Here is a 72,089-nt window from a genome sequence, read left to right on the forward strand (position 1 = left end):
CAAGATATTGACTGTCATTATATTCATATTAATTTGAAATGAATTTTTGTTATTGTGTTGTCAATTACATAATATGAATATTTACATCATGTAATGGAAATGAATATTCACATCATTATATTCACATTAATTTGAAATAAAATTTTCTCATTGTGTTGTCAATTATATGATGTGAACATTCATATTAAAACATACGAATGTGAACGTTCACATCACTACATTAGATGAGAGAGAATGTTCACATGTTGTAAACATTCAAATCACTGCATGTTATCAATAAGAATGTGTTGTCAATTAAAAATATAACATGTTGTGAACGTTTACATCACTACATTAGATGAGAGAATTTTTCGGAAAGGTATTATGAACGTTCACATCAGATGAGAGAGAATGTTCACATTATTTTTAATGTGTTGTCAATTAAAAATAAGAAGGTTCACATGTTGTGAACGTTCACATCACTACATTAGATAAGAGAGAATTTTTTTAAAAGGTGTTGTGAACGTTCACATCAAATTAAAGAGAATGTTCACATTATTTTTAATGTGTTGTCAATTAAAATTAAAAATATATTCACATCAGATGAGAGAGAATGTTCACATTATTTTTAATGTATTGTTAATTAAAAATATATTCACATTATATAATAATATAAAATAATAACATCAATGTAACGCCCCAAATTTATAGCCCAAATGATAATACAACAATCATGACTCTTTCAAGGAAAATCGAATATAAATCTCCAAATTTACAATATATGATACAATAGTTCTTCATGCAACAATACATTAATCCAACAACAAGTAAATAAACAAATAAATACCTCCAAGGGTTTACAAGTTTTCAAGGCTTGAGCCTGATTACACAAAACGATTATTCAAACCCACACACATACAGCCATTGGCTTACAAACAGAGTCCCAACAAAATGAGAGTCCCGTACTCTCAACACACATTTCGTCACCTTCAGTTAGGCGGCATCACCACATATTTTCCTGTACAAAAATCCCATAGGGTGAGCATAAAGCCCAATAGGAAATCCTTAACAAAGTATATACATTTTATACAAGTCTCAAGAGATGAAATGCAAATGCCATGCTATGCCCCTTTTTGAAGATAAATCACATTTTCATCTTTTGAAAACCATCATGCTCAATGATGTCATTCAATTTCAATTGTTCAAAACTTAACAATTTATTTCAAAGGCGGTAAATACGACTCTGGTAATCCTTAGGTCGGTGTCTGCAAGTAGACTATACAAGTACTACCAAATTGTCATTTTTATCGATATTAACTGGAAGGCTCGACACCTATTCGCGCAGGTTTTCGGTCTTTCACCCCGGACTCTCAGGCCAACTTATTCAATATCATCTACATCACCTATCAAAACTTACCAATGTATTTACCCCAAAAGCATTTCATGAGAACTTGTTTCTCAACATTCTTTTCTCAATGCAAGTTTTCAAACCAACTTTCAAAATTTAATGTAATCAAATAAATTGTTATGCCAATAACACAAGATGAATATAAATACTTTTATTCCAATTCATCATCCAAGGAATAACACAATTCTCTCTTCTCAAATGTCCTCAACAATTAGTCATTTCAAGACTATTTCAACGTTTTGAACATTAATTTCCAAAATGAACAACAATTCTCGTATTCCCGAAATTCATCATTTATATAAATATAAATAAGAAATTTCTCAAACATTCATTTATTTTGACACACAAAATAAATACAATAATAACATTCATGGATTTTTAGTTTCTTTTAAAAAAATTCCCAAATTCTAGGTTTTCTCACCAAAACTATTCAACTCAAATCCTTTGAAAGAAAACTTTCCAAAATCATCTTTTCTTCAATCAACGAAGATCAAAACGCACAAGATCATTTTAAAAGAACAAGAGAGAAACCCACTTTCAAAATCACTCAACTTCTTGAATCAATAATCAATTTTCAAAACTATCGAAAGATAATTTCGAAAATCATATAGATCTTGCAAAAATATATATATATAACTCTAAGAAAATCCCTACCTCAAGTTTTAAAGAAGAAATGAGATGAAATTCTCAAAATCAACGATGTCAAAACTAGATCTTCACCGCACACAACGAAACCCTCGAGATGATAACCAACTTTGGTGAAGAACTCAAGTCTAAATCCCAATGGATTTGGAGAAATCAAAGAGAGAAGATGACTTCTAGAGAGAGAAGCTCCCGATCTAGAATTCTGGAGAGTTTTAGAGAGAGAGAGAGAGGACTGAAAAAGTGATCTGAAATATCAGATTCACAAACTGATATAACATGGTTCGCTCGAGCATGGAAAGCCCCGTTCGAGCGTCAAATACACTAATCTAGTACTTTTGCAGACAAGTCAAACTTCTGAAACCAAACATTCTCCGCTTGAGCGCATAAACGGCTGCTCAAGCGAACAAGCAACTTCGAATGCATTTTGCATTTTTGCTTCAGGGGCACTGCCAAGGCGCTGCCCCCTGGACTCCCGCGAGCTGATCGGGCAGCTCGATCCCCATTCGGCCCAGTCGAAGTAGCAAAACATGAAAGAAGGATCGAAACCGAGATCGCTACAACCTTTCCCCCTTAAAGAATTTCGTCCTCGAAATTTCAAATCAAACTACCCAAACAAAAGGGTTTCTAGCGATCAAAGCCACATTATTTCATTTTCAAATCACAATACTAACTCTCAACTAAATTCCACAATTTCCATCATGATTATCTCATTAACAACAACCTCCCAAATATGCATAAACATGAAATTTCCTAAAAAGTAATGGCAACTCTCAACAACCTTATGCTTAAAACAATAACGCACATATCAACATGTGGTTAAAACTTTAAATACGTTTCCCTTAACACTAGGGAATATTACAAAAAAAAAACAACTTAAACATTTTCAAACAAATTTGGATATTTGGAACGGACTTCCGCATCCCGTTTCCACGTCGCTTCTTCAACCCCATGGTGTCTCCACAACACCTTTACTAACGGTATAGTTTTGCCCCGTAGCACTTGCTCCCGAGTATCTAATATTTGAACTGGTCGTTCTTTGTAAGAGGCATCCTCATCTACCTCCAAGTCAACCCAATCAAGAACATGAGAAGGGTCAGGTTCATACTTCTTGAGCATAGATACATGAAATACGTTGTGAACTCCCGAAAGTTGTGGCGGTAAAGCTAACCGATATGCCACCTCCCCAATTCACTCTAAGATCTCAAAAGGCCCAATGAACCTTGGAGATAATTTATCACTCTTACAAATCTCATCAAACCCCGCCTTGGTGAGATTTTTAGAAACACATGGTCACCAACTTCAAAAGATAAAAGTTGTCTCCTCTTATTGGCATAACTCTTTTGTCGGCTTTGGGTCGTAGCTAACCTCTTTCGTATGAGAACAACTTTCTCAGTTGTCTCTCTAAAAATTTTCGGACCCAGTAACGGTGCATCACCCACTTCGGCCCAACAAACCAGTGATCTACAAGGTTAGCCATACAAGGCCTCAAATAGTGCCATCCCAATACTAGCTTGGTAACTATTGTTGTAAGCAAACTCAATCAATGGTAAGTTCCTTTCCCAAGGCCATTTAAAATCAAGGACACAAGCTCTAAGCATGTCCTCCAAAATCTGAATGGTACATTCCAACTGTCCATCGGTTTGAGGATGATAAGCGATGCTAAGAGTCAACTTAATTCCCAATGCCTCTTGAAGGCTTTACCATAACCGGGCAGTAAAACAAGGATCCCTATCCGATACAATAGTCACAGGGACTCCATGAAGTCGAACTATCTCTCTAATGTACAACTCTGCCAAGCGTTCAACTGAGTCACTGGTGCACATCGGAATGAAATGTGTAGACTTAGTCAACCTATCTACAATCACCCAGACGGCATCATTGCCTCGTGTTCTAGGAAGGCCAACTACAAAATCCATAGTAACACGCTCCCATTTCCACTCGGCTATCGATAAGGATTGTAACAAACCCGCTGGTCTTTGGTGTTCGGCCTTCACTTGTTGACAAGTAAGGCAATTCAATATAAATCAAGCGACATCCCGTTTTATACCCCTCCACCAAAACTAACGACTAAGATCATGATACATTTTAGTGCCTCCTAAGGCAATTCAATATAAATCAAGCGACATCCCATTTTATACCCCTCCACCAAAACTAACGACTAAGATCATGATACATTTTAGTGCCTCCTGGGTGTACCGCAAGGCGTGAGTGATGGAACTCCCGAAGTACTTCCTCTCTACAAGATTTTGGTACAAACAAACGATCTAGGTAACGTACACTCAGATCCGAGTGAACGTTAAAACCTTTCTCTTCCTTCCCATTGGAAATCTTAACACAGATTGATTCCACATCACGGTCTCCTCGTTGTGCCTCTATGACCTTACTAACCAAGGTTGGTTGAGCATTCAAAGTAAACAAGGTAGCACTCTCTCCGGACTCACCCAAGTGCAAATCAAACTTGCCAATAACATCTAGCATATCCCATTCTCGAATGGCCACACTTGCCAAACCACTCACAGATTTTCGACTCAAAGCATCGGCTACCACATTGGCTTTCCTCGGATGATAGTGTAACTCAAAGTCATAATCCTCCATAAATTTCATCCACCTCCGTTGTCGTAAATTCAAGTCTTTTTGAGAAAACAAATACTTTAGACTCTTATGATCAGAGAAAACCTCAAACTTCTCACCATACAAGTAATGCCTCCAAATTTTCAAGGCAAAAATCACCGCCGCTAATTCTAAATCATGGGTGGGGTAATTTTTCTCGTGATTTTTCAATTGTCGTGATCAGTAGGCCACAACTTTTCCCTCTTGCATCAAGACACAACCAAGTCCATCCCCGGACGCATCACAATAGACAATGTAATTCAAACCCCTTTCCGGAATTATCAAAACCAGTGTGGTGGTCAATCTAGTCTTAAGCTCTTGGAATGACTTTTCACAAGCCTCACTCCACACAAATTTGATACCATTTCTAGTCAACCTAGTCAAAGGTGCAGCTAGTCTAGAGAAGTCCCTTACAAAACGTCGATAATACCCCGCTAATCCCAAGAAACTCCGGATTTCAAAAACATTCTTGGATTGTTCCCCATCTTGTACGGCATCTATCTTTGAGGAGTCCATAGTTACTCCCTCTCTAGACACTACATGCCCCAAAAACTTCACCTCAGTTAACCAAAACTCGCATTTCTCAAATTTGGCATACAATTGGTGCTCACTAAGTAAACCCAGCACTACCCGCAAGTGAGTCTCGTGTTTCTCCTTGGAGGTTGAATAAATCAATATGTCGTCCACAAAGACGACCATAAAACGGTCCAAGTATTCTCGAAAAATTCTGTTCATCAAATCCATAAAGGAAGCAGGCGCATTGGTTAACCCAAAAGGCATTACAAGGAATTCATAGTGGCCATAACGCGTACGGAAGGCCATTTTCTGAATGTCCTCCTCTTGAACTCTTAACTGATGGTACCCCGACCTCAAATCTATTTTTGAGAAACAACAAGACCCTCTAAGTTGGTCAAACAAATCATCTATTTTGGGTAGAGGATACTTGTTCTTAGCTGTAACTCTATTCGACTTGCGGTAATCAATACACAACTGCAACAATCCACCCTTCTTCTTCGCAAAGAGAGTCGGTGCTCCCCAAGGTGATGTACTAGGACAAATGAAGCCCTTATTTAAAATCTATTTGAGTTGAATCTTCAACTCATGTAATTCGGCGGGTGCAAATCTATACGGTGACATGGAAATCGGTGTCGTGCCAAGCACTAATTCAATGGAGAACTCGATCTCCCGGTGAGGTGGTAAACTAGTAAAATCTTCTGGAAAGACATCCAGGTATTTACAAACTACCCTTGGTAACTCAACATGAGCCCCGTCACTCTCATTATCCAAGAGAGTTGCAAAAAGGCCACTAAATTTGCTCCTACGACGAGGGTCAACAACTGACGACAAGGCTCTATCAACTCGGTTCCCCAGAAAATAGAAACGATCACCGCTCGAAGTGTACATCGTAACTCTCTGACGGTAACAATCAATCACAGCTTGGTAAGAACACAACTAGTCTATGCCTAAAATGACATCAAAACTCAACATATCTAGCAACACAAAAGCAAACAGAAGTCGATGCCCGACAACTTCTATTTCACAATCACGACAACCCCAGTCTAAATCAACTGTACCCCCAACAGGTGACTTTACTCTGAGTGGAGGCACTAACCGTGCTACCTCTAACCCCAATGCAGAAGCAAATGCAGTAGATATAAATGAATGAGATGCACCCGTGTCTATCAATACATTAGCCAAATAATTACACACAACAAAAATACCTCTCACAACTGAGGATTCTAGCAACTGCTCTAGCACAGTAACAACATACACACGCCCCTGTGGCCCCTGATTAACTTGCTTCCCTCTCGGAGCATAGGCCTGTTATACTGACTGAGTCGAAGTGGCTCCCTGATTAACTCGCGAAGCTTGGACTGATTGAACCTGCTGGTGGCTCTGAGTCTGCCTCGACCTTGATGCGCCAGATATACCTCCCAACTGTGGGTAAGTTCTCTTCATATGCCCCGGCTAACCACACTAATAATAATTAAACCCTTGACCTTTATTCTGAGACTGAGACTGACTTTGAGATCGGTTAGGTGGTGGTAACATTAACTTCCCTCCCTTCTGTGGGCATGAGAAGGATTTGTGACCCAGTTGGCCACACTTGAAACCCGAGAAGCTACTCGATGCACTTTTTCCCGAACCCGCACTAGGCAAAGGAAAAGTGGATCTAGACTTCTGCGGTTGGGACTGGATGGATAGGTGTTCTTGCTCTTCTTGTTCTGCCTATAGTCTCCTTGAGACTCTTGGCCCTTAGATCTTGAACTTCGAAGCCTCTCCTCCTCTGCTTATATAGAAATTTCTACGCGTGTCATCGTCTCCACAAGACGGTCATATTCCTGAATCATATTTCCGACAAGCTTGAACATAATTTTTGTTTTCAATTTCTTTTCAAATTCAATGCAACGGCGCTCTTCCGTTACCACCAACTCTGGTGCAAATCTGGACAAACTAGAGAAGACCGCCTCAAACTTGGCCATGGGCGTGTCAAGTTGTTTGAGGTCTTTAAACTCTTTCCTTAATCTCTCTCTAGCAGTGAGAGGTATGTACTTATCTTGTAAAGCAACCGCAAAGGCTTCTCATGTCAGCTCCACTCTACCCTTGGCATATTTCCACTATTGACCCGCGTCTCCCTTAAGGTAGTAACTCGCTAGAGTCGCTCTTAGTTCATTATCTTCAATGTGAAGCACCTCAAATGTCTTCACAGTTTGTTTGAGCCACTCATCCGCTTTCTTGGGCTCGGGGCCACTATGGAACTCATCCGGTTTGGCCCGCAAGAACTCTCTAGTAAGGAAACTCGCCCTTGACTCTGCGGTGTTCTCTTGGGCTTGATTCTCCACCCTCAACAAGTTCATAGACTCTCTTAAAGCCCCTGCCATTTCTCGAGCTAGGGCCCCCATTAGCTTGGCGTGCTTGCTCGGCCATATCAGATTGGCCGAACCCTTCTTCTTGCATCGAAACCCTATGGACTGGTACCTCATGCACACCTCGGCGAGCCCTACCACACCTCTCACCTCTACCACCACGGACTTGACCCCCTCCTGATATCCTAATAAAGGACACAAGAGAAATAATTTAACACATTAACTCATATCATATGTACTCGTAACTTGACTCATACGTTCGACTACAATAATTCTATGTATTTCTCTACCATATACACAATTCAATTTCACTCCACATAAGCACTTAGTCATGTAAACACATACGAACTATTCTTTTACGATGAAATCCGTCCCACAAAAACTAAGAATTCTTAATATAATGAGTATTGATCAAGTACCCTTCTGATAAGACCTCAAGGAATTTAACAGGCGCAAACAACATCCCAAAAGTCCAATCCCATACCCATTTAGTCATATAAGCATGTTATCACATAGTCATAAAATGCATAACGCTTCCTAAACATGCTAAATGAACCTATTGTGGTTAAACAACCATTTCCCACGAGCTCCAAGTTAGGGGTGGGCGCGGGTCGGTTGCGGCCACGGAACCTCCAATCCGCCATCCGTCCGCCAGATTGGCGGATTGAAGAAAATCAATCCGCATCTGTCCACCAATCCAGTGGATGTGTGGATTGAGCAGATTGGCGGTTTGGCGGATGGATGCGAATCGGTTTGGCGGTTTAAAATTTTATAAATTTTCAACATAATTCAACTTGTGCACTTCCTTAAAAAAAAAAAAAGTATTACAGTCAATGACTTAAAAAAGTATTACAATCACTGTATGCTTTATCCAAAGAAAGAAAGTTTGAAACTTTAAAATATCACGATCACTGCATGCTTCATCCACATATTACAATCACAGCATGATTCATCCCCATAAAGTATTACAATCTGTGATTCTTAAAATATAATAACAATTCAAACTACCAAAACCATGAATAGAGCAGTAGTATAGATTGAATGTCTCTGTATTGTTACATCTACATATATTTTTGAAAACAAAAACTAACAAGCATATATCATATTTTCTATTTATTATTTTTAGAGTTAGATTTAAAAACTAAAAAATATAGATGAATAATACGTTTATTTTTTTCAATTCAAAAAATATATTCAAGTTGAAAACTTTTTTTCAACAGAATATTTAAATTCTTTTTTAATTGAAAACACAAACATAATATTTAAACAAATTGAAAATACAAAGTCTTATAAATTACTAGGGGTGCTCGCGTTTTGGCGGTTTGGCGGTTCGGTTGCGGCCAAAAAATCTCAAATCTGCCATCCGTCCGCCAAATTGGCGGATTGGAGAAAATCAATCCGCAACCGTCCGCTCGTCATCACGCATCCGTCCAAAATGCAGCGGATCGGTTCGGTTCGGTCGGTTTTGGCGGATCGGTATATCCGCTGCTCACCCCTACTCCAAGTATTCAAATTCGGTAACTTTGATACCAAGTTGTAACGTCCCAAATTTATAACCCAAATGATAATACAACAATCATGGCTCTTTCAAAGAAAACCGAATATAAATCTCCAAACTTACATTACATGATACAATAGTTCTTCATGCAACAATACATTAATCCAACAACAAGTAAATAAACAAATAAATACCCCCAAGGGTTTACAAGTTTCCAAAGCTTGAGCTTGATTACACAAAACGGTTACTCCAAGCCACACATATACAGCCCTTGGCTTACACACAGAGTCACAGCAAAATGAAAGTCTCGTACTCTCAACACACATTTCGTCGCCTTTAGTTAGGCGGCATTACCACGTCTTTTCCTGCACAAAAATCCCGTAGGGTGAGCATAAAGCCCAGTAGGTAATCCTTAACAAAGTATATACATTTTATACAAGTCTCAAGAGATGAAATGCGCATGCCATGCTATGCCCCTTTTTTAAGATAAATCACATTTTTATCTTTTGAAAACCATCATGCTTAATGATGTCATGCAATTTCAATTGTTCAAAACTTAACAATTTATTTCAAGAGCGATAAATACAACTTTGGTAATCCCTAGGTCGGTGTATGCAAGTAGACTATACAAGTACTACCAAATTGTCATTTTTATTGGTATTAACCGGAAGGCTCGACACCAATTCGCATGGGTTTTCGGTCTTTCACCCCGGACTCTCAAGCCAACTTATTCAATATCATCTATACCACCTATCAAAACTTACCAACGTATTTACCCCAAAACCATTTCATGAAAACTTGTTTCTCAACATTCTTTTCTCGATGCAAGTTTTCAAATCAACTTTCAAAGTTTAATGTAATCAAATGAATTGTTATGCCAATAACACAAGATGAATATAAATACTTTTATTCCAATTCATCATCCAAGGAATAACACAATTCCCTCTTCTCAAGTGTCCTCAACAATTAGTCATTTCAAGACTATTTTAACGTTTTGAACATTAATTTTCAAAATGAATAACAATTCTCATATTCCCCGAAATTCATCATTTATATAAATATAAATAAGAAATTTTCCAAACATCTATTTATTTTGACATACAAAATAAATACAACAATAACATTCATGGATTTTTAGTCTCTTTTAAAAAAATCTCCAAATTCTAGGTTTTCTCACCAAAACTATACAACTCAAATCCTTTGAAAGAAAACTTTCCAAAATCATCTTTTCTTCAATCAACGAAGATCAAAACCCATAAGATCATTTTAAAAGAATAAGAGACAAACCCACTTTCAAAATCGCTTAACTTCTTGAATCAACAATAAATTTCCAAAGCTATCGAAAGATGATTTCGAAAATCATATAGACCTTGCAAATATATATATATATATATATATATATAATTATAAGAAAATCCCTACCTCAAGTTTTGAAGAAGAAATGAGATGAAACCCCCAAAATCAACGGTATCGAAACTCGATCTTCACCGCACACAACAAAACCCTCGAGATGATAACCAACTTTAGTGAAGAACTTAGGTCTAAATCCCAATGGATTTGGAGAAATCAAAGAGAGAAGATGACTTCTAGAGAGAGAAGCTCCCGATCTGGAATTCTGGAGAGTTTTAGAGAGAGATGACTGAAAAGTGATCTAAAATATCAGATTCACGAACTGATATAACATGGTCCACTTGAGAAGGGGTCGAGCATGGAAAGCCCCGCTTGAGCGTCAAATACACTAACCTAGTACTTTTGCAGACATGTCAAACTTCTGAAAGCAAACATTCTCCGCCCAAGCGCATAAACAGCCGCTCGAGCGGACAAGCAACTTCGAATGCATTTTGCATTTTTGCTTCGGGGGCGCTGCCCCTCGACTCTGCAAGGGCGCTGCCCTCGGACTCGCCAAAGGGCAGCACAGGTCTTGCCCCTTGAACCCCCGCGAGCTGATCGGGCAACTCGATCCCCGTCCGACCCAGTCGAAGTGGCAAAACATGAAAGAATGATCGAAACCGGGATCGCTACAATCAATGTTATTTAATTTGTGTATAAAATTTGTTATGCCATGGTCCTTTCCCTTCTCTCTCCTCCCACAACGTTAAATATCAACATTAATTATTAATATTAAATATAATGAAATAAGAGTCTAAGAAAATGGTGGTGCTACATACACCAATTAGTGTACCAACACTAGTTATAACATTATTATTGACCACACTCATTAATCACATTATAAATTTTAAAAATCTTTTAAATTATGTTACATCATCAATTAGTACACTAGTTTGTACAACAATTGGTAATATAAATCAAGAAAAATGACTTTACGGAGTAAAAATATAAATATATCCAATAGTTGCTTGAAAGATGAATTCCCTACTCTTTACAGATTAGTGATGGAGAAGGATGTAACTTTACGTATAATGCACGATAGGAAGGTTGCAGTAGGGGATTGGAGCCTTCTTTTTAGAAGAAGGCTGTATGACTGGGAAGAGAAGGAAGTCAGTAGGCTCAAGGAGCTTTTGATATCTGGCTCAAACTGTTCTGATAATCTGGTGGACAAACCAGTCTGGTTGGCTGAAGGCTCTGGTATGTTTTCTGTCTCATCTGTCTATCGGAGTGAGGTTGTCTCCCTTGGCCCCATCCTTATTACTAGCAAGTTAGTTTGGAACCATCTCGCTCCTCCAAAAGTCCAATTTTTTTGCTGGTTAGCATGGAAAAACAGAGTAAAGACAGCAGACTTCCTCCAGAAAATTGGAGTCCTTCAAGCCTCTCCACCAGCTCTTTGTGCTTTCTGCAAAACTGAGGCTGAGTCTATCTGCCATGTGCTGCTGCATTGCCATTTTTCCTGGAGGGTTTGGTCTGCATTATTGAATTGGTGGGAGGTGCAAGGAGCCCTTCCCGGATCTGTGGAAGCTGTTCTTCACTGGTGGGAAGGTGTGAAGCTTAGCAAAAAAGAAAAATTGCTTTGGAAAGTCATTCCCTCAGCTGTGCTTTGGTCTCTATGGAAGCTGCGAAATGAGTGTATTTTTCAGGCTGCTAACCCTCACCTGGAGGACCTATGTGAGTTGGTTAAAATCAGAGTTGCACTGTGGTTGAGCCAGAGTTTCAAGGCCTTCAACTTCACTGTCCAGGACTTCCTGTCCAATTTAAGACAAATCAGGTACTGTTTGGGGAGTAAATCTGTCCTTTGTGGCTAATTTAGATATCAGTTTCCTGGAGGGCTGCTGTTTTGGCCTGTTGTACATCAGCTTGAGCTTTTTCCCACCTCTGGGCTGGTTTGGTCTTGTTTTGCATTTTTTTTCTCTGCTTTGTTCTTTTTTTTCTGTTTCGGTTTGGTTCCTCTCCAAACCCCTTTCCTCTCCTTTTTGATGTACTCTCATCTTGTATGGTTTGATCATCAATAAAGGAAGGTTTCTTTGGCTGCTTCAAAAAAAAAAGTAGATTAAAAAATTCATTCATGGATTTCTTAGGTTAGAATACTTCTAAATAAGATTTATCAATAAAAATCCCTTTCAAGAATTTATTTTTTTTAGTATTTATATTTGTCGATCTAGTTTCTTTTTTTTTTAATTCAAAAAATAAATTCTAAAAACGTGCAAACGTCACAACCAATTGATTCTTATATAAAAAGTTATGAGATCGAATAATAGATGGCCAAGGATTTAAATTCCACTTTTCATTTAGGTTGACCCCAGGGCTTAGTTCCAACAAAATTCTTTATATTCATGTTAATATTTGAAAAACAAAATCCAATTATCATTTCATTTAGGATGTGGGTTGACTTCGTAGGTTTTTGATTTTTTGACTATTATAGTTTTGAGTTAAAAAATTTTGTTTGGAATAAATTTTTTGACTTTTTTTATTTTTGTGAGAGAAAAAATGAAATGATTATGGATTAGATGTGATATTTTGTCTTATTAGGTTAAAAAACTTATTTTATCTTTTTGTGACTAAAATAACCAAAAAGTCAAAAAACCTAGCATGCCAAACGAAAGCTTTATAGATTGGAAAAATTACAAATCAATAGAACTTTCACAAAATAATTACAGTCATGAAAAATTTTAAGACTATAAGGGTTATTTTGTTTTGGGTGATAGAGAAGGGAATTAGATTACGGGTATTTATAAATGTAGGACCCATTATAATATTGTTTGTTTGCAAAATAAGAAAGGCAATTTATAGTCCCTTGGCCCTGTTTGTTTTTAGAAATAGAATGAAGAGGATTCATAATGAAGGGATTGTTAGTGAGTGGATTGATAATAAGGAGATTAAGTAAAATTGTATTTGTTTTGATGATAGTTGTTAGTGTAGAGATTGTTAACTTATTTTTTTATAAAATAATAAAACAAATACAAAAATACAAAAACATTAAACATTAATGTTCAAAAAAAAATGCCCAACATGTAAAAAATTAAAAAAATAAGAAATTTTCAGAAAAAATAAAACAATGATTTTTACTTTACAAAAAATACAAAAAAAATTATATATTAATGTTCAAAAAAAAATGCCCAACATGTAAAAAAAAAAAAATTTCTAGTCGTTGGGACTATTTTTCTAATATCATTTCCATCTCCTCCATTCCAATCCCCCTTCCAAGGCCTATCCTAATACCAAGGGATTAGGAGTCTCCTCCCCATCTCTCAAAACAAACATCCCATATAGTGAGTTCCACCTCACTAACAATCCCAATCCCCTCCCTATAACTCCAAACAAACAGGCCCTTAGGACTATGATAGGCCTTGGAAGAGGGGATTAGCAAAAGCCTTCAAGGGTTGGGTTTCAAAACTAGTAAGGAAATTAGCTTGTAAAAAGATTATTTTGCCTATGTTGTGTGCTGTGTATTTGTGTGTGTAGGGTTTTTTTTTTTAGTATTATGTCATTATATGTATTAAAATAATATAATACAAAAAAATATTTATAAAATATAATTTTTCAATATTAAAATATATCAAAAACACCAAAAGATATTTATAGTATTTTATATAGTTAATTCACTCACTAAAATATATCACAATCAAATATAATTTTTTTAATTTCTTCACTAACAATTTCCCTTAATCTAACTTTGAAAACAAACGAGCCCTAATGATTAAAATTGTAAAATATATTACTGATTTGAATTTTTTTAAAAAAATTTAACTGATTTGAAATTTTCTCTTATTAATATCATTTATTTATTTTTATTTATTATTTTTTAAATTCTAGACATTGTGGCAGCCAAATGTCACATGTTGAACTATAAGAAAGATCCACAACACAATAATTAAAGGATTTTTTTTGGGTAAGTATACGATAATTAAAGTTAGGTCTTGTGAAATGTCTATTTCCGTCTTACCTTTAGGCGCCACCGGAGTGGTAGCCTCATGTACAACACATTACGTTCTATAGAGGTGAGTACGGATTGAATTCTAAAGGGAGCTCTTTGTCTGCGGAAATTTTACATTGTACTTCGATCGATACTTGGCCCTTTTTATAGTACATAGATGAGATCTATTAGGTGTCTAGATAGTGGGTTCCATCCTATACGTTAAGTTAAAGGGTTATTTGGGATGACCTAAATAAATCTACTTTTTATCTTTTTACGAAAAGATGTGCAGAAAAGTAGAGAGGTAATGTGATGAAAAAAAGATAAAAAGATGAATTATTTTTGAATTGCCAAACTTAGCCTAAATCTGATTGGCAACCCATTATCCCGAAATCAAGGCGCATAAATGTTATGATATCCTCTCGAACATCTTTTTTTCTATTCAAAAAAAAAAAAGTCTTGCATTTAGGCTTGGGTAATCATTTTTTGCCTGTGGCCAAACAATTTTAGCAAACATAATTTCATGATTTCTCATTTTTAGGAAACACAAAAACAAAGACGAAAGCAGAAATATTAGAGGTCCATAATTTAAATCTTACAATTAGCCCACAAGAGATTTGGATTTTACATGATTAAGAGTTTGTGGCAAATCAAAAATTAACATATAATATGTTATGTGACTGTGAGTACAATTGTAAGATTTAAATTCTGAGTTTAAATCTTTTTCCATTAAAAACAAAAGTATAATGGTAACAAAGACAATTAAATTTGAGTATAAATCTTAAAAAATTTGGCTTCTCTCAAATTGTCACTTGAATTTGAGAGCATTTGAATTTGATAGGCCCATTTTGGAACCAATTTTGGCAATCCAAGTGGTTCACTTTTTTTGATTCGTTGAGTAAAATATTCACGGAAAAAATTCAGATGATTGAATATCGGTGTCTATATGTTTAAAACATATTTGGTTCAAAAAAAAGGACGACAAATATAATTTCAAAAATAACTATTCATTTTTTAAAATACAAATTTGATTCAAAAATAGAGCTACAAATATCCGATCATCTTGATTTTTTGTATGAATATTCTATTCAACGAGTCCTAAAAAGTGAACAGCTCGGATCATCGAAACGAGACTTGTGATAGGCTCTACAAGTCCCTCAAGTTCGGTCATGTTAAGATGTGAACTTGAGAGAAATCTAATCCAATGTAAAGGGGAATATAGACCCCATTCATTTTGTGATTTTTTGGTTAAAAAAATCGAAGTCACAAAAAAGTCAAAATGTCATATTATACGCATCAACCAATCATTTTATCTATTCAACTAAAATAATTATTCCAAACACTAATTTATTTTCATTTCATAAAAAGTCAAAAAAATCACTTAAAAGGATTAAGTTTCCAAAGTCAAATACTGAATCCAAACCACAAGACTTTGAGATCACATTTGTTTGACGGATGAAATTATGGAATAAGGGATTATTGAATGCCATTACGTCGACTATCAAATAATTGTATTACATTTTATTCAGATTGAGTTTCCCTCAAATTTAAATATAGATTTGAGAGAATTTTTCACGCTTTGATATGTTCATTTTGTAAGACCTTTCATATTATTTGCTAAATAAAAAATTTTAAAAAAAATTAGATCCATCACCTCAACAGAATCCATTTGGGCCAATTCATGATTAACTAACGAGTGAGTATATTACACAAAATTCTAAAATAGAGTGTCAGGTTTAATAGAGAAATATAAGAGGTGTTCGTTTATTTTACCCTAATTATTTTGGTGTTTTCTTATATATTCAAGGTTAAGAACTCTATTTTTTAACTAATCCATTTTGTAATTTTTTTTAATCTCTAACAACAAAGTTAAAGTACATGAACTAAGAATATATATAATATGTGCAATTATATTATAACTAGTAATTAACCAGTGCAATGAATAGAGTAAAAGGATATGTTTTTTAAAATAATATTTCATAAAATTTAGTAAAATTATTTATATACATCTCTATGTACATACATATATATAAGGAAAAATTACCCAAAAATCTCATTTGAGAAAATGGTGCTCTATTTAGTCTTAAAAATTTTCTTTCAAACTAATTAGTCCTTTTATTTATGGTATATTCTGAAATTTACTTGTTTGCCCTTAAGTGTGATTTTGGTTATGATTTTTTTCTTGATATTTGGGTGGATTGGTTATGATATGGTGTTAATTTTTCAAATTTTTGTGAGGATTGCGTGGAGTGATTTGTGAGGTTAGTGATGTTTAGTCACTTGATGTGAAGGGGCTGATGTGGAATCGTGATGTTGTGGTTGGTTGTTATTTTATTTTATTTTTTTTTTTTGTGACTGATGTTGGGGTTACGTAGTGTAATTTTTGGGGTTGATGTTGTTGTCGTTTCATGCGATTTTATGATGTGGAAACATGGGTCGTTGATGTAGGGGCTTTGGATTCGGTTTTTTTTTTTTTTTTTCAAATTGCTGCTTCGGGTGCAGTTGAAGGCGGCGAAACCATTTACAACAAATACATCAAAACCCAATCAAAAAAATCACATTTCCATGGGCTTCAATTAAACATCAAAAACATGTACAACCATCATAAAATTCCACACCACTAACATTGACATATAACTATCTCCACAACCTGACTACCATGTATACAACTGGGAAAAAAACAGGGGAGTCCTTGCAGCGTTGCAACAAAACAAGGCACCCAATGTTGACATGATTCTACCATTGCACTGATGACAATCTATGCAACCAACAAACCCGTATGGCCACAAACAAAAACAAACAAAAACAGAATGTCATGCACAATACAAAGACAAGCATAGATGGCCCATTTCATTACTTGACCCATTATTACATGACACAGTTACAAACCCACATAACCAGTAATATCACATAACGTCATCAGCCACATAAAAACCCTACACACCCATTACATACACACACATACTCCAACATTACCAACACTCTAGCAGCAGCACGACGCTGGACTACAAGAACAGGGAAACGAAACGTCGAAAGCCACATACTTGACACCAGCGTTCACCAAAACAATCGACTCCTATGATTGTGGATGTGAGATCGAATCCATCGGAGTGACACTGCTAACGTCAGACAGTCAAATGCTTGAGTGTTCTCAATGTTACAAGCATCTACGATGGTTTTCTCATTTCTAGGGTTTGTGATTGAAACCTACCCTCAGTTGGGGCAACTACGAGTGATATTCGAACATTACCAAAACAACATTGAAATTCGAAACATTGAAGATTACTCAGCATAGTAACATTGGAAATCCACAATTTGCCAAATTAATCTCTTCCTAATTGATCGGAAGAGGGGGAAATTCAAAAACCCCTACAATGTGCTTTTTGGACGAATACGTAAATTTCACATCACCAAAAATCCCTTCATACCCCTAACTTATGTGCAAATAGACAAGCCACGGATGCACATAAATGTCTTTAACATTGGTATGGGACTTATTAGTCTACAAGTAAAAAGATAGGACTAAGTGGTTCATAAGACATAAACTTAGGATTTATTGGTGCTTTACCCTATATATAATTGTTTTAAAAGATATACTATGACACATGTACAGTTAGAAAATGATCTTCCAAATTTTACATAAACATATGTTATCACTATTGGACAACGTGGATCTGTCTAGAGAGGGCAACATTGAGGCCAAGTTTGGCATATCTAAAATAATCTATCTTTTTATCTTTTTTTCATCACATCATCTCTCTACTTTTCTGCACATCTTTTCGTAAAAAGATAAAAAGTGCACTTATTTAGGTCATTCCAAGCAACCCCTGAATGATGGTTTCACTAGGATACTGACCATCTACCTCATAAGGTTTTCGGGATAAAAGTTGCAAGTAATCCAACCAAGTGAAGGAAGCTATTTACGAGAAGCCAATCCTAAAAATGAGGAAAGAGCGACTATAAAAGGGCACCAACCCTCACATTTTCAAAACACAATGAATAAAGGCTACAACACACTCTAAATTCTTTTCTACTACGTTCTTATTCTCTCTAGATTCTTTCTTACTTAGGCATCAGAGTGCTCTTATTCTCTCTAAATTCTTTCTAACTTAGACATCAGAGTGCCTAGGCTGCACTAACCGTGCCCTGTCTTGCAAAATCACTCTAGAAGATCCGGATTCCACCCAATGAAGCATAAATTAAAGACCATACAACAAAAAAAAAAATACAAAAACAAAAACAGATACTTTCAGCATGAAAAAAAGTGAGAATATGTAATTTACATATGAAGCAGTAGCATAACAGATGAAACTACTCTCATTCACCTTTCTCAAAGCAAACTCAAATCTAGAGGCTCCAAGGTCTCAAACAACTCTTATTACATAAGCAATTTGCTCTGGGTTGAATTAGCAGCGATGAGTTATGGTCACAAAGAAAAGGGAAAAGAAAGAAACCCATGTTTCTAACTAAACTTATCTTGCTTTTTTAAACGCCATCTAGAATACCCTCTAAGGCGAGTATGTTCATGTGGATGACGAGCTGCTTCCTGCTAATCTGTTATTGTGAGAGCGGGACTGAGATGAGCCAGAAGACCGGAATAAAGACAATGGATTCCATGATCTCTTGCTATTGCTTCTACTCAGACCACTTGAGCTGCTTCTAGTATGAGCCCTTGAGCTTTGATTGCTATGAACATCATCAGATCTCTGTAATGACAGTTCCTGCCGACAAACAGGGCATGAGTTGTGCTGATTTAGCCAAGGAACAATACAATCAGAATGATATATATGGTTGCATGGCATTTTTCTCACGTGAGACCCAGACTTAAATTTTTCTTTACAAACAGCACAGTGTGCATCAGAACGAAGGTGCTTATGCGAAATTTTAACAGTAGGCATCGCATCAATCAAAGATTTGGGTGCTGGGTGAGAACCCCGTTGATCTCTAGTAAGCTCTTCGATAAGTTCTTCGAGTCCAGGACCAACAAAATAATTCCCACCACTACCTCGCCTAAATCCGCCAGATTCATTGAATAGTTCTTCAAATCGACTGTTCTCAGGCACTTGACCGCTGAAAATCAACCAAGGACTAAAGCCACCTTGTTCAGGGTGTGAATCTGACCTCCCTCTACTATCAACACTGTTGTTTATTCCCACTATTCGCTCTCTCAAAAAGGTCAAGAAAGAATCCACTAATCCGGGCCTCTGGTCATGCTGTTCAACATTGTCCTCTTCACTTGAATCTAGGGAAAGTTGATTCATGCTCATTGCTTCGTCAAGTTCTTGAATAAATCCTCCACTACAATCAGAACAAACTGCATTTCGCTCTTGGAGACTAACAGGCTGCCTACAACTGTAGCACCAATGGGTTCTGCTACTAGACATCCTATATCTCTAAAACACTTTCTCACTCAACTCCAAATTTTGTCGCTTGAAATCCTCCTCTTTGACTGCTACCTCCACATAATGGCTAGAAATTCAAATATAATAACTCATTAAGAAAATATATAGAATAATTATTAACCAGAATAATCTCATACCAGAATTAATACTATATATCATAGAAAAATTATTCACCAGAACAATCTCATACCAGAATGAATACTATATATCATAGCACTGAGGATTTAGCTCCACATTGGAAGAGTTCCGAAAGTGAGACCACATTCAAGCTTGGGTTCATGATGCAGAGCATGCAACAAGAAAAGGACAAAATCTGAAATTTTACATGGAACATCCCTTGTATACTGTGTCATTAACTGTAGACTGTAGTGTTAATTGACACTTATTTTCTGTCAATTTTAGATTAGTATGCTGATAGTTATTTTTTCTTTACCTTTTATTAGGTTCTAGGAGTCAAAGTTAAGGGTATTTTAATAATTTTCAAAATTGTTGGCACGGACTGTAATTATTTCTGTGAGTCATATTGGCTAATTTATGTAATTAGGTCTTTTTTGGAGCCTGTAGCAGTCTTAGTATCAGGAGAAATAGAGCAAGGCTATAGACTAAGTAGCATAGGCATGTGACATGACATGTCACACCGACAAGTCAAAATGACGATTTTATAAAAACGTAGGATATGCTATGCCTGGACATGTAAAAAAGTTATTATAAATTGTTTATATCTCAAATATATGAACAGTTTATTAAAAGGTAGTGTGAAAAATTTTAACAAAAAGAAGAAGATGAATAAGAAGAAGAAAGAAAAGATAACATTAATTTAAAAAAAAAAAAAAAGGTCATATATTCCATAACTTAAACATCAAGATATTATTCATGTAACAATTGCACTCTACATAATACAAAAAAAAATTATAAAGCACTGACGTATACCTGATTTATTCATCTCATAAATGTATCAGTGCACAAGTTGCATTTCGAAAAATCCAAAACATTGTTACTATGAAGAGATTTATCATATAGGTCATGTTTGGAGGGTTCAAGAAGTGTCGCTGAAGTATATGTAAAGTGTGTGATATTACAATTTTTTATTTTTATTTTTTATAATTAAGACACGTTGAAGAAGTGTCAAACGTGCTTTTAGGACTACATCCAGAATGCCAATGTCCAACAAGATATGCCTCCTCCATAGATGTGTCACAGAAGTGTTTAACAATGGCCTAAAATCAGGTTTACTAAATATAGATTTAGACCAAAGAATGATGTGCACAAAGCATCTCAAGTCAATGACCAAATTGTTATGTGTCATGTGTTATGCTTTGAGTTTAGTTAAGTTAGTAGCCTGAAGAGTTTTTATATAGTTTGGTCCACTCTAATATAAATACATGTGTTTATCGGATGGAGTCTTAATTTTTTAGTCTCTCTCATTAAGTTGTACATTGTGTTTCTCTTCTCTCATCCATCTCTTGCTCTCTTCCTTTTATTGTAAGTTTAACTTGGTATCATAGCATTATCTTCATTTTTGAAGACTTCATTGCTAGTTATGTTCTCTGCATTTTTGTTTTTCAACGTATTAATGTTCAAAAATAAAAATAAAACCATACCAGCATGATTGTCTAGGGGTTTGATTACCTTGTTTATTTCCTTTGTAAAAAAAAAAAAAAATAGATTGCTAGATGTGATTTTTTTTATTTTTAAATGATTTTCAGGAAAAGGGTATGTTCTATGGAAATCTTTGATTGAGTGAGATTTGGTTGGATGCTCAAACCTAACATATGAGAGCAAACTAGCAATGTAGGAGTGTTAACTAGCATCCTCTTCTTATTTTTATTGTTTTTGATATCTGGGTTGGCTTTTTGGTGCAGAAAGTGTGCGGTTTACTATCTAGTACTGTGACAGAGCCTATTTTATGGTTATTTTTCATCACTATTGTTATACACATTGGGTTGATTTCATGCACTTTGTCCCTCCTGGTTGAGTATTCCTTGCTGCTTGTTGAATTTGTGAGCCTTTAGATCAGTTTTTGTTTGCTATTTTGTTTTATTCTTCTTGTGGACATGGCAAAAGTTAGCAAGGCTTCCATAGCCAGCAAAGAGAATGGGACTCTGGGCGAGTCTTGTTGGGACTCCAGGTGATAACCCATTTCTTTAGATTGGTCTTCTTAAATTGGATGGCACCAACTATATGATTCAATCACACACTTGCAATCTTACTATTACTGCTCATAGCTTGACATGTTATATTACAAGAGCACTCAAGGACCCTCTTGAAGATGGTCCAACGTGGACTAAGTGGCTTTCAAAAAATGCTCTTGTTGTCATAACCTGGTTGATTAACTCCATGCAACCTACTACTAGTTGCAATTTTTTGTTGTTGGATACCATACATAAGATTTGGACAACATAGCATAGACATACTCTCAGAAGAGTAATGATGCATAGGCATATCAATTGTGGAAGAAAAATTGTGGGTTGGATCAAAATGATCGATCTCTTGCTAAGTACTATGTTGAGTTGAGTAGCTTGTGACAAGAGCTTGACTGTCAAGTTTCGTTGGTAATGAACAGAGTTACCAGAAAACGCTAATACCTGGTGAATTACGTTTTGGAACACATTCTGAAACATGAACACTTGTGTTCCAAAACGATAACTTTAACGATCTAAAACAATCCCAAAAATTTTTCCCAATATATTTCTTAAAGGGTTCCTTAGGGGTAAAAGAATAAAATATAATGAACTAAACTTTAAGTTGAGTGAAGTTTTGACAGAATAAAACATTAAAAATTGGCCATAATGCTTATTAGATATCTAATTATTAAAAGAAAATTATTCCAAAAGTACCTTAAATTCTATAGTGTAATCTATACAAGTCTACTCTAATCATACCACATTTAAGAACATGTGGAGTACCATATTCCTATTCCTATTCCTATTCCACATACTGAAATGATCCATGTTCTAGGTAACATAGGTTGAGTTATATGACTAGAGATTGAATGTATAAGTTTTAAAAATAAAATAAAAAAATGCTCTTTTGTAATTGAAACCACACCCCCATTTCTCTTCCTGTCTTCTTCATTCTTTTCTCTCTCCACATTTTCTATCTTACCTTCCTTCTCTAACCAACAAGACTCAAAATGATCAAACCCAAGCCACTAACTGATATGCCCACTTTCCCTGCCTAACTTTCTCTTCCAATGCCCCAAAATGGTAGGAGTCACGGGAAGAAGTTTAAGAGTAGTTTCAAACTAAAGAACACCATAGGGCATATAATTAATAAGTAGGCAATTGTAGGAACAGAAAATAAATTTCCTCCAAAAAAAAAAGAAAAAAAACTTGGGAACATTCATAGTAAACATGATAGAGCGCGCAATTTCAAGAATGGGGATGGCAGAGGGAACTTGCAACACATTTTGGCTAGTCCAAAGGGAGTGTTTAGACCTAACCAATCTGAAGAAGAAAGTTACTAATTAGATCAAACTGAGGCCAGGTTTGTAAATTTTGATCAATCAAACTAATCATTTTGGTTGCTGATAAGATGGAGAAAAAGACACAAAAGAACAAGAAGATTGAATCACTATATGTTCTCTCTTTTGACTCAGTTCCGATCAGTTTCATTTTCATCACACAAAATATAAAACTAAAACAACGACAACTACAACTACAACTTAAATTCTTAAAATAAAATTCCTAGCTTTCTTAGGATCCAAACAGAAAAATACATCAGATTCAGACCCAAAAAGACAAAAACTCTAGCACATTAACATATATACACAAATATTCACATAGGTAGATGCAAAATCTGAGATTGATATAAGAAATTGTAGCACAATAATACATATGAATCTAGCGCACATGCAAAACCTGAAGATTGCTAGAAGAGCTCTGTTTTTATGGGCATAATGCATTTCTAGGTAACCAAACAGAAATTCAGAGGAAATGCATCAGACCCATAACAGCAAAGTTCCAACACATGAATATACAGTACAAGATAATATAGCAGATCAAGAGCACAAATCAAGAAATGTTTCTTCACAGAGACACATCATTGGAAATGCAAAACAACACAACACAACACACAGTAAATCTCATACCTTTGAGAGAGAGAAAGAGAGAGAGTGAAAAGAGCAGATCCAATGGCAGCAGAAAGAGAGAGAGAGAGAGAGAGAGAGAGACAGGAACTAGGAATGGGATGATGATTATAGTGGTGGTGGTGACAGGGTTGGATAATTGAGTAATGGCATCTCCAACTTTACTCAATTTTAAGTGAAAAAAACAGTCATAACTTCTCCCCACTTTTTCCCTGTTTTTTTACACTCAAAACTCATTCCTTAACATTTACACCTGGTTTGGACAGTGGGTTTTGGTGAGAAAAATAAAAATTAATATGTATTTGAAAATAGTTTTCTTAAGGATAAATTATGTTTTAACCTTTTTATGTTTGGCTTTTTTTTTTTTTTTTTTTTGTTCTTAAAGTCTTTTTTTCTTTCACTCTAGCCTTTTATATTTGATTTTTTTTTAATTTATTCTATAAACCAATTTATGTCTAAAATTAGATTTAAAAAAAAAGCACATTTTTTACTACGTAGCATAAAAATATTTTATTATATATATCTTACACAATTGATACAATTTCAAATTTTAATATAATAATATATTTTGTATATCATGTGGTAGTAGCATTTTTTTAGTCTAATTTTGAATGTATGTTAACTTAAAAATTAAATTGAGAAAAAATTAAAATATGAAGAGCCAAAATAAAATTAAAAAAATTAATAGCCAAATGAAAAAATTGCCAAACAGACTGGGATAGCGTATAATTTTCCTTTTTTTTAGTTGTATAGAAAAACATATATTTGACTTTTGTAATAGTTTTTTTTTGACTTTTTTAATAACTTTCTAAATTTTTATAAATAAAAAAAAAAAACCAACAAATTTCGGTTTTTTTTTTTCTTTTTTTTGAGCTAAAAAACTAAGTTGTCAAATGAGAAGATATCTATCACTTATTTGAATGAGTAACCAAGTGAGAAAGAATGTGAGATATTACAATTATTTCTTTTCTTTTTTGTATGTAAGTAAGAAACTATAATTTTATCATTTCTTTTCTCACTTCAAAGTTCTTTTTTATTTGAGCAACACTACAAAATTGAGGATGTCCATATTCAAATTGTGTGGATGAGATTAATTTTAGGTGTGTCTTACAACAAAACAATTCTTCATCTATACCGCACACTTATTTCTGAACAATTTTCATGGTTGATAAATCTGAGACAGTAGCATTTCCTATTTTATTTTGCTCACATTTGAGAGGTTTTTAATAAATTCATTTATGTTTTCTCTACATTCATCATATACATTATATAACTTAGAAAAATTACAAATCAAAAGGAACAAATAAATTATTTATATACAAAAATAAATAAAAATAAAAATGCAAATGGATTCGTGTTCCCATGCAAGTGAAAATTATGATCTGACTAGCACTATGATACAAACCACACTTATACCTTCATATTTTTGTAATTATTTTTATTGATTTGCAATTCACCCTCAAATTTATATCTTATGGAAAAAATTATTTGTATCTGTAAATAGAAATGAGATGTTAGAAAGACTTCAAATTGGGACTCAAATATCCAATAAATAATTTATTTCATTTGAAGCTTTATTTATTTATGAAAAATATCATTTAAGTTAAGTTAGGAAAATTATTATTTTAATTAATGAAAAACATTTTTAACATTAAAATATGATTTTTTTCATCAAGCTGTCATTATTTTTTGAATGTTATTTTTTGTTTACTTATTTACATTATGCAACTCTTAAATATGATGAGTAGTTTTAACAATAGTTTAATAAGTAAAAATTGATGTCGGTTATTAGAGTAAAATAAAGTTTCGGAGTTAAATTCAAGTCATCATTAGATTGGCATAATTATTAGAGATGGCTGAATAGGAGCACACCTTATACAACATCTTTAAGGATTTTTTAAATTAGATCGGTTAATTATTATAATAGTTATTTTAATAAAATTTTTAAGATTAATTATATTTGAAGACCTTTAAAAGATTTTGGGGCCTTTTGGGAAGTTGTCAAAAAAGTTAGTTTTTTGGGCTTTTAGCTTTTTTTAGTCAAAAAAATCAATTTTTTTACCCAAAACAACTCAATTTTTTGTCAAAAAAGCCACTAAAAAATCAAAATGTTAAAAAGTCAATTTTTTTTCCAACTTTCCAAAACAACCCTATCCGTTTGGCAAGTTGGTTTGTAGCTATTTTAGTCACAAAAGACAAAATAGACTATTTTAACTGCAACAAACAAAACATCACATTTAATCCATAATCATTACACTCTTCTCTCACAAAAAAAAAAATCAAAAAAGTCAAAAAGTCAAAAAGCTCTTCCCAAATCAAGTTTTTAGCCCAAGTTAAAATAGTCAAAAAAGTCAAAAAACCAAAAAGTCAACTCACTTTTCAAACGAAAAATAGTTTATATGTATAAATATGTAAAATATAAAATAGTGTTAAAGTACATAAATAAAAAAGAAAATAATTAAAATAAAGAGTTACCTTATTTATATTTTAACTAGTGAAAGATAATAGATTGTCATCATAATTGGAAAAAAAACAATAAATAATGAGAAACACTTTTTTTTAAATATATATATATCTTTAGTGAATTTTAAAAAATATATGTTAAAATTTTTTACTTTTTGATTCATCTAGTTAAATAAAATCTAAAAATGTATAATTTAAAAAAATATATTTAGTCCAAGTTTGGCATACCCAAAATAATCCATCTTTTTATCTTTTTATCTTTTTTTCATCACATCACCTCTCTACTTTTCTGCATATCTTTTCATAAAAAGATAAAAAATACATTTATTTAGATCATTTCAAACAATCCCTTAATAAAAATTCATCAAATAAAAAAAAGGACAATTATAAATTTGTAATGATATCCATAAAATATGCGTGGTGTCGGTCAACCCCACCACTAACCCTAATCAAAGCCCATGTCGTGCACAATAAATTAAGCAATAATTTGGAGACAGCATCTAACAAGCCCCTCCAATAGTTTTATTGAATTCATTGATAATGTCAAAAGTTAGCTGACAACAACAGTTAATTAACACCATTGATAATGTCAAAATTAATGGTTTTTGTAGTTTAGGAAAGCGTCATTTTGATGTTTAATTTTTAATTATGACACATTTAATTTTAAATTTTAAATTTTATTTTAAATAAGAACAATTAAAAATATCATTAATCAATTTTAATGGTAAAGTCGTTAATATGATAAAATATAAACCAATTTAATAAAAATAAATATTAAAAAAATATTTTTGAATTTCTAAAAATAATTTCTACCCACCAAGATAAAATTATGTAAAATTGATAAATCTTTTAGACATTTATTTTTTTTTTACCAAATTAATTTTTATTATGTGTTTGGTTCAAAGTTTTAAAAATAAGATCGGACCAGCTGGTTGAACCGTCAACCAGTCGGGATTTCGATCCAGATATACTCTCTAAACCGTTTCAATCCAAAAACTAGTCTATTTAGAGAGAATCGTAAAAATCGACGGTTGGACCACCGAATCGGTCGACCCGGGGACGGGGTCAGGTGAACCGGCTGGGTTGATAAAATTAAAAATTTTGAACTTTTTTTTGATATTTTCTGACTATTTTTTTTATTCTTTCTTATTATATATACATATATATATATATATATATAAGAAAATTTAATTAGAAACTCTCTTTCAAAAGTCTCCTCTTGTAAGGAATCTCATTAAGAGTTTGAAATTATTGTGAAAGTCTTTACCTATTTATAAGAAAAAAAATTATTTCACAAAAACTTAAAAAATTTATGTGAGATTCAATCAAATTTATTGGAGGGAGATTTGAAATTTTGGCGTCCCTCCAAAATTTTTACTCTTCTTTCAATCAAATTATTTGAATTAAAATCATATGGAGGGAACATTGAATATTTGGTTTCCTATTCCAAAATTAAGATTAATAATATTTTAAAATATATTATTATATTTTTTAGTAAAAAAAAATATTATGAGAAATATTTAAGATAATTTAATATTTTCAATTTTATTACTTATATTTTTATTTAAATATTATTTTAATATATTTATAACGTCATGGTTCGATTCCGCTTCAACCCAATAGTTAAACTGGTGACTCGTCCACTCAATCTCTTTTCCGATTCGTTCACCGGTCCAGTTTTTAAAGCATTGATTTGGATGATAATCATGTAATGAGTGGTTGTTAAGTTTTTAATGTGTAATCGATATATTTAATGTGTGAAATGTTTTTAGTTTTGGATTTTTTAATTTAATGGATTGGTTTAATAATGATATCAAAGTTGTCGCCATATTTGGCTTTTGAAGAAATAGAAACTAATTTAATGAAAATAAAAATAACCCCTCATTATATGATCATCATCTAAACATATAATAAAAATAATTTGGTAAAGATAAATAAATAAATGTTTAAAAAATTTATCAATTTTACATAATTTTATCTTTAATGGGTAGAAATAATTTTTAAAAATTCAAAAATATTTTTTTAACGTTTATTTTTTTCAAATTAGTTTATATTTTATCAAATTGACAACTTTGCCCTTGAAATTAAGCAATGGTATTTTTAATTGTCTTTATTTGAAACAAGATTCAAAATTCAGAGTCAAATGTGTCACAATTGAAAAGTCAAGAATCAAAGTGACACATGACTCAAACTGTAGAGACTGCTAGTATAATTCATCCTTTCTTTTAAGATTGGATTCCTTACAAGTCTAAACACAAGAGTCTTGTCCTCACTGGGTCTAATTTGTACTCCCTCCGTCTCATAATATTAGTCCCTTATTCCATTTTTCATTGTCCCAAAATATTAGTCCCTCTTCAAAAATCAAGTACAAAAATAATATAAAATTCTTATTTTGCCCTTCTTTTAAATTCATAAATAATATAAAAAGTACAATTATGACATTGATATTCCCAAAAAAATGTACTATCAAAGGGTAATTTTGGAAAATCAACTTTTTTAAAGTACTACCAAAAAAAGTTGGATTCCCCAAAAGGGGCCATTATTTTGGGACAGAGGAAGTATCATATTTCATTTAGATAATTTATTTATTTAATAATAATTTTTAAGATAATTATTTTTTCAACGATCAAGATAACTTATGTGTAATTCGGTTAATTTCCTTTTTGATCTGATTAAAGACAGGTCATTCATATTGACATTAAGAAATTTACAAAAAATTATTTTCTCATAGTATGATCCCAAAAATCAAATCTTAAGCAATTATATGAGAAGTACGCCCACTAATCACTCAGGATAACTCTTTATAGCGATCCCGGTTTTACCCCGACCTTCATTGTATTCCGAACTCGGGTTTCGTGACTTTGTATTGTATCCATGTCTTGTTTTTCTCCTTTGACTCTTTGCATTTAAGTTTTGGAACATATTAGGCGAGTTTGGAATAGGTTGGTTGTTAGTTGGTCTAGATTGTTGTTGCCTAGATTTTGGTTTCTTCGCTCAAGCAAGGCTTCTTACGTTCGAGCGAGCCTTGTATAATTTGCTTCTTCGCTCGAGCGAGGTTTCTTACGCTCAAGCGAGTTTTGAGAGTTCTCTGATTTTCTTCCTAGACGCAGCATTTCTGGAAAAATGAAGTTCTTTACTCGAGCGAGGCTTCTTGCGCTCGAGCGAAAGTGTGCGTTTGTGAAATACCTAAATGTATGTATTCTACCCTCGAGTGACACTTCTTACGCTCGAGCGAGGTCACTTGTTGTGTCTGGTCGCTCGAGCGACCACTCATTCGCTCGAGCGAGGACCGCGTATATCAGTTCGCAGCAGCATTATTTTATATCACTTTTTGGTTCCTTTTCTCACATAAACCCTAGCCCAGTTCCTTCTCTCTCTAAAATGCTCTCTCTTTCTCCCTCTCTCTCTCTCTCTCTCTATAAATGCACCTTGGTTTGGGGATCTCTCAACCCTAGTTTCTTTATTAAAAATATGGAGCATCTTATGGGCTTCCATTTCATCCGAGTAAAGCTTGATTTTGTGCATTTTTGAGATTCTCCTTATTTCTCTTTGAGCTTCTACACTTGAAGTAGGGATATTTTACACATTAATATGGTTTTTAACCTAGGTATTTGTTGTTATGTATAAATGGTAGGATTTGGGAAGATTTTGGTGAAGTTAGGGTTTGGATTCAAAATTGAAAGAGGGGTTTTTATATTGGGCTCCATGGATACATATATGGGGTATTGAATATGAGGTTCGAGATTCTCCTTCTTTCTCTTTGAGCTTCTACACTTGAAGTATGGATATTTTACACATTAATATGGTTTTTAACTTAGGTATTTGTTGTTATGTATAAATTGTGGGATTTGGGAAGATTTTGGTAAAGTTAGCGTTTGGATTCAAAATTGAAAGAGGGGTTTTTATATTGGGTTCCATGGATACATATATGGGGTATTGAATATGAGGTTAGATGGGTTAAAATGATGAAATTTGGACTTAAGGTTGATAGTTGAAAAAGGAAAAAACTTGCCCTAATTTGTGCTCAATAATTATTTTGTATAAATAATGAAATTGATATGGGAAATATGCAATTGGAAGGTTATATGAATGAATGGTGTAGTTGGATTTGATAAATCAGTTACCTATGAAAAAATTGATAAATTATCTGTTGATAGATAGTATATATGGTTAGAAATATCTGTTTTGGGCTATCGGTGGAGGATAGCTATGATTGTTGTAGAAACTGTATGAGAATTAGGTAAATTGAAACTAATCATTAGAATTATGTCATTGAATATGACGGTTTGATTAAGCCATTGAATATGTGATTTGGATAGTCATTGTATATGACAACGTTTTTAAATACATTGTATATGTAACTTTGTTTGAGAGGAGATAGAGTATGTACTCCATTGTTTTGGGAGGAGATAGGGAATAGACTTCATTTAAAATTAAGTTGGCCAAAGTATCCAAGGTGAAAGTCCCAAAATCTTATGTATATGGGTGCCGATTCCCTCGGATGAGAATTCTGTAAAATGGCCAAAATAGAAGTGTTAGAATGATGAATGTATTAATGAATGGAAATAGATTGAGATGCTAATATCAATACCGGATGATCATGGATAGTATATAAGTTAGTCGCGAATGTTGAACATTTAACTGATGCATATACCTTAGTTTAACTTTATATATTGTGTTAGTATATCTCTACTAGGCTTTGGTTCACCTTGCTTGGGGAACCATTTTCAGGTACAGGTGACATGCCTCCTCCAAGGGCGTAGTTTGGAAGGACTTAGGAGTTTGAGGCTTTGTTTTGTTGCTTTTGTGTTTAAATGTTAATTCAAGCCAAGGGCTTTACATATATAGAGCTTAGGACTATTTTGCTGTAACCAAATGATATCTTAGAAAGATGTAAACCCTAGGGCGTTTATTTTGTTGTAATCAATTAGTGTTATATGTTGTAGTTTCAGAGTGAGAATTTATGAAAGTATAATGGATGTAATATCTCTTGTAACATAAACTCTAATGAATGAAAGTATAACATTTTCTATTATGTTTATGAATCTCTTGGGTTAGATTATCCTATTTATTTTGAGGGCGTGACAACTTGGTATCAGAGCGTACCGGGTTTGAATACTTTGGGTACGTGGGAAGTGCTTAGTACCACATTGGGTTTGTCTTGCTTGTTGGAGACTTAACTATGGATTCTATGTGCTTATATGATAACATGTTTATGTGATTATATGGATATGAGATTTGATTTCTAGGATGTTGATTATGTCCATGGGTTTCTGGGAGTCCTGTTGGAAAGGCATTTGATCACTGTTGTTTCTAACTAAAACTCCAGCAACGTCACGGGACGGTCATTATCTGGAAATGAAATTCGTATGTGTTTATGTGATTATGTGCTTATGTGGAGTGAATTACAGTTGTCCATCGTATTAGGACGTGGGTGAATTAGCTTCAACACATTTGTAAATGTGCTAATGGCTATCGTTACCTTTATTAGGATGTCAGGACGAGGTCGTGGTGGTAGGCGTGGTAGGCCTAGGAGGCATGAGATGCCCATATCAGATGAAATTCTGGGATTGGAGGAAGGGGTCGGTCAAGCCAATGTGGCCGAGCTAGTAGGTCAACAGGCCATGAGTGCCTTAGCCCATGAAATGGGCGGAGCATTGAGGGAATCCATGGACATTCTCAAAGTTGAGAATCAAGTCCAGGCCCAAATAGCTAAAGTTGGGCCATTCTTTCTGAAGAAAGAGTTCTTCCGGTCGAATCCAGACGAGTTTTTGGGTGATCCTAAAGAGCCACTAAAGGCTGATGAGTGGCTAGAGCAGATGACGAAGACATTTGAGATGCTCGGTATCGAAGACGGAGGTTTGAGAGTGACCTTGGTGTCCTTCCAGCTAAAGGGAGACGTGGGTCAGTAGTGGAAATATGCGCGGGGGCGCATTGGAGGGACTTGGGAAGCCCTTATTGATGCTTTCCAAGACAAATACTTACCTGCTACAGTGAGGGAGAAGCTGAGGGATCAGTTTTCTCAGCTCAAACAGTTAAACACACCGGTGGCTGAGTTGGAAGCCACATTCACTAGCCTGTCTAGGTTTGCACCGGAGCTGGTAGTGTCTGAGGAATGCCGTTGTTTGGAATTTGAGAAGAAACTACGGGCCGGGCTCATGTTTAGGATGGCCGGGTCTATGATTATGGGTGCCTTGTGGAGGCTGCAGCCCATCTTGAGACCATCATGCATACGGAGGAGGAGATGATGAAGGGCTCCAGAAGGAGTGAGGATGGATAGGGGATCAGTAAGAGGCAGATGGGTTCTAACCCATAGCAATCCCAGGAAGCGCATTCGAGGTCTACCTTTTCAATGCCGAGTTCAGGTTTTGGAAAAGGTGGTCAGGGAGACATCACTTGTTTCAAGTGTGGCCAGCTGGGCCACAAGTCTCCAGTTTGCCCACAGAGGAGAGGAGGGCAGCAAGCAGTTTCATCGTCGGCTCGTTCTCAGGGTTAGAGTCAGGGCAGAGGCCAGCCACTCACTTGTTATCAGTGCGGGCAAGCGGGACACCTTAAGAGATTTTGCCCACAGTTGGGTGGCAACCTGGTGTGTCTGGTTTGAGGCAGACACAAAGTCACCAGCCAACGCAGTCAGTACAGGCCTCGAGGGGCAATTAGGGAGCCTCTTTGGGTCAGTTAGTGCAGCAGTATTATGCTCCGAGGGGTGAACAGGTAGATCAGAGACCAACGGGGGACTTGTGCATGCTGTTACTGTGCCAGATCTTGTACCAACTCCATCTGTTGTAAGAGGTACCTTTTTGTTTTACAACACGGTTGCCAATGTATTGATTGATACCGGTGCATTCCATTCATTTATTTTGTCTGCATTTGCATCTGTTTTGGGGTTGGAATTGGAGTTGGCATAGTTAGCATCTCCTATATGTGTTGTGTCACCTGTTGGGGGTGAGATGATTTTGAAACGGGGGTGTCGGGGATGTGATATAGAGGCCGTCGACTGCCAGTTTCCTTTTTCTTTTGTATTGATGGGCATGTCTAGTTTTGATGTTATTTTGGATATGGACTAGTTATCGTCATACCGGGTTGTTATATTTTGCTACCGTCAGAGGGTTACTGTATGTACCTTGAGCAGTTATTGCTTTTATTTCTTGGGAGACCGGGTGGATATAGTCTTATCACCGATGTATGGTTCGCATGGATGGAGTGAACTTAGTTGTCTTCTTTCTAGCTTTTTTAGTAGTGAGTGTGATGAAGTTCGAGTTGAGTCGCCAAGAATGGTTTGTGAGTACTCGGATGTCTTTCCCGAGGATCTTATTAGTTTACCACCTCACTGAAAGATCGAGTTCTTTATTGATTTAGTGCCTGGTATAACACCAATTTCTATGGTACCGTATCGGTTTGTGCCGGCTTAGTTGAGTGAGTTAAAGGTTCAACTCCAGGAACTACTAGATAAGGGCTTTGTTCGCCCTAGTACTTCGCATTGGGGAGCACCAGCTCTCTTTGCTAAAAAGAAAGATGGAGCCTTGCGACTTTGTATCGACTACCGAAAGTTGAACCGGGTTACAGTTAAGAACAAGTATCCAATGCTTTGTATAGATGACTTGTTTGATCAGTTGAAATGGTCTCGTTGTTTCTCTAAGATAGACCTGAGATCGGGTTATCACCAGCTGAGGATCAGGAATGAGGATATCCTGAAAATGACATTCCATAGGAGGTATGGCCATTATGAGTTTCTTATGATGCCTTTCGGGCTAACCAATGCCTCAGCTGTGTTTATGGACTTGATGAACCGAATCTTCTGAGAATTCTTAGACCGTTTTGTGGTCATCTTTGTGGACGATATTCTGATTTACTCACCTTCTGAGAAGAAGCACGAGAAACACTTACAAGTGGTGCTTGAGTTGCTTTAGAGCCCATAAGCTGTATGCTAAGTTCGGGAAGTGTGAGTTTTGGCTAAAAAAGGTTAAGTTCCTAGGCCATGTACTGTAGATTCATCCAAAATTGAGGCAGTGCAGGATTGGGCACAACCTAAGAATGCTTTTGAGATTCGTAGTTTCTTGGGGTTGGTCGGGTATTACCACCGGTTTGTGAAGGATTTTTCCAGATTAGCGTCGCATTTGACTAGATTGACGAGGAAAAGGGTCAAATTTGTGTAGAGTGAGACTTGTGAAAAGTCGTTCCAAGAGCTTAAGGTTAGACTCACCACCGCTCCAATCTTGATTATTCCGGAGAGGGATTTGGGCTATTTGGTATATTGTGATGCCTCACGGGAAGGTTTAGGTTGTGTATTGATGCAAGAAGGGAAGATAGTAGCCTATGGCTCACGACAGTTGAAAACACACGAGAAGAATTACCCTACCCGCGACTTAAAGTTGGCAGCGGTGATTTTTGGCTTGAAGATTTGGAGGCACTATCTGTATGGTGAGAGATTTGAGGTGTTTTCTGATCATAAGAGTCTGAAGTATCTGTTTACACAGAAGGACTTAAACTTGAGGCAGAGAAAATGGATGGAGTTCATAGAAGATTATGATTCCGAGTTGCATTACCATCCGGGGATGGCCAATGTGGTAGCCGACGCCTTGAGTAAGAAATATGTTAGTAATGTAGCTTGTATTGCTATCCGAGAATGGGAGATGTTGGGTACTCTTGGTGAATTTGACTTGCATCTGGGCGAGTCTGTTGAGTTTGTAGCCTTATTTTCTGTAGTTGTACAACCTACACTTGTGAACCGAGTGTTAGAAGCACAGAAGGGTGACTTGGAGGTAGAATCCTTACGGGAGAAGATCTTCAGTGGAAAGGTAAAGAAGGGTTTAACCGTGAGTCCCGACCTGAGTGTAAGATACCGTGATCGTTTATTTGTACCGGAGTGTTGCCAAGAGGAAGTACCCAAGAGTTCCATCATTCACGCATTGCGGTGCATCCGGGAGGCATAAAGATGTATCATGATCTGAGTTGCCAGTTTGGTGGAGGGCTATGAAGAAAGATGTGGCTGTGTTTGTATCGAAGTGCCTTACTTTCCAACAAGTGAAGGCCGAGCATCAGAGGCCAGCGGGTTTGTTGCAACCCTTGCCTATAGCTGAGTGGAAATTAGAGTATGTCACGATGGATTTTGTTGTGGGCCTTTCGAGGACTCAACGAGGTGGTGATGCCATTTGGGTGGTAGTTGACCGGTTAACCAAGTCAGCGCATTTTATTCCTATACGCGTAAGAGATTCGGTAGACTACCTTGCTAACTTGTATATTCGGGACATAGTGAGGTTGCACGGGGTCCCTGTGACAATTGTTTTGGATAGGGATCCGCGTTTCACAGCTCGACTATGGCAGAGCTTGTAGAGTGCTTTGGGCACTAGATTGACCTTTAGTACTGCGTACCATCCTCAAACTAATGGGCAGTCCAAGCGTACTATCCAGATTCTTGAGGATATGCTTAAAGGCTGTGTCCTTGACTTCAAGGGTTCGTGGGAGAGACACTTACTCTTAGTGGAGTTTGCCTACAATAGCAGTTTCCAATCGAGTATTGGCATGGCACCGTTTAAGGCCTTGTACGGCCGACCGTGTAGATCTCCAGTGTGTTGGGCCGAGGTGGGTGATGTACCTTTGTTGGGTCCAAAGTTGGTTCGAGAAACGACGGAGAAAGTGGCACTTATCCATAAGAGGTTGGTTACAGCCCAGAGTCGCCAAAAGAGTTATGCCGATCGTAGAAGGAGACCTTTGTCATTTGAAGTAGGTGATCATGTCTTTTTGAAAATATCACCTAGACGGGGTTTGATGAGATTTGGGAAGAGTGAGAAGTTATCCCCTCGGTTTATTGGCCCTTTTGAAATCCTTGAACGGATTGAGGAGGTTACATATCGTTTAGCGTTGCCGCCACAACTTTCCAAAGTGCATGAAATGTTTCATATTAATATGCTTCAGAAGTATGAGCCGGATCCATCACATGTGTTGGATTGGACCGACTTAGAGGTAGACGAGGATGCCTCATATGAAGGGAGACTGGTGAGAGTCTTGGATAGGCGGGGCCAAGTCTTGCGAGCAAGACAATTCCCTTGGTCAAAGTATTATAGAAACATCATGAGGTTGAGGAAGCAACTTGGGAGCGTAAATTAGAAGTCCAAGAGAAATATCCCGACTTATTTGTTCATGTTTGAGTATGTGTTGAAATTTTAGTTTTGTTTATGAACTATAAAAGCATTGTATATGTTTTGGATTATAAAAGAATTGTAAATGTTAAATATGTTTCAGAAATACAAGTTTAATTTGAACATTGTATATGCTGTCTAAGTTTTGGAAATGCAAATTTATCATAAACATTGAATATGTTTTGGAAATTTGAGATGTATGTATTGAAATTGGTTAAATTTCGGAAGATGCATATTGGTAATATATGTTGAGCGATATGATGTGGATTTGCTCTCTTGTAAAGAGATTGAATGATCGGTGGGTGGGTCATGATGAGGAGAATTGAATTGTGAACATTTTGAAAATTGGGTAATCATGGTTCTAGAAACTTGTACTAAAGTTTTGGAGATGAAATTCTTTAAAATGGGAAGGTTATAGCGATCCTGATTTTGCCCTGACCTTCATTGTATTCCAGACTTGGGTTTCGTGGCTTAGTATTGTATCCATGTCTTGTTTTTTTCCTTTGACTCTTTGCATTTGAGTTTTGGAACATGTTGGGCGAGTTTGGAACAAGTTGGTTGTTAGTTGGTCTAGATTGTTGTTGCCTAGATTTTGGCTTCTTCGCTCGAGCGAGGCTTCTTGTGCTCGAGTGAGTCTTGTATAATTTGCTTCTTCGCTCGAGCAAGGTTTCTTACACTCGAGCGAGTTTTAAGAGTTCTCAATTTTCCTTCCCAGACGCAGCATTTTCTGGGAAGATGAAGTTCTTTGCTCGAGCGAGGCTTCTTGCACTCAAGCGAGAGTGTGCGTTTGTGAAATACTTGAAGGTATGTATTCTACGCTCGAGTGACACTTCTTGCGCTTAAGCGAGGTCACTTGTTGTATCTGGTCACTCGATCGACCACTCATTCGCTCGAACAAGGACCGCGTATATCAGTTCGTAGCAGCGTTATTTTATATCACTTTTTGGTTCCTTTTCTCACATAAACCCTAGCCTAACTCCTTCTCTCTCTAAAATACTCTCTCTCTCTCTTTCTCTCTCTAAATACACCTTGGTTTGGGGATCTCTCAACCCTAATTCCTTTATTAAAAAGGTGGAGCATCTTGTGGGCTTCTATTTCATCCGAGTAAAGCTTGATTTTGTGTATTTTCGAGATTCTCCTTCTTCCTCTTCGAGCTTCTACACTTGAGGTAGGGATATTCTACACATTAATATGGTTTTTAACCTAGGTATTTGTTATTATGTATAAATGGTGGGATTTGGAAAGGTTTTGGTGAAGTTAGTGTATGGATTCAAAATTGAAAGAGGGCTTTTATATTGGGCTCCATGGATACATATATGGGGTATTAAATATGAGGTTATATGGGTTAAAATGATGAAATTTGGACTTAAGGTTGATATTTGAAAAAGGGAAAAAATTGCCCTAATTTGTACTCAATAATTATTTTGTATAAATAATGAAATTGATATGGGAAATATGCAATTAGGAGGTTATATGAATGAATGGTGTAAATGGAATTGATAAATCACTCACCTATGAAAAATTTCATAAATTATCTATTGATAAATAGTATATCTGTTTTGGGCTATCGGTGAAGGATAGCTATGATTGTTGTAGAAACTGCATGAGAATTAGGTAAATTGAAACGAATCATTAGAATTATGTCATTGAATATGACGGTTTGATTAAACCATTGAATATGTGATTTGGATAGTCATTGTATATGATAACGTTTTTAAATACATTGTATATGTATCTTTATTTGAGATGAGATAGGGGATGTACTCCATTGTTTTGGGAGGAGATAGGGAATGGACTCCATTTAAAATTAAGTTGGTCGGAGTGTCCAGGGTGAAAGTCCCAAAATCTTTATATGGGTGCCGATTCCCTAGGATGAGAATTCTATAAAATGGCCAAAATAGATGTGTTGGAGTGATGAATGTATTAAATGGTGAACCATTGAGTTGTAGTCTCAATTTGGATTGATTTGATAATAATGAACTATACTCATGAATTGATTGGAAATGAATGAATGGAAATAGATTGAGATGCTAATATCAATACCGAATGATCATGGATAGTATGTAAGTTAGTCGCGAATGTTGAACATTTAACTGATGCATATATCTTAGTTCAACTTTATATATTGTGTTAGTATATCTCCACTGGGTTTTGGCTCACCCTACTTGGGAAACCATTTTCAGGTACAGGTGACATGCTTTCTCCAAGGGCGTAACTTGGGAGGACTTGGAAGTTTGAGGCTTTGTTTTGTTACTTTTGTGTTTAAATGTTACTTCAAGCCAAGACCTTTATATGTATAGAGTTTAGGACTCTTTTGTTGTAACCAAGTAATATCTTGGAAAGATGTAAGCCCGTAGGGCATTTATTTTGTTGTAATCAATTAGTGTTATATGTTGTAGTTTCAGAATGATCATTTATGAAAGTATAATGCATGTAATATCTTTTGTAATATAAACTCTGATGAATGAAAGTATAACATTTTCTATTATATTTATGAATCTCTTGGGTTGGATTATCCTCTTTATTTTGAGAGCGTGACACTCTTAACCCATGTTTGATTCAAAAGATTAAAAGTGAGGTATTAATAATCCTATCAAATTAGTGTGGTATTCACTATCTCACCCTACCCTATTACTAATAATCCTACGAATTTGTTGAATTAATTATCCATTGGATTAATAATCCTAAACCAAAATGTCAAAGCAAACATAGGATAATTGTCCCAACGAATTAATTATCTCAATCCCCTATTTTAATCCTTCCAATCAAACATGCTTTTAGAGTTTCTATAATAGGTTTTTATTTGCTCTAGTCAATGTAAATAAGTATTTAAAAGTGAGTCATTTTATAAAGTTGTAAAGATTAAGCTTATATTTCGTATTTGAATAAGATTAAGGTCATAATACTTTAGGTAAATTATATTAATATCTTCTAATATTTGAAAAAAATACAGTATATCTTACAATTTTAAAATAATTAAATTGGCCTTACTTTGTAAGATTAAAGAGACGAAACTAATTTAGATGGTGCGGAAATACAAAAATAAACAATATAAAGTATACATCTTATTGTAAAAAAAAATCACAACATTGTTTTTTTTATCCATATAACTAACATATTATTGATGAAAATGGTGTTAAGTGTTATAAGAAATAAAATCTCAAAAAAATATGTTAAAATATTAGAATTTATTATATTTTTTAAAATCTTATGAGGGCTCCATATAATTTACCTTAATTTTTTTTTTTTTGGGCATTTACATATAAGTCCTATTTTGTAAACTTATAATCCATTAAGTCTTATATAAAATTATTTACTCTTTTAAGTCCCATTAATTTTTAATAGACCAATTTACCCTTCCAATACCTCCTCGCTACCAAACAATTGTTGTCTTCATTCTCTCTCTCTTACTTTTACACCCACTTCCCAACAACAACAACCAGACACACACACACACACACTCTCTCTCTCTCTCTCTCCTCCCCACAGACCCAGTCTCTGGTCTCCTCCGTATGACTCCTCCTTCTCTTCCTCTAGTGTGTCGTCGGCTCCAGCGCCGACCTCGACCACGTCGACCTCGCCGCCTGCCACCGCCATGGTATCACTGTCACCAACACTGGCGACGCCTTCTTCACCGATTCAACCCTTGCTGCTGTTGCTACTGCTGCGACGTGGTCGTCGAATCGGAGTTGGTGTGTAAATTGAGGAAATTACCGTCACCGTAAACTAAGAAGTCTTCATGGCTTCCTGATTTCAAGATGTGTAAACTGAGAAATTTCTCAATTTTTAATAGTTTTAAAATTGAGAATGTTATCAGTTTAAAATTAAAAAAATGATAATATTCTCAGTTTTAACACAGAAAAATTGAAAATTTTCTCAATTTTACTCGATATTTTTGTAAACTAAAATCAGTCTCAATTTTAAAATGAGAACATTCTCAGTTCTAACTGAGAATGTCTTAGTTCTTACCTACAAACATTCTCAGCTTAGGGGAGAATATGAGAGAGAGCACAAAATTATGATTTGACCACTTCAAATGTATTTTGGCTCCATTTTTTATATGACAAAAGGAGAGAGTCTGAAACCAAAAAAAAAAAAAAAAAAAAAACAAAGAAAAAAAGATAGAAGACAAATGAGAGAGATTCTCAAGTCGTCGTTTTCCTTGTTCAGAAGATCAATACGCGATTGAAGAATGTTAATCATGGCTTGGGCCCTCATCACTTTAAGCTTCATCGTCTCTCTCTCCGTAGAAACATTAAGGGTCTCATTTTCCAAATTGCTGATAAATTTCAAATATTCGGGAGGCACATATTTCAAATATTTGGGTTAAAGAGCAAAACGTCTTTTTACCTGTAAATGGGACTTATTGGTTCAAAAACTTTTTGATAAGACCTAAGTTACTACCAAATATGTAGATAGGACTTTTAGGTTAATTAACTTTTACACCCCTATCAACAATGGAGGTGACCCCACACCATATTGGATGAAATTTCATTGATTGTATTGAATTTGTCCTTGAATAGGGAAAAAAAAATTATGTTATAAACTTATAGTGCAGTGGTAGTGGTGGTGGTGATGGTGATGAAAGCAATTTTTGGCCCTTAATTTTACAAGTTTTAGCGCTCATTATTTGAAAATTGCACTATTTGAACACTATCCGGAGACAGAGAAATTTTAGATAGTAAAAATTTGAGACATATACACATAAGTTTTAATTTATGGACTTATATTTCAATGCCTTATTTAAAAATAAGTTATTTTAGTAATTTTTTAATTTCTCATGAAATGATGTACAAAAAAGTAGGCAGAGTGATGTGACAACTTAAAATGACTTTTTGACTAAAACATGTAGTTGCCAAACAAACTAAGGTTGCGTTTAGTTTAGTTTTAGAATTGTAATCCTCTTTTTAGAGCTGTGATTTGATTGTTGAATTGTGAGTTGAGTTTTGAAAAAAAAAAATTTGTTTGCCTATGAGTTTTGAAAAGTGTTTTGAAAGAAATTATAGAAGGAGTTTTTGAATTTTGAATTTTGAAAAGAGTTTTAAGGCTCTGTTTGGTTATATTTTCAAAATGTGATTCTACACATTGTTTTGAATATGGTGTTTGGAATGTGTTTTGGAAACACGTTTCAAAAACTCTGCAGAGAAGTCCGTACCAGCCGCGCTTTTCAAAATTTTTTTTTTGCAAATTTTGCCTAATCGGTCGTCCGGCCGGTTGACCAGAATAGTGATTTTTTTTTTATTTTTTAGAATTGATATGTTAATTTTTATATAATCGAAAAAAATATTTTTTGAAATTTTTAAAATTTTTTATGTGCTTTAAAATAATTTTGAGTTGTATATTTAGTTATGAGTTGTAAATTTTTGTATCAAATATCAAATGTCACATCAACAATTCTATACTCAAATCATAATTCCAAACCCCACAAATTCAAAATACAACTCATACTCTCAAATCATAATTACAAAACTTTACCATTTGAAAAGAGTTTTGAGTTTGAGTTTTTAAATTTTGAGTTGTATTTTGAATTTTTTGGATTTATTTTTTTTAAATATTAAAAAATGTTTAAGAAAATTTTAGGTAGCGTTTGGTTTATTTTTCAAAACTCAACTCTATTTTTAAATCATGATTTGAATGCAATATGTTAACCAAACATATTTTTAAAATACAACTCAAAATTACTTTCAAAACTCATATCTTCTCTTTTTTATTATTATTATTATTAATCAAACAATCAATCACTTTTTCTTTCTCATCTCTTCTCTCTCATCTCATATTTTCTCACATTCTATACATTAATCAATCAAAAAAATTTAGCAAAATTACAAATGATCCTAAAACTATTTTCAAAACTCATAACTAAACAAAGATTATTTTTTTAAATCATGATTCAAAAAATCATAACTCAAAACACAACTTCACGATCAAATTATAATTCTAAAACTAAACCAAATGGGCCCTTATTTTTTTATTTTAAATATTTTATTTTATTTTGTAAATATTTTAATTTTTAATTTTAATATTTTAACTCAAAATATAACTTAACACTCAAATCGTAACCAAACACATAACTCAAAACTCAATTCAAAAATTATTTTTTAAACTTATAACCAAACGCATAACTCAAAACTCTACACTATTTTCAAAACTCTACACTTAAATCATAACCAACACATTACAAAAAAATTAAATATTTAAAAATATATTTACAAAATAAAATAAAATATTTAAAATAAGAAAATATTTTTTTCAAATTTTTTAATATTAAAAAAAAGCCACACATAAATGTATGAAATATAGTGCACATTAAAATAAATAAATAAATATTTAAAACATAAAATATTTACCCTAAAAAAATAAGTCCAAAAAATTTCAAAATATAACTTAACTCTCAAAATACAACTCAAAACTCTTTTCAAAACTCATAACTCAAAACACCACTCAACACTTAAATCATGATTCTAAAAATAATTTTAAAAAACAAAATAAATTTTTTTTTGAATTTTTTCTTTTAAAATAGATTATTGAAAAGAGTTTGGTTTTGAGTTTTGAAAAAAGTTTTGAATTGAGTTTTGAATTGTATGTTTGGTTATGAGTTTTGAAGTTAATTTTTAAATTGAGTTTTGAATAATTTTGAGTTGTGTATTTAGTTATGAATTATTTTTTTGTGCAAAACTGAAAATTGTGTGTCTATAAAAGAGTATGATGATGAAATATTGATGTCCAAAACTAAAAAAAAAAAAATTAAATGAAAAAACTGATGATGTTATCGATTTTATTGGATAATTGAATCAAAAATATAAGTAGAAAGGCAAAAACGTTTAATCTGATACTTTATTTTTTTTCATCAGTTAGTGAAACAATTATCTGAAATATTACTATGCAAAATTAAAAATATTCTTAGTTTTAAAAATTGAGAAAAACTAATAATATTTTCAGCTAAATAGAACTTATTGGTTCAAAAAAATTTAGATAGGACCTGAACTATAGTAATATTTTTAAATAAGACTTAAGTAATTAAGCCTCCGTTTGGAAAGTGGGTTGGCTTTTTGGCTTTTTGGCTTTTTTAGCCTGGGCTAAAAAGCTTGGTTTGGGAAGGGTTTTTTGGCTTTTTGGCTTTTTTGGCTTTTTTTGTGAGAGAAGAGTATAATGATTATGGGTTGGATGTGATGTTTTGTTTGTTATGGCTAAAATAGCCTATTTTGTTTTTTGTGGCTAAAATAGCCAAAAAAGCCTAACCAACTTCTTCCCAAACGGTCACACGGTGAAAATCTTTTCAAATTTTTTTCTTTGAAATTTTAAATTTATTATTGATCTAATTTGATAGATTTCGATGAGATAATTTCAAAAAAACAAATTTTGTTGAACATTAAAACCTCCCTCAAAAGTTAGTGACATTTTTAGTTATAGAACAATTTCAAAACTGAAAAACAATATGAATCTCAACCTTTGTGGTGTATGAAATATTTTTGTGATAAAAATACCATTTTTTTCTTTCACCATTTTATAATTATTTTTTATTGAGGCCAGTTTTTCACAATTTCCCTTCATCTTTTTCCAAAAAACAAAATGAGTATGAAGTGCTAGCAACTATCTACCTTTGTCCTTCAACAGCCAACCACCATAAGGTTGCTCTGACACATGAAAAAACAAAAAATGCTCTTCTCAACTTTAATCCTTTTAGACGTGGAAAGTGAGAAAAGATAAGAATATATATATATATATATATATATATAATGCTTGTTATGAGACTTGTGGAAGATGTAAAACAATTCTACTTTTTAGAAAATTAAATTTATTTTTTTTAATGAATTTTTTTAATAATTTACTTAAATTTTCAATTTTTTTAAATACATCTAATCTAAATATGCTTATAAAAAATATTAAATAAAAAAACTTAAAAAAATTCACCAAATATGAAAAAATACAAAAAAAAAATTTAAAAATACAATAATTCATTATATTTACATATTTTGTTGTATTCAATGAATTTTTTTTTATAAATTTTTGTACAATTTTTTACTTTTTAAGTATATTAAGATTGAGTGAATTTAAAAATAAAAAAAAAATTGATTAAAATATTAAAAAAAATCATTAATAATACAAAAATACGAATTGAAAATTTAGAAAACTGTTTTTGAAAACTGAAAATCAATTTTTTTGTACAACTAATTTGGGCAAAATAACAATCTTTTTTTTTTCCTTTTTTTTTCTTTTGCAAGAGAAATATATTGATTTATTTTTCTTTCTCGTGAGTAGTCATTTGTTATCTCACTTTCCAATTTAATTACAATATTTTTACAAAAAATTTAACTTAACCAAATACATACAACAAAATAAATTTTACATTCACTTTATTTTTTCCACTTCACTTTTGATCTTATTTGTCACCATATCAAATGTATCCTTACGAATATTAAGGAATTGGCCTACTGAATGAGTTATTCTTTTACTATGCATGATAGGTTCGAGTTACTATTTCAAGTGCAATTTTCATTTCTCTATTTCCTTTTACTGATCATAATATAAATAAATAAAGCAAAACAAATAAAATTTAATTTTTTATTGAAAAATAAAATTAAAAAATTAAAAACAACCCAGAACATCACCATTAAAAATGTAAGAGCCGTGCTTAACGTGGCAGAAAGCATTAAAAAAAAAAAATAATTTTTTTTTTGAACCAATCACACGCGATCTCAGTACCCCACTGGGGTCCGAAGGAATCCGGATCTTCGGTCGCCTTCCCCTGTCGCCCCCAAAACGACGTCGTTTTGGGGGCGAATTTTCAAAAAAAAAAAAAACGCAGAAAAGGGAGGAAGGAGAGGAAGAGGGAGGGAGGAGGGAGGAGGGAGGAGGAGGAGGAGGGCCGGCTGTAACATGCCCGGGGGGTACCCGCGCGCGTTAAACAGTTCGGACCCCCGAGATCTCTTCGATCTATTCTCACGAGTGCAATGTGAAACATAGATGAGAGTCCAGTTTTGGCAACTTTTATTGAAAATCCATTTTATTACAATTTTGTCAAAAATGGACTGCGTCATCAGATCTCAGAGTCGCCACCTAATATTTATTTTGGGAAAATTAGGAAACCCATGACTCGTGCCAAAGCTACTGTTCGTCGTAACCAAGGATACTTGGCTCGGAACCTTAGGTATGAGAGGGGAAGGTCAATAATGAGCACCCCCGCCCACCCGATCAAAGATCGGCCTTTACTAACCATGATATGAAATTTATTTTATTTATATGTTCATGTTCTGATTAGTTAATAAATCCTAAAATTTACTATGTGAAGCATACAAGTATAGACTATGCCATTCATTTTGGAACAATTTGATATCATGCATTTTGAAAGAGTTTTGACGATGTACAACCCAAATAAATTGAGTTTACAAGCATGAAAAATCAACATCATTCCAAATTAAGCGACACAACCTCCATCCACTGGCATTCATAGAGTTATATCACATAAGCAACTAGCCTCATGGTAGAATGCTAGACATAGTAAGAAAAACACGCACACATGGGATGCTAAAGCATAAAAACTCACATGTTTGATGTCCCACGAACAAGCTGCAAAACAAAGTTAGTAAAATATGCATGATCTTATATACAAAACCCTAATGCAATTCACTCATGAGATGCAACTAAAGATTCGGCTTCTAAAATATGATATGTGAATCATCTCAAGAACATGAGGTAGCGCACATAATCACATAGGAATTGATTAAATCCACAAATGCAAACTTAGCCGAATCAAGATGCATGAAACATGGATGCAAAGCATAACTATGATGAAAAATAAATATGATGTTTATGTACAAATAAAGAAAGCAAGTAAAAGAACGGGATGGAAAGAAGCGGGGCGGGGAATTATTACAACATTTTAAAGAATAATTACAAACCGAATTAGAGAGGGATGAGGAGAATATTACAACAAAATAAAAACCTCACAATACACTCAAAATAAAATAAATAAATAAAATAAAAGCTTCATGTTCTTTAGAACCGCCGGCGGAAATTGGCCAATATTGGAAGATTACGCCATCTTGTTCGGAAGAAGCTAACCGACCGGCCAAATAGGCCGGCCGGCGAACTAGGCCAAGCAAAACCTGTCTTGTTGCAAAACCAAGAAAAGGAACAAACAAAAAAAAAAATATGTAGGTGGCTCAACTAACCACTACCGGTTAGATTAAAAAAGAAAATAAATATAAAATAAAATAAAAAAAGTGCAAACTCACAATATAAACCTAAAGCAATAAAACAAATATAAGATAGAACATGCAAGATTATAACAGAACTAATATGAGACTAATACACGAAAAAAAATAAATGTGAGGTAAAACATGCAAGATTACAACAAAACTAATATGAAATTAAAGTATGCGAATAAAAATAAATAAATAATTATGAGCTAAACAAACCACTAGGATTATAACAACATACTATGAAATATAAAGTAAGAAAATAAATATGAGATAAACAACTACTTGGATTATAACAAAACACAATGAAATAAGAAGTAAGAAAATAAATATAAGATACAAAATATAAGAAAATGAAAGATTAAAAATTCACCTTCCAAAGAAAGATTGGACTTCTTGATTTCCAAACTTCCTCTTGATTACCCTCAAGTGTAGGAAGTGTGTTCTCAAATCCTTAATTCAAAATTATGGAGTTTATGGAGTTTGTGGTATGAAAAGTGGTTAACTCTCTAGTTTTTTTTCACTTTCAATCACTAAACATTCTTCCTTATGGTCGAGGCAATTGATCTTTGGCTATATCAGAATTTTTGGAGTGGTTTTGGTGTATGGAAATGAGGAATTTCAGCAGCTATGGAAGGTATGAGGTGTATATGGAAGATAGGAATATTTTTGGTTCAAAAACTCAATTTTTCTCTCTTTTTTCACCCTTTTCTCACTCCTTTCTCTTCAATTTCGTAGTCCTCCTCCTCTCTTACAATATGATCATTCTATATAGGCAATGAGGGAGAGTAAAGGTCAAAAAGAAGGTGGGAGACAAGGTGGGAGACAAGAATGTGATAGGAGGGCAAATTTTCAAGGTGGTTGCATGGGATACTCCTTTATGGATGCAAACAAAATATCTTTTTGACTATGGAGGATGATTAGGTATAATGGAGGATGAGTGGATGCACTTGAATGGCTCAAAAAATGGGTAAATGGGTTGTCCCAACCGAACCAAAACCAAGAAAAATGGGCTATTGTTGTTTTGGGTCGAATCAACAAAATCTGCTTTTAAGCCCAACTTCAAATGGGCATATCTCCCCCATATGGACTTGGTTTTAGGCAGTTATTTGGTCCAAATTGAAGCCCCAGAAGTCTACTTTCCAATGGTGGAGGCCTCACATTTAAATTCCAAGTGTACAAAGAGATATGCCTAATTTAGTGAAGGCTGTCTCGGGCTGGATCAACAAAATCTGCTCTTAAGCTCAACTTCAAATGGGCATATCTCCCTTATTTGGACTTGGTCTAAGGTGGTTCTTGGGTCTAAATTGAAGCCCCAGAAGTCTACTTTCTAATGGTGGTAGCCTCACATTTAAATTCTAAGTGTACAAACAGAAATGCCTAATTTAGTGAAGACTGCTCATTTCCTTCTTAATGATTTGATACTCATCCTTTTCCTAAACCAGCTTTCTTTCATCCCCTCCTATTTCCTTCAACTCCAAACCTATAAAGAAGATATTTTTAAATATTTTTCAAAAATTTCACCTCCCTTCCATTTATTTCCACTTTGTCCTTACTCGGTTTACTGAAAAGTGCAATATTTTAATCGAAATAGAAGCCTCGGGACATCGTAGAAACATTTAAAAAAACATATTTTGAAAAGAGGGTTTTAAGGTCTAAAATAGTTTGGCAAAAAAAATGGGTGAAGGTTGGGATTAAAACTTAAATTCCATCTTTCTTACTGAGAATTTTGTGAGAAACACATTCTAATTGTCATCATCGGGTAATCAAAAGAAAGCGCCCGAGTCTTAGGGCCGGTCAAAATGGGGTGTCTACAGTTGCCCCTCTTTGACAGAGCTCAAAGTCATTTCATGACGTGAGTGAATGTCAAAGCCCAAAGACGACCCTTTTGACAAGGCCGTAAGACTTGGGCAAACAAACAAGATGCAATGCAAGTGGTTGAACCCGAAGGTTGCCTACGTATCCTTTTACAAGGAATCAAACCAGCGTAGTTCAGGGGCAGAATAGAAGTGACATGCTCAAAAATGCAGTTTGAAGGTTGGACTTACACGCTTTGCGAAGCCAGTTGTTTGAAAATTCATGATTATGCAATGCAATACCATGCCATGGAGTGATGATAAAGATATGAAGATGACAACAATGAAGAGGCAAGCTTCGTGCAAATGATATGAAATATAACAGGGGATGCATTGCATTAAATGTGCCACAAGATCACATGCAAATGTGTCACGGAGAAAGGGAAGGTTTTAACCAAGGAGAACAACAATGGTGTAACCAACAGGCGTATCTCAACGTATTTTATACGGAGAGAGGGAAGGTTTTAACCAGAGAAAATGACAATGGTGTAACCAACAGGCATATCTCAGCGTATTCTATACGGAGAGAGGGAAGGTTTTAACCAGAGAAAATGACAATGGTGTAACCAACAGGCGTATCTCAACGTATTTTATACGAAGAGAGGGAAGGTTTTAACCAGAGAAAATGACAATGGTGTAACCAACAGGCATATCTCAGCGTATTCTATACGGAGAGAGGGAAGGTTTTAACCAAGGAGAACAACAATGGTGTAACCAACAGGCGTACCTAACCGTATTTTATACGGAGAGGGGGAAGGTTTTAACCAGAGAAAATGACAATGGTGTAACCAACAGGCGTATCTCAACGTATTTTATACGGAGAGAGGGAAGGTTTTAACCAGAGAAAATGACAATGGTGTAACCAACAGGCATATCTCAACGTATTTTATACGGAGAGAGGGAAGGTTTTAACCAGAGAAAATGACAATGGTGTAACCAACAGGCATATCTCAGCGTATTCTATACGGAGAGAGGGAAGGTTTTAACCAAGGAGAACAACAATGGTGTAACCAACAGGCGTACCTAACCGTATTTTATACGGAGAGGGGGAAGGTTGTAACCAGAGAAAATGACAATGGTGTAACCAACAGGTGTATCTCAACGTATTTTATACGGAGAGAGGGAAGGTTTTAACCAGAGAAAATGACAATGGTGTAACCAACAGGCGTATCTCAGCGTATTTTATACGGAGAGAGGGAAGGTTTTAACTAGAGAAAATGACAATGGTGTAACCAACAGGCGTATCTCAACGTATTTTATACAAAGAGATGGAAGGTTTTAACCAACGAGAATGACAATGGTGTAACCAACAGGCGTACCTAACCGTATTTTATACGGAGAGGGGGAAGGTTTTAACCAGAGAAAATGACAATGGTGTAACCAACAGGCGTATCTCAATGTATTTTATACGGAGAGAGGGAAGGTTTTAACCAAAGAGAATGACAATGGTGTAACCAACAGGCGTATCTCAGCGTATTTTATACGGAGAGAGGGAAGGTTTTAACCAGAGAAAATGACAATGGTGTAACCAACAGGCGTATCTCAACGTATTTTATACAAAGAGAGGGAAGGTTTTAACCAATGAGAATGACAATGGTGTAACCAACAGGCGTACCTAACCGTATTTTATACGGAGAGGGGGAAGGTTTTAACCAGAGAAAATGACAATGGTATAACCAACAGGCGTATCTCAACGTATTTTATACAAAGAGAGGGAAGGTTTTAACCAATGAGAATGACAATGGTGTAACCAACAGGCGTACCTAACCGTATTTTATACGGAGAGGGGGAAGGTTTTAACCAGAGAAAATGACAATGGTGTAACCAACAGGCGTATCTCAACGTATTTTATACGAAGAGAGGGAAGGTTTTGACCAACGAGAATGACAATGGTGTAACCAACAGGCGTACCTAACCGTATTTTATACGGAGAGGGGGAAGGTTTTAACCAGAGAAAATGACAATGGTGTAACCAACAGGCGTATCTCAACGTATTTTATACGGAGAGAGGGAAGGTTTTAACCAAAGAGAATGACAATGGTGTAACCAACAGGCATATCTCAGCGTATTTTATACGGAGAGAGGGAAGGTTTTAACCAGAGAAAATGACAATGGTGTAACCAACAGGCGTACCTAACCGTATTTTATACGGAGAGGGGGAAGGTTTTAACCAAGTAGAAAATGACAATGGTGTAACCAACAGGCGTATCTCAACGTATTTTATACGGAGAGAGGGAAGGTTTTAACCAGAGAAAATGACAATGGTGTAACCAACAGGCGTATCTCAACGTATTTTATACGAAGAGAGGGAAGGTTACGAGAATGATAATGGTGTAACCAACAGGCGTATCTCAACGTATTTTATACGAAGAGAGGGAAGGTTTTAACCAATGAGAATGATAATGGTGTAACCAACAGGCGTATCTCAACGTATTTTATACGAAGAGAGGGAAGGTTTTAACCAACGAGAATGATAATGGTGTAACCAACAGGCGTACCTAACCGTATTTTATACGGAGAGGGGGAAGGTTTTAACCAAGTAGAAAATGACAATGGTGTAACCAACAGGCGTATCTCAACGTATTTTATACGGAGAGAGGGAAGGTTTTAACCAGAGAAAATGACAATGGTGTAACCAACAGGCGTATCTCAACGTATTTTATACGAAGAGAGGGAAGGTTACGAGAATGATAATGGTGTAACCAACAGGCGTACCTAACCGTATTTTATACGGAGAGGGGGAAGGTTTTAACCAAGTGAAAAATGACAATGGTGTAACCAACAGGCGTATCTCAACGTATTTTATACGGAGAGAGGGAAGTTTTTAACCATGTAAACATCACGTTTCACGTGAAAGGAGTAAAGGTGGATTCGAAATCCAAACGCGTCTCACGCAAGTGGAAGAAGGTATGGTAGAATGACAAGGGGTAACCTCTACATGTAGAAGCCACCGATACTGCTTTTCTTCTTGATCATATTCACAACTTTCCCTATTCTCCAACGGGGTGACAGACTAGGTTGGTTCAGTATCCAGAATTGAGGCGCATACACGCTACCTCAACCTATGGGGCTGCCATACAGATTTCAAGCCGGGGATACACCCCTGGGTATTTAAACCAGACTTTAGTCTCGGAAATTCCAAACCTTTTGCGTTCTAGGCATTGCCATTCGAACTCTAGTTTCCACCGTCGCAGTTGGTCTCCTAGGAACTCATTGCAATCACAGGCAGGTGGCTATACCAGACCATCTGAAGTCGTTCGAGCATGACAAACACCAAAGGAATTGCACCTTTAGAGGATTTAAGGTCTCCTAGACCATTCTTAGACCATTGAAGTCGTTCAGGCACGACAAACACCAAAGGAATTGCACCTTCAGAGGATTTAAGGTCTCCTAGACCTAGGGAGTGCACAAGATGGTGTGATACGCAAGATAGTGCGATTAAATTGAAATTGCACAAGACAGTGCGATGGAATCGAAATTGTGCGATAGGTGCTTTATTATGCGTTAGATGCACAGAATGTAAGGAGGAATTGTATGCTCGAACCAAATACCGTATACATATACTATGTACAGACAAAATACATACAAATACGACAATATACACAGACATGCATGTACGGTATACATACATAGATTCGGGGAATATTCTGTTTGCAGCCATCAACGGAAAGATACCGTTACTGAGGAGGCATATTCCGTTCGCTGACGTCAACGCACGTACGCAAAACACGCAAAAAAAAAAAGAAAGGAAAAATGAAAAATGCATAGACACGGGGGTTCGACCCTCTGATCTCAAGTTTGGCCTTCGAGTCCTCGACCACTGAGCCATGCCATTCTTGTGACAAAATATTCAAACAAACATATATATATAGGTATATGAGACATATATATACATAAGACCAAAACAAAACAAAAGAAACATTTGTTTGTGGGGTTCGAACCCCTGACCTCGGGCTCAACCTTCCAGCCTTCAACCACTGAGCCAAACCACTGAACCCAAGCCACTCTTGTAACTAAAACGTTCAAACAAATATATATAATACATAGATATACAATATATATACATATATGTACAAATATACAATTCTCCTGCCTCTCTCTCTGTTTTTGTCTCACTCTCTCTTCCGCCATCTTCTTCGAGCGTTGTGTCTGGCGCGCGATTTCAACAATCGCGGCGCCTGACCGACAGGCTATCCAATCGTGCCCCGATTGTCAATGATCATCTCAGCCTTCCTCCCTCTTTGTCTTCTTCTTTGGCTTCATCCTCTTCTTAAGTTGAGGCCTGCGAAAGAGAGAGGTAGAGCAAAAGCCTGCAAACTTTCTCTGCCACCACTCTGCAACCTCTTTCTTTTGCATTATTCTCCTTTGCCATGGCTTCTTCACACGGTTCTCTCACTCTTTTTCCAGACCTGAACGAGTCCACGATAGAGATGACCGATTCTGACTCTCCTGAACCTCAACCACGAGCTCCTCCTCCTTCCCCTGTTTTCAACTTTCCAGCGATGTCAGTTGAACAAATCATGGCGGCACAGTCTGACATTGAAGCAAACTCATATACACTGAGGTCATGTGTGGAGACCGTGACAGCGGTCTCCAACTTGTCCCGTCGACTGCAGAACAGGACGTGTGAAGTACACCAGTTACATGCACAACTCTCTCTCCTTCAACGTATGTACAAAGACGCTCGGGTAGAAATTGGTGTGCTGAAAAAACAGAACAAAGAATTGAAACGACTGACGACCTCCGTGACTCGATTTGGAGTTTCTTCGCACAACCAATTTGATGGCCGGCAAGGAATAATCTCCTTTGGAAGCTCTGCCAAGGCCAAGGCAGAGTCTTCAAAAGCTTCGAAGGAGGCGAGGCAGCTGATGGCAAAGTCAGGCAACGAAGCTGTGTGCAAATGAAGCCGGTTTGTAATCTTCTCTGCCGAGCTGCTGCTGAAAAACTGAGAAAATGCTACTCTCTCTCTTTTTGGTTTTTATTTTTTGTTTTTTTTTTATTTTTTTGTTTTTGTTTTTTTTTTTTTGTTTTTTTGTTTTTTGTTTGTTTGTTTGTTTGTTTGTTTGTTTGTTTTTTTTTTTTTGAGTCTCTGTAATCGGGGATGTCCTCCTCTGACTTCAATAAAATCAATTTCTTTTTTTTTTTTTTTTTTTTTTTTGCTCATTACTGGCATGACTGGCATATCACTTTGAACTTGAAAACATTTTTGTTTGATTGAATTTGAGAGTGATTGAATTTTGAATTCTAAATTGAACATTGATTCTATACTGACCTGAATCAAAGAATGACTTAACGAAAGAAGAACGAAACAAAACGATCCAAACACACTTATATATACTGACTAGTATAAATACACCAATTGGTATAAATATATTGACTGGTATGAAAGGAACACACTTATATACACTGACTAGTATGAATACCCTGATTGGTATGAATACACTGACTAGTATGAATACACACTTATATACACTGAATAGTTGACTCGAGCGATGGGGAAGACAGAATCTCTAACTCGACTATGCCCTTTTTTTTTTTTTTTTTTTTTTTTTTTTTTTTTTGGGTCTCTTGATTTTTTTTATAAAAATGTTTTGATCAACATGAGAGTTAGATTAGTATACTTATTCATTTTTCTGTTTCAAATCATGTAAGCTAAATGGTGAGCACTAAAAATTTTCCCTTTTCAAATCCAAAGAATGGTCCAAGTTTTGCAAAAATGGAACAATTTTTGAGAAAAATTAGTCAGTTTCATTCAAATTAATCAAAACCTATTTTTGCAAATGGCCACTACTCAACGAACATGGAATCAACCATTGGGGTGCATAGTCCCAAACCAGATAATCAAAGGTGATATCCGAACCAAACCAACCAAACCAAGCCAATCCGAACCGAATGAAGCCGAGCAGAACTGGACCGAACCAAACTGAACCGCCGAACCGAATTGAACCGAACTGAACCAAGTTAAATCGAACCAATTGAATTGAGCAGAACGAAGATACACCAATCAAACACGGATAGGACAACCAAGTCGACTAAAGATACACCAATCAAGCATGGACGAAATGAATGACTTGAAAAATTATTAGGGCCGAACTTCAAGATGAAGCTTCCTACGTATCCTAAAGATAGGAATCCGACCAACGTAGTTCCAGCTGAGGGTTACTCGGGTATTGACACTCTCCTTTTGTGCTCTAACTTTTGCCAAAGCCGCCCTTTCGGGTTTTCAACCTTGCGAGCTTTTCATTTTTTTTTATTTTTTTTTTCTAATTTTTTATTTTTCATTCTGTTTTCTTCTTTTTTTTTTTTTTTTTTTTTTTTGCTCTAACTTTTGCCTGGGTTGCCCTTCCGGGTTTTAGCCCAACGAACCTCTCAAGGATGGCACTTTTATTTAGCTTGTCCATGTTGATTGGGTGTGAAATCCCTAGGCCAATGACTGCTACACTTGACCAGTAGATATGATGATGTAGGGCCTAGTAGGGACTAGGCTAATTGGGTCCGAATTTGCCCCTAGTGTTGGCCCTAGTATAGTGGATAGGAACTCAACTGTCCTTCAATAATAAAATTCATTCTCTCAAATTCTTGGTTTTGCCTTTATGGGTGGTCTTCATTGGGAAACGATTCAGGTTTAACTCTTTGATCACATCCAACCTTTTACCCCTAGTTCAAGGACTGCTTCAAATCTTAAATCACATCCAACCTTCTTGCCCCTGGTTCAAGGGCTGTTTCCAATCTGAATCACAGGCCCTACATAGTTTTGGCTAAGGTTCACTCGGGTATTGACACTCTCATTTTACGCTCTAACTTTTGCCAAAGCCGCCCTTTCGGGTTTTCAACCTTGCGAGCTTTTCATTTTTCTTTTTATTTTTCCTTCTTTTTTTTTTGTTTATTTATTTATTTTTTTGTGCTCTAACTTTTGCCTAGGTCGCCCTTTCGGGTTTTCGGCCTAGCGAGCCTCTCAAGGGTGGTACCTTATTGCCCTAGTTTAAGGGCTGCCTCAATTTCAGCTATTCAAGCCTTACACTTTTGCCCCTAGTTCAAGGGCTGTTTCAAATCGATATCACATTCTCTACCCTGAGTTCAAGGTCTGTTTCCAATCTGGATCACATCATTGCCCCTAGTGCAAGGGCTATTTCCAATCTAAATCATATTCGACCTTATTGCCCCTAGTTGAAAGGCTGCCCCCATTTGAATCACATCATGGCCCCTAGTTCAAGGGCTATTTCCAATTTGGCTACGCAAGCCTTACACTTTGATTGATCATTGAATACTTCTAATCAAGGTTTGAAAGCTAAGGAGCTAAGGAGGTCGGACCACGAGTCAAGAGGGATCTTATGTTGTATAATCAATTCCAGGCATGTCTTCGTAGGACCACGCAAAAACAGTTTTTGAAATCTTTTAACAAAGTGACTAATCACCCGTACTCTTACGAAGATAAGATAGAACCAATTTGGACCAAGCTAGGATCATTCTCAGTACCCACATTAACAAAAATGATTTTATTCATCAAAGGCTTAGCACACCTCTCTTCTTCTCAGTTGATCAAAATTTGCAAATCCCGAAGAAATTCTTTCTCTTTGTTTTCATCAGAGTTTTGGAAAAACTTTTGAAAAAACTTTGGTCAATGCAATGAATTAAGGCACAGAGAAGTAGGCAGACTCTATGGCATTTTGTTTTTTTTTTTTTGGTTTTCTGTTTATTGAAAAAAAGACTATGACTCAGCAATGGCAATAGACTTTTGACAACATACTCAAAAGAAAATGACAAAGAGGACCTAGACAGGACAGAAATGTCTAGGTTAGCACCATCGAAATCAACAGACTCTGACTCATTAGGCTGACTCGAGTCTGATCCCAACAAACTTGGTGGAATCAAACTTAGACTGAATACTCAGTTCAGAACTCAAAATAAAACCATTCTCAAATTGCCTATCCACGTGTGGGCCATTCGCAATATTCAAAATAAAACCCGTCCAATCAACAGGTGGTCACTCCCCAATCACAGAGATGGTCGGATACCCCACAAGTTCTATTTATTTACAATGGTCGACTTTGTGGGATATTGAAGTTTTTTTTATTTTTATTTTTATTTTTATTTTGTTTTTGATTTTTATGTTTTTGTTATATATATATATATATATTTTTTTTGGAAGTAATGATGCTAAACTGAACATCCTGAACCACTCATTCAAATTTGAGAACCCCTATATAGATCCAATACATTGCACATAAAGCAAGAAAGAGAACAAACACCCCTAAAGAGGGTAGGGTTATCCTGTCCTAGCTTGGAATGATCTAGGGTTTCACTATTCACACAAGCGGTATCATACATCCTAGAAACGGGAAAGCATCCTGTCCTAATTTGAAAGGTACTATAGCTCACCATATGTACAAGGTTGGCTCTACTTTACGGGTTGAAGCCAAGGTGACGTTACCAAAGAGTCCTTTGGGTCATAACCAATAAAGATCCCAGGAAATCAGAAGAGTCAAATAGCCTCTCTTCGGAGTCTGAGAACCTTAAATAGCAAAGCTAGATAGCAGGGCTACATAGCAAAGCTACCCTTTTGACAAATCTCAAAAGGTTACAACACAAGGCCTCTAAAGTATCGTAAAAATAGGTATAGTGTCACAAAAAGCTTACCTGTGCTCCCACCAGTATCTGGGCAACACAAGGACTTGAAGTGCACCAATGAATGCAATGCAATGAACATATAATTGAAAATAAAGGTCATATCATGGAGTTCGAGTCAAGGTTTCATAAAATCCCCAGCAGAGTCGCCAGAAACTGTAACATGCCCGGGGGGTACCCGCGCGCGTTAAACAGTTCGGACCCCCGAGATCTCTTCGATCTATTCTCACGAGTGCAATGTGAAACATAGATGAGAGTCCAGTTTTGGCAACTTTTATTGAAAATCCATTTTATTACAATTTTGTCAAAAATGGACTGCGTCATCAGATCTCAGAGTCGCCACCTAATATTTATTTTGGGAAAATTAGGAAACCCATGACTCGTGCCAAAGCTACTGTTCGTCGTAACCAAGGATACTTGGCTCGGAACCTTAGGTATGAGAGGGGAAGGTCAATAATGAGCACCCCCGCCCACCCGATCAAAGATCGGCCTTTACTAACCATGATATGAAATTTATTTTATTTATATGTTCATGTTCTGATTAGTTAATAAATCCTAAAATTTACTATGTGAAGCATACAAGTATAGACTATGCCATTCATTTTGGAACAATTTGATATCATGCATTTTGAAAGAGTTTTGACGATGTACAACCCAAATAAATTGAGTTTACAAGCATGAAAAATCAACATCATTCCAAATTAAGCGACACAACCTCCATCCACTGGCATTCATAGAGTTATATCACATAAGCAACTAGCCTCATGGTAGAATGCTAGACATAGTAAGAAAAACACGCACACATGGGATGCTAAAGCATAAAAACTCACATGTTTGATGTCCCACGAACAAGCTGCAAAACAAAGTTAGTAAAATATGCATGATCTTATATACAAAACCCTAATGCAATTCACTCATGAGATGCAACTAAAGATTCGGCTTCTAAAATATGATATGTGAATCATCTCAAGAACATGAGGTAGCGCACATAATCACATAGGAATTGATTAAATCCACAAATGCAAACTTAGCCGAATCAAGATGCATGAAACATGGATGCAAAGCATAACTATGATGAAAAATAAATATGATGTTTATGTACAAATAAAGAAAGCAAGTAAAAGAACGGGATGGAAAGAAGCGGGGCGGGGAATTATTACAACATTTTAAAGAATAATTACAAACCGAATTAGAGAGGGATGAGGAGAATATTACAACAAAATAAAAACCTCACAATACACTCAAAATAAAATAAATAAATAAAATAAAAGCTTCATGTTCTTTAGAACCGCCGGCGGAAATTGGCCAATATTGGAAGATTACGCCATCTTGTTCGGAAGAAGCTAACCGACCGGCCAAATAGGCCGGCCGGCGAATTAGGCCAAGCAAAACCTGTCTTGTTGCAAAACCAAGAAAAGGAACAAACAAAAAAAAAAATATGTAGGTGGCTCAACTAACCACTACCGGTTAGATTAAAAAAGAAAATAAATATAAAATAAAATAAAAAAAGTGCAAACTCACAATATAAACCTAAAGCAATAAAACAAATATAAGATAGAACATGCAAGATTATAACAGAACTAATATGAGACTAATACACGAAAAAAAATAAATGTGAGGTAAAACATGCAAGATTACAACAAAACTAATATGAAATTAAAGTATGCGAATAAAAATAAATAAATAATTATGAGCTAAACAAACCACTAGGATTATAACAACATACTATGAAATATAAAGTAAGAAAATAAATATGAGATAAACAACTACTTGGATTATAACAAAACACAATGAAATAAGAAGTAAGAAAATAAATATAAGATACAAAATATAAGAAAATGAAAGATTAAAAATTCACCTTCCAAAGAAAGATTGGACTTCTTGATTTCCAAACTTCCTCTTGATTACCCTCAAGTGTAGGAAGTGTGTTCTCAAATCCTTAATTCAAAATTATGGAGTTTATGGAGTTTGTGGTATGAAAAGTGGTTAACTCTCTAGTTTTTTTTCACTTTCAATCACTAAACATTCTTCCTTATGGTCGAGGCAATTGATCTTTGGCTATATCAGAATTTTTGGAGTGGTTTTGGTGTATGGAAATGAGGAATTTCAGCAGCTATGGAAGGTATGAGGTGTATATGGAAGATAGGAATATTTTTGGTTCAAAAACTCAATTTTTCTCTCTTTTTTCACCCTTTTCTCACTCCTTTCTCTTCAATTTCGTGGTCCTCCTCCTCTCTTACAATATGATCATTCTATATAGGCAATGAGGGAGAGTAAAGGTCAAAAAGAAGGTGGGAGACAAGGTGGGAGACAAGAATGTGATAGGAGGGCAAATTTTCAAGGTGGTTGCATGGGATACTCCTTTATGGATGCAAACAAAATATCTTTTTGACTATGGAGGATGATTAGGTATAATGGAGGATGAGTGGATGCACTTGAATGGCTCAAAAAATGGGTAAATGGGTTGTCCCAACCGAACCAAAACCAAGAAAAATGGGCTATTGTTGTTTTGGGTCGAATCAACAAAATCTGCTTTTAAGCCCAACTTCAAATGGGCATATCTCCCCCATATGGACTTGGTTTTAGGCAGTTCTTTGGTCCAAATTGAAGCCCCAGAAGTCTACTTTCCAATGGTGGAGGCCTCACATTTAAATTCCAAGTGTACAAAGAGATATGCCTAATTTAGTGAAGGCTGTCTCGGGCTGGATCAACAAAATCTGCTCTTAAGCTCAACTTCAAATGGGCATATCTCCCTTATTTGGACTTGGTCTAAGGTGGTTCTTGGGTCTAAATTGAAGCCACAGAAGTCTACTTTCTAATGGTGGTAGCCTCACATTTAAATTCTAAGTGTACAAACAGAAATGCCTAATTTAGTGAAGACTGCTCATTTCCTTCTTAATGATTTGATACTCATCCTTTTCCTAAACCAGCTTTCTTTCATCCCCTCCTATTTCCTTCAACTCCAAACCTATAAAGAAGATATTTTTAAATATTTTTCAAAAATTTCACCTCCCTTCCATTTATTTCCACTTTGTCCTTACTCGGTTTACTGAAAAGTGCAATATTTTAATCGAAATAGAAGCCTCGGGACATCGTAGAAACATTTAAAAAAACATATTTTGAAAAGAGGGTTTTAAGGTCTAAAATAGTTTGGCCAAAAAAATGGGTGAAGGTTGGGATTAAAACTTAAATTCCATCTTTCTTACTGAGAATTTTGTGAGAAACACATTCTAATTGTCATCATCGGGTAATCAAAAGAAAGCGCCCGAGTCTTAGGGCCGGTCAAAATGGGGTGTCTACACCGGCCGGACTGGAGGGGGCCATAAATACAGGGAAGGAGGAGGAGGAGGTGGAGACGGGTCGGAGGCGGAGCTCGACGGCGGTCGCAGGTGCTGCGACGAGGTGGAGCTGCTGCAACGGCTGCGACGGCGGCGAGGGACGACGGCGGCAGCCTCCTCCTCCTCCTCCTCCTCCTCCCTCCTCCCTCCTTCCTCCCTCTCCCTCTTCCTCTCCTTCCTCCCTCTTCTCTGCGTCTCTTCTCTGCGTTTTTTTTTTTTTGAAAATTCGCCCCCAAAACGACGTCGTTTTGGGGGCGACAGGGGAAGGCGACGGGTGATCCGGATTCGGGTCCGAAGCTTTTTCCAAAATTGTAAATACTTGCCATATCTTCTTGGATTGTTTGGACTTTGATGTACGAGGCCTAACATGGACCACGAACTAGGAAACAACCCTTTTGATTAAGGCCTCGGCTAGAGGCGCCATCCTATTTGAACTCAAAAATTATCTTAATATATTCAATTTAAATTTTTAAATTTTAATTATTATTATATTTTAATATAAAATTGCTGATAATGACAATATATATTAAACATTAAAATGAAATATTATTTTTCTCTTATGGTATACATAATCAATTATATGTATTCTTTCTTCTATCTAAAAAAAAATTATACGTATTTTTCCTATTCAAATCTCCTCATTTTCTTTCCTAAGCTTCAATTATTTTCTCTTCTTCATTTTTCTCACTCTAAAACTCCAATCTACCCTACCAAAATTTACCATTATCATTAACATCATGTTTTTTTATTATATTATTACTTGTAAATAGAAAAAAGTTTGAACAAAATCAAATAATGAATAAGAGTTATAATCAAAATAGTTTTTTGAAGGAACCCATCAAAGATAAGGTAAATATTTACATACATATCAAAGTACAATTATTGATTTCTATGTCTTTTTACATAAAAAATGAATATTCAACTTGTTTTTTGTTATTATTGTTCGGATTTTCATAACCGAACAATTTCATTTTACTCGGCAGTGTACAGCCAAACAAAGTGAATTTGTTCGATCTTGAAAGTCTGAACAATAATAACGAAAAACAAGCTGAAAATTCGCCTTCCTCCTTCACTGTCTTCCTTCATTGGTGTCAAGTTCCCTAATCGTGTTCATGTATGTATTTGAACAAAAGAAGGATTTTCAAAACTAATTTGAATATTTGAATTTGTTTTATTTAGGTGTATCTCAAAGGGTAATTTGAAAAAAAATATATATATATATATATACTCAGAATAAAATATAATTCTAAATAATTTAATAGGATATGCTAAAAAATTGGGTTTATTTAAACATTTTTTTTTAGTATAGATAGAATTCCCCCCAGTTAGAGGGTGGAGCTGTGCTGGATGATGATCAGAGGTTAAGTCCAGTAAGGCCCAATTGCTCAACCCAAAAAGCCCAATCTATCCTCAAGGTACTTCACATCTCATCATTTCATGGGGTTACAAAGCCGGTGTCGTGTTTCAGATGTATTTATCAAAAAAAAAAAAAAAAGTCTAATTTTATTTTTCAGTGATAAATTTATTATTTAAAAAATATATTCAATTACTCCTTTTCAAAATCATATTTCAATAAAAACAAATTATCACAAGTATTAGACTGAGTTTGGAAATTTCAAAAAATAATTAAAAAAATTAAAAAGTTGAAGAATTATACAAAAAAGTCAAAGATTAAAGAATTACATATTTTTTTGTAAAAAGTAAAAAAATAGATTAAAAATTGAGTTGGCTTTTTGACTTTTTTTGCTATTTTAGCCTAGGGCTAAAAAGCAATTTGGAAAGAACTTTTGATTTTTTTGTGAGAAAAAAAATGTAATGATTATATGTTAAATGTGATGTTTTATCTTATTGAGTTAAAAAATTAATTTTATTTTTTGTGATTATTTTAACTGAAAAATCTTCAAACCCAACTTCTCCAACATAGGCTAAAATAGCCTATTCTCAAACCAACCCTAAAAATAAATTAAAAATGACAAACAAAAGTTATAATATCTTAATCATTTATTATTTTGATCAATCTAGTAGTATCTTTATCAGTACTAAAATAATCATTTTATGAATACAAAACTCATCTAAAATATTTAAATTTTTTTAAAACAACAATGAGCAAATACGATTAAAAAATTTCAAAAACCTATGAGGAAGTAAATTCATCCAATATGAACCTCGTGATAATTATCTATATCTATCTATTTATACTATGCCTCCGTTTGAGAAGGAGATTGACTTTTTGGCTTTTTAGTTTTTTTTGGCTATTTTAACCTGGGCTAAAAAGCTTGGTTTGAGAAGGGCTTTTTGACTTTTTGGCTTTTTTAACTTTTTTTGTGAGAGAAGAGTGTAATGATTATGGGTTGGATGTGATGTTTTGTTTTTTGTGGTTAAAATAACTTATTTTGTCTTTTGTGGCTAAAATAGCCAAAAAAGCCCACTTTAATTCTTCCCAAGCGGACCCATAAATATACACAGTGAACAAATCAGTTAATGTCAAAGTTTTTTTTATTATGTCATGCGTCTCTTATTTCTCTAAGATAAAATAAAAAAAAATTAAATATTGCAGTAGTAAAAAGACTTGAACCTAAGAATATTAGATTGATAAATAACACTTTTATCATTTAAATAATAAATATTACATATTTTTAATTCAAAACCAAAAATTATATTTTACAAATTTAATTGCACACTTATTCAGCGAGAGAGGACACGCATAGGATTGTTTTATAAATTGATTGAAAAGATTTTTTTAATTTTTTTAAAAAATATATTAAAAAAATAAAAATAAATTAAAAACTAAAAAATAATTTTTTATTATCTTCCCAAGGCCATATTTCATGTTGCTTTATACCGAATGATTCCGTTGGGAGGGGGAGTTCCATTATCCTAAAATGATGGGCCACATGAGTCCCATCAAAGAAAACTTTACTATATAAAAAATTAAAAAAAAAAAAAAGAAAAGAAAGAAAGAAAGAAAGAAAGAAAGAAAAAGCGGCATAAAAAACATTTTTAAAACTGTAGAAAATCTTTTAAAATAGAACTAAACGTACATGAAAAAGTGATTTTTATATATGATACATTAAAAAATATAAATTATTAGATTTAGACAGGATAAATGTTAGTTATTAGATAAGTAAATAGTAAAATTATGTAAAAAAAAAGAACATTTATATACAAGTCTTAATTTATAAACTTATATTCTATTAAGTCCTAATTAAGGTTGTGTGTGGTTTCATTTTAGAATTATGATTTGAATGTAAAGTTATGATTTGAGTGTAAAATTGTAAGTTGAATTTTGAAAAGAAAAAAATTTATTTAGTTATCAGTTTTGAAAAGTGTTTGAAAGGAGTTTTTGAATTTGGAATTTTAAAAAGAGTTTTGAGTTGTAATTTGAGTTTTTGAATTTTGAATTGTATTTTAAATTTTATGGATCTATTTTTTAAAAATATTAAAAAATGTTTAAGAAAATTTTATTTTTTTTATTTTAAATATATAATTTTTATTTAGATATTTTTAATTTTTTTTATTTTAAATATTTTATTTCATTTTATAAGAATTTTAAATTTTTTATATTTTAATATTTTAAACTCAAAACACAACTCCATACTCAAATCGTAACCAAGTATATAACTCAAAACTTAATTCAAAAATTATTTTCAAAACTCTACACTCAAATCGTAACAAAACACATAACAAAAAAATTAAAATATTTAAAAATATTTTTATGAAATAAAATAAAATGTTTAAAATAAAAACATAAAAAATATTTAAAATAAATATTATATTTTTAAAATAAAAATAATTTTTTTCAAATTTTTAATATTTAAAAAAATACAGCACAAAAATATATGAAATATAGCGGATTGGGTCTACCTAATTGTCCACTCGGTTGACAGAAACAGTGCAATTTATTTATTTATTATTTTTTTGGTGCAATTGCAACCTCTTATTTTAAAATATATATATATATATATATATATTTGTTTTAGATTTTTTAATATAGAAATTTTTTTATAGATTTTTTATAAAAATAATTTAACAACCGCATCATTAACCATCTTCAATACTATATTATTAAAAGAAACATACTTTCACCTAATCTCCTCACTAATAATTCATACATTAACAATCCCCTTCACTAACAATACGGAACTTAATCCGCCAAAAAAACGTGACCAAAATTCTTTTCAAAACTCATAACCAAATAAATTTTCTACTTTCAAAACTCATAACTCAAAACATGACTCCACACTCAAATCATGATTCTAAAAATAATTTAAAAAAACAAAATAAAAAATATTTTATTTTGTTTTTTTAAAAAAAATAGAATTTTAAAAAGAGTTTGGTTTTAAGTTTTGAAAAGAATTTTTAATTGAGTTTTGGATTATGTGTTTGGTTATGAATTTTAAAAATAATTTTTGAATTGAGTGTTGAGTAATTTTGCGTTATGTGTTTGGTTATGAATTTTGAAAAGTATTTTGAAAATTTTGTGTTGGAATCATGATTTCAGAGGTTAACCAAACACAGCTTAAGATTTTTTGGACCTTGAAGTCTCACTAAATTTTTAATAGTCAGAATTACCCTTCAAACAATAATCGCTCATCATTTATGATTATTTATAAAAGAATATGATGATTTGACATTTATTTTGATTTTCAAAACTTTAAAATATCAACTTTCAAATTGAAAAAAGCTAAACAAAAATTATGTGCAAAAAAAAAATTAAAAAATTAAAAAAATTAAATTATTTTTTTGTGCAAAATTGAAAATTTTATATCTATAAAGGAGTATGATGATGGAACATTGATGTGCAAAACTTTAAAAATGAAAAAATTGATAATCAGTTTTAAAATTAGGAAAAACTGTTAATATTCTTAGTTTATTGGATAGTTGAATCAAACCAATAAGTAGAAGGGTCAAAGCGTTTAATCTCATACTCTGTTTTTTTTAATCAGTTAGTAAAACAATTATTTAGAATATTACTATGTAAAATTGATAATGTTCTTAATTTCAAAAATTAGAAAAAACTGATAATATTTTCAGTTTTACTAAATAAGACTCATTGGTTCAAAAAATCTTAAATAGGATCTAAGTTACCATAACATTTATAAATAAGACTTTTAGATAATTAAGTATAAAAAAAAACTAAGGTGTTTTTCAAACAAATAAAGTAGTTTTAGTTAATTTTGAAATTAAAAAAAAATGATATTAACTTATCATTTACTATAAATATACATACTATTTGATATTCACTAACTTACTATTTGTTATGAATAAACTTACTATTTAAAATATTACTTACTAAACAGGTCATCTTTTTTTCTTGAAAATTGTGCCATCTTTTACATTTTATATTAATTTTAAATACATAAAACTACTAACACACCATATGTAACTATTTCCCCTCTATATTTTATAATTTGTAAAAAATAAAATATGATATGTAAATATAATTTATTAAAATTTGTTAAAATTTACTAATTTGTTAAAATAGTCATTATTGGGAAAATTTAATTTTCGATATAATCTTAAAAAAATAAAAAAGAAAAAAAAAATTGTAAACAAAATGTTTTTAAATTGTAAGTTATTTAAACTTATTTTAAAAAATATTAATTTAAATAGTTACTCATTTTTTCTTACATGAAACGCCGCAAAATAGTAATTACTATTTAAGATTTTGATATTCATATTTTTATTTATTACTTTTTTTAGAAGGATATTTTTATTTATTACTTATAATTTTGTATATTTTATATTAAAAAAAAATAAGAACATTTACGCACAAGTTCTAATTTATGAACTTATACTCCACTAAGTCCTAACTTAGATTTTTTAGATCTTGAAGTCCCATTAAATTTTTAATAGGCTGAATTACCGGTCAAATAATAATTGTTCATCATTTATGATTATCTATAAAGGAACATGATGATTTGAAATTTATTTTGATTTTTAAAATTTTAAAATATCAACTTTCAAATTGAAAAAACTTAAAAAAATTATGTGCAAAAAAAAAATTAATGTTTTTTTTTTTGAAAAAAATGAAAAACTAAATTATTTTTGTACAAAACTGAAAATTTTGTGTCTATAAAGGAACATGATGATGGAATACTGATGTGCAAAACAGAAAATAAATAAATAAATAAATAATTTTAAAAATAAAAAAACTAATAATGTTCTCAGTTTTAAAACTGGAAAAACTGATAATGTTCTCGATTTTATTAGATAGTTGAATTAAACCAATAAGTAGAAGGGCAAAAACGTTTAATCTCATACTCTGTTTTTTTTATCAGTTAGTGAACAATTATCTAGAACATTACTATGCAAAATTAATAATGTTCTTAGTTTTAAAATTTGAAAAAAACTATAATATTCTAAATTTTATTAAATAGGACTTATTGGGTCAAAAAAATCTTAGATAGGATTTCAACTACCATAACATTTGTAAATAGGAATTTTAGGTAATTAACTCTAAAAAGTATATAAATTTATTGCAAAAAATATTTTAGAAACTTTTATAAATTTATGATTTTTTTTTTATCAATTTAATGTCCATAATGAAATATTTTTTTCTTCAAAAACTTCATAGGTTTTCTTCATAATATTTTTTAATATCTAAAATATTGTAAAGCATAAATTGAAAATAAAATAGAATAAAATAACTTAGAAAGACCTCTCATTTGTCAACATATATTCATGGTAATAAATGAATATGTGTATAGTTTTTACTTTTTTTTTACCTCCTACACTTGAAAACATTAATATTACTATATAAGAATATAGTTAATTAGAAAAATATAGAAGAACTATCAACTCATTTGCATACATAATGAAGTGTTTTTTCCATTTTTTTTTACAAAGAATAAGTGAAAGAGGATCATTTAGATTTTACCAATTGAAGACAATTTCCAGGTAATAATTTATCTATATCTCTATGTCTCTTTTATTTTAACATCATGTGATATTTATGTGATATTTTTAATTTATAAATTTTAAAATTTTGTTGAAAATCATTTCACTTAGTTAAATAAAAAGTGGAATTTTAAAATTTTAAGTCAAGTTTAATAAAATAATAAGTATAATTTTATTGACTAGTAACTTAAGTCTATTAAAATAGTATCATATTGATTAGTAAGTCATATTTAATTGAGTAGTGAGTATAGTTTGATTGAATAATAAGTGGAAACTCATTGAGTAATAACTAAAGTCTAATGAAGTAGCTCATTAAATAGTAAGTTGGGTTTAATTGAGTAGCAAGTAAAATGGAATGAAATAGTAATTGAAAGCTAATTGAGTAGTACGTGAAGTCTTATGCAATAGTAAGTAGAAACTCATTAAATAATAATTAGGATTTAATTGAGTTGTAAAGAAAGTCTAATCAGAAATTTGCCTTTTAGAGGTCATGATTTTGATTGTTCAAATTCTTTATCTCGAGAAACCTGGTACAACCCCAGCCTTTGCTCAACATCGATCGAAGTCGAGGAAGGCTGATCCAGTTAGTGCCTTTAAGCATGAATACGTTATTAAGTAATAATTCAACTCTACTTATCATGAAGTTAAGTCTAGTGAAATCGTAAATGGAATTTATTTGAGTTGTAATTAAAGTTTAATAAAGTAGTAAGTGAAAGTTTATTGAGTAATAAGTGAATTCAAATGAAAAGTAAGTAGAAACTTATTAAGTAGATGAAGTTTAATGAAGTAGTGAGTGGAAGATTATTGAGTAGTAAGTAAAGTCTAATAAAGCAGTAGCTAGAAGCTCATGAAGTACTAAGTGAAGTGCAATGAAATAATAAGTAGAGATTTTGAGTGGTAAGTGAAATTTAATTGAGTAGTAAGTAAAATCTAATGAAATGGTAACTGGAAACTCATTAAATAGTAAGTACGATTTAATTGAGTAGTATGTGAAATATAATAAAATAATAAGTGAAGTCTCATTAACTAATTGTAATATCACTTTCCATTTGGTTTGATCTAATTAATTTTATATACTTACTACAGATGGAAGACAACATTGGGCATGACAACACCGTATATGAATTACATAATGATGATGATGATAATTTTGACGCTAGTGAGTATAACATTGGCAATTAAAAGATTATCGCTAGTTCTGATGATCTCTCAACCAAAAGAGATGTTAAGTGTATGGATCCACTAATTGAAAGGGTTATGTTTGAAATGACATTTGATTCAATAGAAAATGGAGAAAGTTTCAATAATATGATTTTATAAGCACAATACTAACTACTGATTTTGATTTTACTCGCGATATTCATAACATAATGGTTTTCCATGAACACATAAACTATTTGGCAAATAGTTTACAAAATTATCATCACCATCATTAGCGAAGCCTGGAATTTCTGGATTAGAAACCAAGAGTGGATCTTCTATAATTGCTATAATGGCATTGTCACGATCAAAATTGAGTAGTAAGCTTAGTGTAATGAAATGATAAGTGGAAGCTCATTGAGTAATAAGTGGAGTCTAGTAAAGTAGTAAATGAAAGCTCATTGAGTTGTAAGTGAAACAAAAATTGAGTAATAAATGAAGTATAATGAAATAGTAAGTAGAAACTCATTGAGTAGTATGTGGAATCTAGTGAAGTAGTAAGTGGAAACACATTCAATAATAAGTGGAGTATAGTAGTAAGTGGAAGTTTATTAAGAAGTAAATGAAACCAAAATTTAGTAGTAAGTGAACTATAATGAAGCCCATTGAATAGTAAGTGAAACCAAAAATTAAGTAATAGGTGAAGTGTAATGAAATAGCAATTAAAAGTTTAATCTGGGAGAGAGAGAGAGAGAGAGAGAGAGAGAGACCAAAGAAAGAAAGTGAGATCAAAGCTAGGGAAAAGAGGAAAGGAAGAATTGTTGGAGTTAAAGGCAATTTGGAAGTTTAATCTAGGATTACACACAAATTCAACCTTAGGTATACTTTCCAACCCTGATTCTTACTTACATAATCCAAATTAGAGTTGAATTCATTAAGTTCATGAGCTCAATTGCATGAATTTGAGGAGCGTGTGCTAGGATTAAGCTTAAATAGATGAATTTGAAAGTAATCGATGCATGCATGCTTCTTTTATCATAATTTAAGTTATTTTCCAAGGAATTCTCACATGCATGGGCATATACTTGCATGATTTTGAAGATTCAACATGATTCTTCTCTTCTTGCTCCATTTGAACATGTTTTGGAACCAAAGATTTTGAGTTATTGCATGCATGTAAATATGTATAAAGTTTCAAGTTTGATTTTAAACAATTGGCATATTTTTGGGCTTTGATTTGCGAAATGATCTTTAATTCATGAAGTTTAATGAGTTTCAACATGTATTCTCAAGTTTTGGCCCAAAAGAATGAACTTTGAAGCTTGGGAATTGAGTTTTGAACTTGGAACAGCAATCTGAAAATTTCAGAATTTGGTCATACCACTAAAGCGACCAAACCGTCGCTCGAGCGTAAGTCTCGAGCTCTCAGAAGTTTTGCAGAGATTGATGGTTGGCTCGAGCAACCACCCTTTGTTTTGAACCTCGACTTGAGTGACTAAAAGTTGGCTCGAGCATAAAATAAAAGCATCCAGTACTTTTGCAAACCGCTCGAGCGACCAAATCTTCGCTCGAGCAAGCTGTCCTGTTTTCCAAAGTGTTTTCAAAGTACATTTTTCGATCCTCATTTCATCTAAGGTACTCTTATGACATGATTTAGGCTACAATAATGAGAAAATGAATTAGAAACACACCAAGAAAGAAAAATGGGAAGTTAAGTGTTTGCCCGAGCATGTGTTTCAATATGTATCTGTCATGTGTTTGTGTAGGTCACGCGCTATAGTCCATATGATTTGTCTGATTCGTCTGATTTGCCTCTGGAGCTATCTGTGAGTAACAACTCTATAAAGTTATGTTTGACTATAAGTATTTTCTTACTGATATGATATGATCTGTTTTCTAAAATGCTATTTTGTGAATCATGAATGAATGTCCAATTTTCTAAAATGTATTCGTGACATCCTTAGTATCATGTGAATCTGTCATGTGTTATCTATTATCTGGTACTAGGGTTTCACGTGGGCTCCATTCATGGAATTGATTATGCATAATCAACTATTGATTTGCACGTGGGTCTTAATGACTATCTCATGTGAATATGGGTCTATATGGCCGCCTACTCTGCACATGGGTCTTTATGACCAATCTGATCTGTTAGCTAATGGATGTATCACGTATAACTGTTTGTAAATTTGAATATGTGTAAGAATCTGTTTCTAATCTGAATTCTGATTTGATCTCTAAATCTGTTATAGACATCATTCATCAAAACCTTTACTACGTCGTTATTCACTAGGCTCCAGCTCATTATTATTCAAGCTAACCACCGTGCCTCACGTTAAGGTTCCTGGAAATTAGTGTGGTCAAGTTTTTGAAATGAAGTCTTAAGTCTTTGTTTACCTTTATAAACGTTTGTTTCTGTTCTATATATACAGCTAAGTTCCTTTTTGTTATATCTGTACATGGGATGACATCATCATATATGTAAAGAAAGTTTTAAATTTTATATCCCACATAAGTCTACACAGCTCTATGGACATTATATATTTGTATTTGCTTCCGCTAGCCCCTTATTTGTTAATATGTTTCAGAGGCTTTCGGTAATCTTAGGATTACTAGCCCGTTACGATGCTAAACCTTTAGGGACGGGTTTGGATCGTGACAGAGTGATATCAAAGCACGTGTTTTACTGCACACACAAGTCCATATGAGCTATAGGATGTCCTAGAAAAGAATTAAGGACATTACATTTGCATGTGTGAGTCTGTGAAATCATGTGAACATATCCGAATTGAAATCATGTGAAACGAAATGAAATGAAACTGAACACTGTGAAAACTGTAAAAGGACTATTTGCCTATATTTATTATTGCTCTATTTACTTATAGCAAATGGAGGGAATGAAAAGAGATGATGTTACTGAATCCTCTGATGCCTGAATGCACCAAATGGAAAGAATGTTAGAAGCTTTAACTGAGTCCATAAGATAACAATAGAGACAATAATCATTATCCCTTCCACCTTCTCCGGTGCAAGTGGAACCAGTAAACAACGAAATTATCAGTTTGACTAAAAAATTCAACAAAATGAAACCGCCAACTATTCTGGGTGGTATTAAACCATTGAAGGCTAAGACTTGGATATTAGAAATAGAGAAACTGTTCGAGGTCTTTCCATATTCTGAAACTCAAAAAGTCTTGTTGGCTACGTACACTCTGAAAAACTAAGCCCAACGATGGTGGATGTTCATAAGAGATAGTAATAGGACTTTGACCTGGAATCAATTCCAGGAAATCTTCTATGAAAAATACTTCCCTCGGTGTTTCTGAGACCGAAAAGTCTCCGAGTTTGAGCAATTGAAACAAGGCAACATATCTGTAGCTAAATATAAATCTAAGTTCACAAAATTAGCTCGATTTGCTCCTCATATGGTAGATACAGATTACAAAAAGGCCAAGAAATTTGAAGGTGGGCTTAGTTTAGATGTTTTTGATTGAGTTGGTCTGTTAAAACTGCCCAAGTATATGGATGTACTGGACAGAGCCCTAATGACTGAAGGAAACTTGCAGCAATGAAACAGACCAAATCTCTAATAACTGAATGGAGAGGCAAAAGGTCTAGATTTAATTTCAGA

General features: G+C 34.0%; 2 protein-coding genes across 4 annotated transcripts; one reads left to right on the top strand and one right to left on the bottom strand.

The window, feature by feature from the left end:
- Nucleotides 1-11,400: 11,400 nt before the first annotated feature.
- LOC145803599 (uncharacterized) lies at nucleotides 11,401-12,204 on the top strand. Its single transcript, XM_082896913.1, has one exon. It carries the CDS (start codon nucleotides 11,401-11,403, stop codon nucleotides 12,202-12,204), a length of 804 nt encoding a protein of 267 aa, XP_082753039.1.
- A 6,334-nt stretch (nucleotides 12,205-18,538) lies between these two features.
- On the bottom strand, nucleotides 18,539-47,353 carry LOC114271879 (putative E3 ubiquitin-protein ligase RHC1A). 3 transcript variants are annotated; one of them, XM_082898736.1, is made up of 3 exons: nucleotides 23,805-23,993; nucleotides 19,905-19,983; nucleotides 18,539-19,781 (listed from the first exon to the last, which is right to left on the bottom strand). In XM_082898736.1, the coding sequence occupies exon 3, from the start codon at nucleotides 19,694-19,696 to the stop codon at nucleotides 18,836-18,838; it is 861 nt and encodes a 286-aa protein (XP_082754862.1). In that variant the 5' UTR covers nucleotides 19,697-19,781; nucleotides 19,905-19,983; nucleotides 23,805-23,993; the 3' UTR covers nucleotides 18,539-18,835. The 3 variants fall into 3 exon arrangements, with proteins under 3 accessions (XP_082754862.1, XP_082754863.1, XP_028069348.1); XM_082898737.1 differs by lacking the exons at nucleotides 19,905-19,983; nucleotides 23,805-23,993 and adding an exon at nucleotides 46,973-47,353; XM_028213547.2 differs by lacking the exon at nucleotides 19,905-19,983 and having other exon boundaries at nucleotides 23,805-24,038.
- Nucleotides 47,354-72,089: the final 24,736 nt, after the last annotated feature.

This window comes from Camellia sinensis, chromosome 12 (genome assembly GCF_055761805.1).
Source record: "Camellia sinensis isolate YWXY chromosome 12, ASM5576180v1, whole genome shotgun sequence".
Lineage (NCBI taxonomy): Eukaryota > Viridiplantae > Streptophyta > Magnoliopsida > Ericales > Theaceae > Camellia > Camellia sinensis.

Excerpts from the sequence above, each read along its gene's own strand:
- LOC145803599 (XM_082896913.1), top strand. The coding sequence starts at position 11,401 with ATGGAGAAGGATGTAACTTTACGTATAATGCACGATAGGAAGGTTGCA.
- LOC114271879 (XM_082898737.1), bottom strand. The coding sequence starts at position 19,696 with ATGTCTAGTAGCAGAACCCATTGGTGCTACAGTTGTAGGCAGCCTGTT.